We start from the raw sequence: 72089 nt of genomic DNA on the forward strand, positions 1-72089 counted from the left end.
GTATGTTGGTATCACTGGGTGCAGAGCACTGTATATCGGTTTCAGTGGATGCAGAGCACTGTATATTGGTGTCAGTGGGTGTAGAGCACTGAATGTTTGTGTCAATCAGTGCAGAGCACTGTATCTTTGTGTCAGTAGGTGCAGAGCACTGTATATTTGTGATTGGTGCCTGTGGGTGCAGAGCAGTGAATGTTGGTGTCAGTTGCTGCAGAGCACTGTATGTTGGTGCCAGTGGGTGCAGAGCTCTGTATATTTTTGCCAGTGGGTGCAGAGCACTGTATATTTGTGTCAGTGGGTTCAGAGCACTGTATATTGGTGTCAGTCGGTGCAGAGCACTGTATATTGGCGTCAGTCGGTGCAGAGCACTGTAGATTTGTGTTAGTGGGTGCAGAGCACTGTTGGTGTCAGTGGGTGCAGAGCACTGTATATTTGTGTCAGTGAGTGCAGAGCACTGTATATTTGTGTCAGTGAGTGCAGAGCACTGTATATTGGTGATTGGTGTCAGTGAGTGCAGAGCACTGTAAGTTGGGGATTGGTGTCAGTGGGTGCAGAGCACTGTATATTGGTGATTGGTGTCCAGGGCCAGATTAAAGAATGGGCACCAGGGGCACGTGCCTCGGGGCCCCCACCACAAAGGGGCCCTCTCCAACCTGATCCCGGAAGCAGGGTTCCAGGTTCTGGCTGGTGCATTTTTATTATTATTTTTTTCAACCCCTCTCTGCTGCCCCCCACCGGTAATGTCCGTGCCCGGGGGGGTGGGGGGGGTGGTTGCGTGGTGTCAGCCGCATGAGCTTGCAGCAGACAGCCTGTTACACACAGGCAAGGAAGCTCACCGCAGCAGTCCGCAGTGCTCCCACTTCCTGCTTGGCATGCTGCTGCTGTGAGCTTCCGTGCCTGTGTGTAACAGGCTGTCTGCCCGAAGCTCACCTGGCCAGCCTGCCTAACCCGCCCCTCCAGCCCATCAACCGGTCCCTCTGCCCCCCAGCTTCTCTCTCCGCCCCTCGGCCGATCCCCCTGCCCCCCAGCTTCTCTCCCTGCCCCTCCAGCCCCTCAACCGGTCCCCCTGCCCCCCAGCTTCTCTCTCCGCCCCTCGGCCGATCCCCCTGCCCCCCAGCTTCTCTCCCTGCCCCTCCAGCCCCTCGGCCGATCCCCCTGCCCCTCCAGCCTCTCGGCCGATCCCCCTACCCCCAGCTTCTCTCCCTGACCCTCCAGCCCCTCGTCCAACCCCCCTGCCCCCCACCTTCAATGCCTGCCCGCCAGCTTCTCACCCTGCCCCCCAGCCTCTCTCTCTGCCCCCAGCTTCTTTCCCTGCCCCCCCAGATTCTCTCCCTGCCCCCCAGCTGCTACCCCTGCTTCTCCACCTCCCCCTATCACCCCAGCTGCCCCAGCTTCTCCCCCTCCCCCTATCACCCCAGCTTCTCCCCTGTCACCACAGCTCCTCCCCCTGCCCCTATCACCCCAGCTGCTCCCCATCTTCTCCCCCTGCCCCCCAGCTTCTCCCCTGTCACCACAGCTCCTTCCCCCTGCCCCTATCACCCCAGCTGCCCCCCAGCTTCTCCCCTGTCACCACAGCTGCTCCCCCTCCCTCTGTCACCTCAGCTGCTCTCCTTGTCCCCCAGCTTCTCCCCCTCCCCCTGACCCCCAGCTTCTCCCCCTCCCCCTGTCAGTGTCACCCCAGCTGTTCCCCTGTCACCCCAGCTGCTCCCCCTGTCCCTGCCTTTCTAGCTGCTCTCCTTGCCCCCCTAGCTGCTCTCCCTCCCCCAGTCACCCCATCTACTCTCCCTGTCCCTATCACCCCAGCTGCCCCCATCTTCTCCCTCTGCCCCCATCTTCTCCCCTGTCACCACAGCTCCTCCCCCTGTGCCCCTGCCCCTATCACCCCAGCTGCCCGCATTTTCTCCCCCTGTCCCCCAGCTTCTTATCTGTCACCCCAGCTGCTCCCCCTGTCCCACAGCTTCTCCCCTGCATCCCAGCTTCTCCCCCTCCCCCTGTCAGTGTCACCCTAGCTGTTCCCCCTGTCACCCCAGCTGCTCCCCCTCCCCATCACCCCAGCTACTCCCCCTGTCCCTGTCACCCCCAGCTGCCTCCCTTCCCCAGTCACCCCCAGCTGCCTCCCTTCCCCAGTCACCCCCAGCTGCCTCCCTTTTCAGTCACCCCCAGCTGCCTCCCTTCCCCAGTCACCCCCAGCTGCCTCCCTTCCCCAGTCATCCCCAGCTGCCTCCCTTCCCCAGTCACCCCCAGCTGCCTCCCTTCCCCAGTCCCCCCCAGCTGCCTCCCTTCCCCAGTCACCCCCAGCTGCCTCCCTTCCCCAGTCACCCCCAGCTGCCTCCCTTCCCCAGTCACCCCCAGCTGCCTCCCTTCCCCAGTCACCCCCAGCTGCCTCCCTTCCCCAGTCACCCCCAGCTGCCTCTCCTTCCCCAGTCACCCCCAGCTGCCTCCCTTCCCCAGTCACCCCCAGCTGCCTCCCTTCCCCAGTCACCCCCAGCTGCCTCCCTTCCCCAGTCACCCCCAGCTGCCTCCCTTCCCCAGTCACCCCCAGCTGCTCCTCCCTTCCCCAGTCCCCCCAGCTGCCTCCCTTCCCCAGTCACCCCCAGCTGCCTCTCCTTCCCCAGTCACCCCCAGCTGCCTCCCTTCCCCAGTCACCCCCAGCTGCCTCCCTTCCCCAGTCACCCCCAGCGGCCTCTCCTTCCCCAGTCACCCCCAGCTGCCTCCCTTCCCCAGTCACCCCCAGCTGCCTCCCTTCCCCAGTCACCCCCAGCTGCCTCCCTTCCCCAGTCATCCCCAGCTGCCTCCCTTCCCAGTCACCCCAGCTGCCTCCCTTCCCCAGTCACCCCCAGCTGCCTCCCTTCCCCAGTCACCCCCAGCTGCCTCTCCTTCCCCAGTCACCCCCAGCTGCCTCCCTTCCCCAGTCACCCCCAGCTGCCTCTCCTTCCCCAGTCCCCCCCAGCTGCCTCCCTTCCCCAGTCCCCCCCAGCTGCCTCTCCTTCCCCAGTCACCCCCAGCTGCCTCCCTTCCCCAGTCACCCCCAGCTGCCTCTCCTTCCCCAGTCCCCCCCAGCTGCCTCCCTTCCCCAGTCCCCCCCAGCTGCCTCCCTTCCCCAGTCACCCCCAGCTGCCTCCCTTCCCCAGTCACCCCCAGCTGCCTCCCTTCCCCAGTCACCCCCAGCTGCCTCTCCTTCCCCAGTCACCCCCAGCTGCCTCCCTTCCCCAGTCACCCCCAGCTGCCTCCCTTCCCCAGTCACCCCCAGCTGCCTCCCTTCCCCAGTCACCCCCAGCTGCCTCCCTTCCCCAGTCACCCCCAGCTGCCTCCCTTCCCCAGTCACCCCCAGCTGCCTCCCTTCCCCAGTCACCCCCAGCTGCCTCCCTTCCCCAGTCACCCCCAGCTGCTCCCCCTGTCACCCCCAGCTGCCTCTCCTTCCCCAGTCACCCCCAGCTGCCTCTCCTTCCCCAGTCACCCCCAGCTGCCTCTCCTTCCCCAGTCACCCCCAGCTGCCTCTCCTTCCTCAGTCCCCCCCCAGCTGCCTCCCTTCCCCAGTCACCCCCAGCTGCCTCTCCTTCCCCAGTCACCCCCAGCTGTCTCCCTTCCCCAGTCACCCCCAGCTGCCTCCCTTCCCCAGTCACCCCCAGCTGCCTCTCCTTCCCCAGTCACCCCCAGCTGCCTCCCTTCCCCAGTCACCCCCAGCTGCCTCCCTTCCCCAGTCACCCCCAGCTGCCTCTCCTTCCCCAGTCACCCCCCGCTGCCTCCCTTCCCCAGTCACCCCCAGCTGCCTCCCTTCCCCAGTCACCCCCAGCTGCCTCCCTTCCCCAGTCACCTCCAGCTGCCTCCCTTCCCCAGTCATCCCCAGCTGCCTCCCTTCCCAGTCACCCCAGCTGCCTCCCTTCCCCAGTCACCCCCAGCTGCCTCCCTTCCCCAGTCACCCCCAGCTGCCTCTCCTTCCCCAGTCACCCCCAGCTGCCTCCCTTCCCCAGTCCCCCCCAGCTGCCTCTCCTTCCCCAGTCCCCCCCAGCTGCCTCCCTTCCCCAGGCCCCCCCCAGCTGCCTCCCTTCCCCAGTCACCCCCAGCTGCCTCCCTTCCCCAGTCACCCCCAGCTGCCTCTCCTTCCCCAGTCACCCCCAGCTGCCTCCCTTCCCCAGTCACCCCCAGCTGCCTCCCTTCCCCAGTCACCCCCAGCTGCCTCCCCTCCCCCAGTCCCCCCCAGCTGCCTCCCTTCCCCAGTCACCCCCAGCTGCCTCCCTTCCCCAGTCACCCCCAGCTGCCTCCCTTCCCCAGTCACCCCCAGCTGCCTCCCTTCCCCAGTCACCCCCAGCTGCCTCCCTTCCCCAGTCACCCCCAGCTGCCTCCCTTCCCCAGTCACCCCCAGCTGCTCCCCCTGTCACCCCCAGCTGCCTCTCCTTCCCCAGTCACCCCCAGCTGCCTCCCTTCCCCAGTCACCCCCAGCTGCCTCCCTTCCCCAGTCTCCCCCCCAGCTGCCTCCCTTCCCCAGTCACCCCCAGCTGCCTCTCCTTCCCCAGTCACCCCCAGCTGCTCCCCCTGTCACCCCCAGCTGCCTCTCCTTCCCCAGTCACCCCCAGCTGCCTCCCTTCCCCAGTCACCCCAGCTGCCTCCCTTCCCCAGTCACCCCCAGCTGCCTCCCTTCCCCAGTCACCCCCAGCTGCCTCCCTTCCCCAGTCACCCCCAGCTGCCTCCCTTCCCCAGTCTCCCCAGCTGCCTCCCTTCGCCAGTCACCCCCAGCTGCCTCCCTTCGCCAGTCACCCCCAGCTGCCTCCCTTCCCCAGTCCCCCCCCAGCTGCCTCCCTTCCCCAGTCACCCCCAGCTGCCTCCCTTCCCCAGTCACCCCCAGCTGCCTCCCTTCCCCAGTCACCCCCAGCTGCCTCCCTTCCCCAGTCACCCCAGCTGCCTCCCTTCCCCAGTCACCCCCAGCTGCCTCCCTTCCCCAGTCCCCCCCAGCTGCCTCCCTTCCCCAGTCCCCCCCAGCTGCCTCCCTTCCCCAGTCACCCCCAGCTTCCCCTCTGCAGATGAGTTGTGGTCGGAGAAGTCTTCATGTTGGCTGCCAGATGGAGAGGAAAGCAAAGAGTGAGCGACAGCAATTGGAGAAGATGTCACCTGTGACTCATTAGTAACTGCACTGTAATCACTTCTATAGTGTGCAGAGGCTGTGTACCATTGGGGTCTAAATGGGTCAGTGTATTGTTTGCGGTAGTGTACTGACACAGCCCCGTGGTCACTACAGTACACTAGCCCAAACTTTTAAACTAGAATCCAACTACTACAACTCCCAGCATATGCTGAGGGCTGCAGACTGTCAGTACATGCTGGGAGTTGTAGTGCCTGCAGCTGATGTAGTTGGGTCCTAGGTGCATTATACACTGGAGGCTTTGTGGAAGATCAGAATACATAGATCTGTGGGGGCTCAGTGCAGGGAAGTGACCCCAGAACATCACTAATAGGGGATAGAACAACAGCATCTCCCCCTATCCCTATTAGTGCTGTTCTGGGGTCACTTCCCTACACTGAGCCCCCACAGATCTTTGTATTCTTATATGCTACAAAGCATCCAGTGTATAGAACCCAACTACAACAGCTGCAGGCACTACAACTCCCAGCATGTACTGACAGTCTGCAGCCCTCAGCATATGCTGGGAGTTGTAGTACACTATAGACAGATGTATTGCTGGACCTTCAGGGCTGATGGTTGTCACCCACAGATTGCAGCCACCAGAGATTTATTAAAGGGTTGTCCTCTCAGAGACTACAACTCCCAGCATACCCTTAGAGCTGTATAAATGTAGGGGGTTCTGAGAGTTTTAGTTTGTCTGAAAATGTTTTTATAGGAAGGATTTGTCACAGATACAGATGAATCCAGGAAAGAAGCGGGTCAGCATGTCGTGTCTCACTGGTTCTATATTGGTGGCCCCAGGTGCCCCAGTCCAACACTGGACAGAAGCGGTCCCCAAACTAAGACGTCCCCGGCCTTCTTCCTTCCTCCATCACGTCTGGTTGATAAGAAGAGCGGGTATCAAGCAGAGCATCAGGCACCCCAGTACCTAGCACCCAATACTACTGACAGCCGGGGGATGCCGCTCAGTAGTACTGGGTGCTGAGTATTTGGTGCTGGGGTGCCAGCCTGCCAGCCATGCCAGGGTATACACCATGCATATACCATACACTACACTGGGGCCCCTGGGGGGCCTCAGCATGCAGGACACCACTGGGGATGGGGGGGGGGAGAACTACAGCATTGCTACGTTTAATAGTGATGTGCGACTGATTGCTGATCGAGCCTTATCATAGGCTCTATAAGCAAGCGCCAATCTAGCAGAACGGCGCTACTTACCCAGGAGATCTGGATATGGCACTAACACAGTGGCTAAGAGCACACAGAAAGTGCTGGGTTCTCACGTTGCGTTATTAACTGAAACACAATGTGAGAACCCACCCTGATACTCACCCCCTTCCGGCACCTGTCTCTAGGGCCTGGCATCTTCCTCTACACTGCAGCCTCTAGTGACCATTCACGTGCACAACAGAGGAGGATGCTGAGTCACACAGCCAGGAGCGAGGAGGGGTCTGTGCTAAGTCGCCTACAATAAGCTGACATTTGTATAGATCGCAATATTGTTTTTTTTTTTGTTTGTTTGTTTTTGGGGGGGGGGGGGTGGGGGGCCTCCACCAGAATTGTCGCCCGGGGGCTCCACCAACCTTAATCCGGCCCTGTTGGTGTCAGTGAGTGCAGAGCACTGTATATTGGTGATTGGTGTCAGTGGGTGCAGAGCACTGTATATTTGTGTATTTGTGTGTGAAGGTGACCATGAAGGGTTAATACTTTTGGGAAAAAACATTGTATTCCTTGAAATGCCTTCAGCTTTGGAACCACTTCTAGCTGGACAAGACTGGTCTACGAAACATGTTGGAATGTTGGCACCCCCCCCCCCCCCACGAGAGGACACCACCCTAAACTCACAAAAGAGGAAGATGATGTCTAACAGATAACCACTAACCAGCTCACTGCGCCGGACAGGATATAGCTAACCACTTATGGAATAACCCATCACAGTATTACATGTATACTCTTTGTGACTTGAAACTCCGCCTATAATGAAGGAACATATAATCAATGTGAAACTAAATAAAGAAGAAGAGTATACTTCTATCTCAGCTGAGAGAGAAGGCAATACCGACTATTTGTGTCTGGTGTTTTCTCCTCGTCGCTAGCACTCAGCTTTATTCAATTTGGACAGGGATAGTCACTTGGGAATAAGGTGGATGAAAAGGTAAAATTCACCTTATCAAGTGCAGAGCATTGTATATTGGTGATTGGTGCCAGTGGGTGCAGAGCACTGAATGTTGGTGTCAGTGAGTGCAGAGCATTGTATATTGGTGATTGGTGTCAGTGGGGGCAGAGCACTATATATTTGTGTCAGTGAGTGCAGAGCACTGTATATTGGTGATTGGTGCCAGTGGGTGCAGAGCACTGAATGTTGGTGTCAGTGAGTGCAGAGCATTGTATATTGGTGATTGGTGTCAGTGGGGGCAGAGCACTGTATATTTGTGTCAGTGAGTGCAGAGCACTGTATATTGGTGATTGGTGCCAGTGGGTTCAGAGCACTGAATGTTGGTGTCAGTGGGTGCAGAGCACTGTATATTGGTAAATGGTGTCAGTGGGTTCAGAGCACTGAATGTTGGTGTCAGTGGGGGCAGAGCACTGTATATTTGTGTCAGTGAGTGCAGAGCACTGTATATTGGTGATTGGTGTCAGTGGGGGCAGAGCACTGTATATTGGTGATTGGTGTCAGTGGGTGCAGAGCACTGTATATTGGTGATTGGTGTCAGTGGGTTCAGAGCACTGAATGTTGGTGTCAGTGAGTGCAGAGCATTGTATATTGGTGATTGGTGCCAGTGGGGGCAGAGCACGGTATATTGGTGATTGGTGTCAGTGGGTGCAGAGCACTGTATATTGGTGATTGGTGTCAGTGGGGGCAGAGCACTGTATATTGGTGATTGGTGTCAGTGGGGGCAGAGCACGGTATATTGGTGATTGGTGTCAGTGGGGGCAGAGCACTGTATATTGGTGATTGGTGTCAGTGGGGGCAGAGCACTGTATATTGGTGATTGGTGTCAGTGGGGGCAGAGCACTGTATATTTGTGTCAGTGAGTGCAGAGCACTGTATATTGGTGATTGGTGCCAGTGGGTGCAGAGCACTGAATGTTGGTGTCAGTGAGTGCAGAGCACTGTATATTGGTGATTAGTGTCAGTGGGGGCAGAGCACTGTATATTGGTGATTGGTGTCACTGAATGCAGAGCACTGTATATTGGTGATTGGTGCCAGTGGGTGCAGAGCACTGAATGTTGGTGTCAGTGGGTGCAGAGCACTGTATATTGGTGATTGGTGCCAGTGGGTGCAGAGCACTGTATGTTGGGTTGTCCTTCTCTATATAGGGATGTGCAGCTGCAGAACGTTATCAGACTGACCACTCACATTGGCTGCTGTCTGTGAGTGCTGCACTTTTGCACCTGTTAGTGAGTTGTAATGCGAGTCTTGTGATTTGACGGATTCCTTTGGGGATGGTGTGCATCACATGTCAGGTGAAGTGGCGGATAGTGGGAGTTGTGGTGCAGAGAGCGGGGGCTGGCAGCAGAGCATCTGTATAGGGGCGGCATGTGAATTTGAGCCTATATTGTATGTACCTGGGCCTGGGATAATCCACCAGGACTACATGACACACTCAGCTCTGCTATATCTAGACACACACTGTAACACCTACATTTCTTACCTTTTCCGGAGAGATGTGCTGGGAAGTCGGGGCGCTGGCGGACATACGCATTTTCACTGTCAGCAGAACAGAAACCTTCCTTTACCTTCTTTACCAGAAAGGACCTTGGCATTGTTCCTTCTCCCCCCCAGAGGTAAAAAAAAGGGGGGGAGGGGCTATGGAGGTGACAATAACTGGGTTGAAGAGAGGTGAAGGGGGGACATTAACTTGGAGACCCCCTCCACCGTCCTCCAAAAGGGAGCACGGTGTTCCTCTGCAGGTCAGAGATGCTGAGGGGGGTGATGGGTGAAGTCCGGGCCCTTGTCAGTGTCAGTTTCTCTGTTGGGCACCATGAGGGCTGAGGAGTTCAGCACTGGACAGCGGCAGGCTCCGCACTTACTGCAGCTCCATCAGCACTGGACAGCGGCAGGCTCCGCACTTACTGCAGCTCCATCAGCACTGGACAGCGGCAGGCTCCGCACTTACTGCAGCTCCATCAGCACTGGACAGCGGCAGGCTCCGCACTTACTGCAGCTCCATCAGCACTGGACAGCGGCAGGCTCCGCACTTACTGCAGCTCCATCAGCACTGGACAGCGGCAGGCTCCGCACTTACTGCAGCTCCATCAGCACTGGACAGCGGCAGGCTCCGCACTTACTGCAGCTCCATCAGCACTGGACAGCGGCAGGCTCCGCACTTACTGCAGCTCCATCAGCACTGGACAGCGGCAGGCTCCGCACTTACTGCAGCTCCATCAGCACTGGACAGCGGCAGGCTCCGCACTTACTGCAGCTCCATCAGCACTGGACAGCGGCAGGCTCCGCACTTACTGCAGCTCCATCAGCACTGGACAGTGGCAGGCTCCGCATTAGCAGCACTGGACAGCGGCAGGCTCCGCATTAGCAGCACTGGACAGCGGCAGGCTCCGCATTAGCAGCACTGGACAGCGGCAGGCTCAGCACTAATTGCAGCTCCTTCAGCACTGGACAGTTTCCAAAGGCAGTGACATCCTCCATCTGTGTGCTTTGGGATGTAGGGGGCTTGTAGATCCTGTCCTATGATTTATTTCTTGATGTTGGGGTCTCGTACACGCTGCTCTGTCATGTGGGGGTCTCATTCATTCTGGTTTATTTTGTGGAGGTCTCATTCACCTTGTTCTCTCTCCCTTCGGTCAGTGTTGTTGAGCTCTCTCTTCTCTGGATTGTAGAGGTCTCATTTCCTCTGTATAGTGTAGAAGTCTTGTTCAACCTGGTATGTATTATGGAGGTCTCATTTTCTCTCATCAGTGTGGTATGGAGGTCCCGTTCTTCCTGGCATGTATTATGGAGGTCTCATTCCCCCTAATGTGTGTGGTGGTCTCATTTACCTCAGTCTGTATAGTGAAGGTCTCATTCACCTTGGTCTGTATGGTGGAGGTCTCATTCACCTTCTTCTTTGTGCAGTCTGTCTCATAATATCATGAGAGATCTGGCTTTGTTCCTGCTGTCTCTCTGGGTGGTGGTCTCTTGCAGTCTGCTCTGTATCGTTGGCAGTCTATGGCTATTTCTGTCCTTGTTCATCAATTCTGCATCTGTCTCTGAGCTCCTCCTCCTCCCAGTGTTCTCTCTGAGCTCTCAGCCTCGCTCCATCCTCCTCAGACGTCTTCCTGCCGGGGGCCGGGGATAACACTGCTGGATGTGGGGGGGGGGGGGGGGATAACACTGCTGGATGTGGGGGGGGGGGGGGATAACACTGGTGGGTATGGGGGGGGGGGGATAACACTGCTGGATGTGGGGGGGGGATAACACTGCTGGATATGGGGGGGGGGGGGGATAACACTGCTGGATGTGGGGGGGGGATAACACTGCTGGATGTGGGGGGGGGGATAACACTGCTGGATGTGGGGGGGGGATAACACTGCTGGATGTGGGGGGGGGATAACACTGCTGGATGTGGGAGGGGGGGGGGCCGGGGATAACACTGCTGGATGTGGGGGGGGGGGGGGGGATAACACTGCTGGATGTGGGGGGGGGGATAACACTGCTGGATGTGGGGGGGGGGGGGATAACACTGCTGGATGTGGGGGGGCCGGGGATAACACTGCTGGATGTGGGGGGGGGGGGATAACACTGCTGGATGTGGGGGGGGGGGATAACACTGCTGGATGGGGGGGGGGGATAACACTGCTGGATGTGGGGGGGGGGATAACACTGCTGGATTTGGGGGGGGGGATAACACTGCTGGATGTGGGGGGGGGATAACACTGCTGGATGTGGGGGGGATAACACTGCTGGATGTGGGGGGGGGGTAACACTGCTGGATGTGGGGGGGGGGATAACACTGCTGGATGTGGGGGGGGGATAACACTGCTGGATGTGGGGGGGGGATAACACTGCTGGATGTGGGGGGGGGATAACACTGCTGGATGTGGGGGGGGGATAACACTGCTGGATGTGGGGGGGGGGATAACACTGCTGGATGTGGGGGGGGGGGATAACACTGGTGGAGGTGGGGGGGGGGGGATAACACTGCTGGATGTGGGGGGGGGATAACACTGCTGGATGTGGGGGGGGGGATAACACTGCTGGATGTGGGGGGGATAACACTGCTGGATGTGGGGGGGATAACACTGCTGGATGTGTGGGGGGGGGATAACACTGCTGGATGTGGGGGGGATAACACTGCTGGATGTGGGGGGGGGGGGATAACACTGCTGGATGTGGGGGGGATAACACTGCTGGATGTGGGGGGGGGGGATAACACTGCTGGATGTGGGGGGGGGATAACACTGCTGGATGTGGGGGGGGGGGATAACACTGCTGGATGTGGGGGGGGGCGGGGATAACACTGCTGGATGTGGGGGGGGGGGCGGGGATAACACTGCTGGATGTGGGGGGGGGCGGGGATAACACTGCTGGATGTGGGGGGGGGGATAACACTGCTGGATGTGGGGGGGGGGATAACACTGCTGGATGTGGGGGGGGGGATAACACTGCTGGATGTGGGGGGGGGATAACACTGCTGGATGTGGGGGGGGGATAACACTGCTGGATGTGGGGGGGGGGATAACACTGCTGGATGTGGGGGGGGGGGATAACACTGCTGGATGTGGGGGGGGGGGAAAACACTGCTGGATGTGGGGGGGGGATAACACTGCTGGATGTGGGGGGGGGATAACACTGCTGGATGTGGGGGGGGGGATAACACTGCTGGATGTGGGGGGGATAACACTGCTGGATGTGGGGGGGATAACACTGCTGGATGTGGGGGGGGATAACACTGCTGGATGTGGGGGGGGGGGGGGATAACACTGCTGGATGTGGGGGGGATAACACTGCTGGATGTGGGGGGGGGGGATAACACTGCTGGATGTGGGGGGGGGGATAACACTGCTGGATGTGGGGGGGGGGGGATAACACTGCTGGATGTGGGGGGGGGCGGGGATAACACTGCTGGATGTGGGGGGGGGCGGGGATAACACTGCTGGATGTGGGGGGGGGCGGGGATAACACTGCTGGATGTGGGGGGGGGATAACACTGCTGGATGTGGGGGGGGGGGGATAACACTGCTGGATGTGGGGGGGGGGGGATAACACTGCTGGATGTGGGGGGGGGGATAACACTGCTGGATGTGGGGGGGGGGGGTAACACTGCTGGATGTGGGGGGGGGGATAACACTGCTGGATGTGGGGGGGGGGATAACACTGCTGGATGTGGGGGGGGGGATAACACTGCTGGATGTGGGGGGGGGGGATAACACTGCTGGATGTGGGGGGGGGATAACACTGCTGGATGTGGGGGGGGGGATAACACTGCTGGATGTGGGGGGGATAACACTGCTGGATGTGGGGGGGGGGGGGATAACACTGCTGGATGTGGGGGGGGGGGGATAACACTGCTGGATGTGGGGGGGGGGGGGATAACACTGCTGGATGGGGGGGGGGGGGATAACACTGCTGGATGTGGGGGGGGGGGATAACACTGCTGGATGTGGGGGGGATAACACTGCTGGATGTGGGGGGGGGGGGGGATAACACTGCTGGATGTGGGGGGGGGGCGGGGATAACACTGCTGGATGTGGGGGGGCCGGGGATAACACTGCTGGATGTGGGGGGGGGATAACACTGCTGGATGTGGGGGGGGGGATAACACTGCTGGATGTGGGGGGGGGGATAACACTGCTGGATTTGGGGGGGGGGGGGATAACACTGCTGGATGTGGGGGGGGGGATAACACTGCTGGATGTGGGGGGGGGGGGATAACACTGCTGGATGTGGGGGGGGGATAACACTGCTGGATTTGGGGGGGGGGGGATAACACTGCTGGATGTGGGGGGGGGATAACACTGCTGGATGTGGGGGGGATAACACTGCTGGATGTGGGGGGCTGTGATCAGCTGCTGGAATAGCACAGGGCCCCTTACATGGAGATACAACAAGCCCCATATCGTCCGATATCCCCTCATATACCCACATTCTCTTGTATCTTCTGATATCTTTCTCCTTATATTCTCTGGTATCTCCTCGTATCCTCTGGTACAGTATGCCTTTTTATCCTCTGAAACCTCCTCGTATCCTCTAATATCCCTCCTATCCTCTGGTATGTCATCGTACCCTTTGATATCCCTCCTATCCCCTGGTATCCTCTGGTATGTCCTCATATCTTCTTGTATCCTCTCCTACCCCCTCCTATCCCCTCCTATCCTCTCCTATCCCCTCCTATCCTCTGGTATGCCCTTGTATCCCCTCCTATCCTCTCCTATCCCCTCCTATCCTCTCCTATCCCCTCCTATCCTCTCCTATCCCCTCCTATCCTCTGGTATGCCCTTGTATCCCCTCCTATTCCCTCCTATCCTCTCCTATCCTCTCCTATCCCCTCCTATTCCCTCCTATCCTCTCCTATCCTCTCCTATCCCCTCCTATCCTCTCCTATCCTCTCCTATCCCCTCCTATCCTCTGGTATGCCCTTGTATCCCCTCCTATCCCCTCCTATCCTCTGGTATGCCCTTTTATCCCCTCCTATCCTCTCCTATCCCCTCCTATTCCCTCCTATCCTCTCCTATCCTCTCCTATCCCCTCCTATACTCTCCTATCCCCTCCTATCCCCTCCTATCCTCTCCTATCCTCTCCTATCCCCTCCTATTCCCTCCTATCCTCTCCTATCCTCTCCTATCCCCTCCTATCCTCTCCTATCCCCTCCTATCCTCTCCTATCCCCTCCTATCCTCTCCTATCCTCTCCTATCCCCTCCTATACTCTCCTATCCCCTCCTATCCCCTCCTATCCTCTCCTATCCTCTCCTATCCTCTCCTATCCCCTCCTATACTCTCCTATCCCCTCCTATCCCCTCCTATCCCCTCCTATCCTCTCCTATCCTCTCCTATCCCCTCCTATTCCCTCCTATCCTCTCCTATCCTCTCCTATCCCCTCCTATACTCTCCTATCCCCTCCTATCCCCTCCTATCCTCTCCTATCCTTTCCTATCCCCTCCTATCCTCTCCTATCCCCTCCTATCCTCTGGTATGCCCTTGTATCCCCTCCTATCCCCTCCTATCCCCTCCTATACTCTCCTATCCTCTCCTATCCCCTCCTATCCTCTCCTATCCTCTCCTATCCCCTCCTATCCTCTGGTATGCCCTTTTATCCCCTCCTATCCTCTCCTATCCCCTCCTATACTCTCCTATCCCCTCCTATCCCCTCCTATCCTCTCCTATCCTCTCCTATCCCCTCCTATCCTCTGGTATGCCCTTGTATCCCCTCCTATCCCCTCCTATCCTCTGGTATTCCCTCCTACCCTCCGGCATCCCTTGTACCCTCTAGTATCCCCTCCTATCCCCTAGTATCCCCTCCTACCCTCCGGTATCCCCTCCTATCCCCTGGTATCCCCTCCTATCCCTTGGTATGCCGTTGTATCCCTTCCTATCCTCTGGTATCCCCTCGTACCTTCCGGTATGCCATCGTACCCTCTGGTATCCCTTGTACCCTCCAGTATGCCATCGTATCCTCCGGTATCCCCTCCTATCCCCTGGTATGCCCTTGTATCCCCTCCTACCCTCCGGTATCCCCTCCTACCCTCCAGTATCCCCTCGTACCCTCCGGTATCCCCTCCTACCCTCCGGTATCCCCTCCTACCCTCCGGTATCCCCTCCTACCCTCCGGTATCCCCTCCTATCCCCTGGTATGCCCTTGTACCCCCTCCTATCCCCTGGTATCCCCTCCTATCCTCTGGTATGCCCTCCTATCCTCCAGTATGCCATCGTACCCTCTGGTATCCCCTCGTACCCTCCAGTATGCCATCGTATCCTCCGGTATCCCCTCCTATCCCCTGGTATGCCCTTGTATCCCCTCCTACCCTCCGGTATCCCCTCCTACCCTCCGGTATCCCCTCGTACCCTCCGGTATCCCCTCCTACCCTCCGGTATCCCCTCCTACCCTCCTGTATCCCCTCCTACCCTCCGGTATCCCCTCCTATCCCCTGGTATGCCCTTGTATCCCCTCCTACCCTCCGTTATCCCCTCCTACCCTCCGTTATCCCCTCCTACCCTCCGGTATCCCCTCCTATCCCCTGGTATGCCCTTGTATCCCCTCCTACCCTCTGGTATCCCCTCCTATCCCCTGGTATGCCCTTGTATCCCCTCCTACCCTCCGGTATCCCCTCCTACCCTCCAGTATCCCCTCCTATCCCCTGGTATGCCCTTGTATCCCCTCCTATCCCCTGGTATCCCCTCCTACCCTCTGGTATCCCCTCCTACCCTCTGGTATCCCCTCCTACCCTCCGGTATCCCCTCGTACCCTCCGGTATCCCCTCGTACCCTCCGGTATCCCCTCCTACCCTCCGGTATCCCCTCCTACCCTCCGGTATCCCCTCCTACCCTCCGGTATCCCCTCCTATCCCCTGGTATGCCCTTGTATCCCCTCCTACCCTCCGGTATCCCCTCCTACCCTCCGGTATCCCCTCCTACCCTCCGGTATCCCCTCCTATCCCCTGGTATGCCCTTGTATCCCCTCCTACCCTCTGGTATCCCCTCCTATCCCCTGGTATGCCCTTGTATCCCCTCCTATCCCCTGGTATCCCCTCCTACCCTCCGGTATCACCTCCTACCCTCTGGTATCCCCTCCTATTCCCTGGTATGCCCTTGTATCCCCTCCTACCCTCCGGTATCCTCTCCTACCTTCCGGTATCCCCTCCTACCCTCTGGTATCCCCTCGTACCCTCCGGTATCCCCTCGTACCCTCCGGTATCTTCTCCTACCCTCCGGTATCCCCTCCTACCCTCCGGTATCCCCTCCTACCCTCCGGTATCCCCTCCTATCCCCTGGTATGCCCTTGTATCCCCTCCTACCCTCCGGTATCCCCTCCTACCCTCTGGTATCCCCTCCTATCCCCTGGTATGCCCTTGTATCCCCTCCTATCCCCTGGTATCCCCTCCTACCCTCCGGTATCCCCTCCTACCCTCCGGTATGCCTTTTTATCCCCTCCTACCCTCTGGTATCCCCTCCTACCCTCTGGTATCCCCTCCTACCCTCTGGTATCCCCTCCTACCCTCCGGTATCCCCTCCTATCCCCTGGTATGCCCTTGTATCCCCTCCTACCCTCCAGTATCCCCTCCTACCCTCCGGTATCCCCTCCTACCCTCCGGTATCCCCTCCTATCCCCTGGTATGCCCTTGTATCCCCTCCTATCCCCTGGTATCCCCTCCTACCCTCCGGTATCCCCTCCTACCCTCCGGTATCCCCTCCTATCCCCTGGTATGCCCTTGTATCCCCTCCTATCCCCTGGTATCCCCTCCTACCCTCCGGTATCCCCTCCTACCCTCCGGTATCCCCTCCTACCCTCCGGTATCCCCTCCTATCCCCTGGTATGCCCTTGTATCCCCTCCTATCCCCTGGTATCCCCTCCTACCCTCCGGTATCCCCTCCTACCCTCCGGTATCCCCTCCTATCCCCTGGTATGCCCTTGTATCCCCTCCTATCCCCTGGTATCCCCTCCTACCCTCCGGTATCCCCTCCTACCCTCCGGTATCCCCTCCTACCCTCCGGTATCCCCTCCTACCCTCTGGTATCCCCTCCTACCCTCCGGTATCCCCTCCTATCCTCTGGTATGCCTTTGTATCCCCTCCTACCCTCTGGTATCCCCTCCTACCCTCTGGTATCCCCTCCTACCCTCCGGTATCCCCTCCTACCCTCCGGTATCCCCTCCTATCCTCTGGTATGCCTTTGTATCCCCTCCTACCCTCTGGTATCCCCTCCTACCCTCTGGTATCCCCTCCTACCCTCCGGTATCCCCTCCTATACCCTGGTATGCCCTTGTATCCCCTCCTACCCTCCGGTATCCCCTCCTACCCTCCGGTATCCCCTCCTATCCCCTGGTATGCCCTTGTATCCCCTCCTATCCCCTGGTATCCCCTCCTACCCTCCGGTATCCCCTCCTACCCTCCGGTATCCCCTCCTACCCTCCGGTATCCCCTCCTATCCCCTGGTATGCCCTTGTATCCCCTCTTATCCCCTGGTATCCCCTCCTACCCTCCGGTATCCCCTCCTACCCTCCGGTATCCCCTCCTATCCCCTGGTATGCCCTTGTATCCCCTCCTACCCTCCGGTATCCCCTCCTACCCTCCGGTATCCCCTCCTACCCTCCGGTATCCCCTCCTACCCTCCGGTATCCCCTCCTACCCTCTGGTATCCCCTCCTACCCTCCGGTATCCCCTCCTATCCCCTGGTATGCCCTTGTATCCCCTCCTACCCTCCGGTATCCCCTCCTACCCTCCGGTATCCCCTCCTATCCCCTGGTATGCCCTTGTATCCCCTCCTACCCTCTGGTATCCCCTCCTATCCCCTGGTATCCCCTCATTTCTCAGGTATGCCCTGATATCTCCTCATATACTCTGATAACTCTCAAATCCTCTGATATATCCTTCTATCCTATGAAATCTCCTCATGATATTTCCTCATATCCTCTGGTATCCTCTCATATCCTTTCTCACCTCATTCCATGTGAGATCTTCTCATATGCACTAAAATCCCCACATATCCAGAGCTCCAATGCTCTGAAATCCCTTCCTAAGCTTCATTATCCCCCTGATATGTTCTCATATTGTCCCATGCTCCAGGCCACTGCTGCACCCGCTCTCCCTACCAGTTGTCTGCTGCAGACGCCAGAGCCACATGCCGGGGCCCAGCGCTGACATTGCTTTGGCCCCTCAAGGCGCCTCACCCATCATTGCTCCTGGTCCATCCTGCTTTGGCCGGCTTGTGCATATCCACATCCTAGGGTGTGAGCCAACTCTTGCACATTTAAAGGGACAGTATGTCCCTGATTGGTTAATGAACCCTGGCACTTCCCTATACATTCCTGCCCCTCCCTGAGCCCTCTGTTGGAGCCTCTGCATGCTTGCCATAAGTGTGTGGTCCAGCTCTCCCGTGATTCCAGACGTCCCTGGCTCCTGTCTGACTGCTATCCTGGTTCCAGCTGTGAGTCCTGCTGTGTTCCAGCCTGTCTGTCTGTCTCCAGCTGCACCTTGCCCGCTACCACTTGCAAGCTAAGCCAGGGGTAACGCTTGCTGCATGAGTCCATCCCGCCTTGCAGTGGGCACTGGTGAAGACCAGTGGCCCCTTAGACTCCCCTCCCTGGTGCAGCCTATGTTATTGCTAGTGGTGGTGCAGCAGATCCACGCCTATGAGGACAAAGTGCACTATTTTGTGGATCTGGGGGAAACAAAGACGTGGATAGAACTTGTATACTAGTATATTGTACATTTGTCTTGTAGAGCTCCAGAGGAAGTTAGATAGCTTGGACATGTTAGTGTCTAGAAGCGGTTTGGGGGTGGGGGGGATGTCCGCTGGAGGGGAAGGTGAGGGGCAGGGGGGTTGGGAGCGTTGTTGGGGGTTCTTTTTTTTTGGCTGGGAGGGTGTTCTCTTCCATTTCCTTTGGTGGGTAAATGGTTAAAATAATTACCTGGAATATAAGAGGCTTAAACGATAGAAGGAAAAGGGTGGGGATTTTCTACTATATAAAGAACTATTTGCCTGGGATAGTGGTATTATTGGAAACCCATCTCACCGAGGAATCGGTATAAGGTGCACAAGGTATGGTGGGATAAGGAATATCACTCATATTATTCTAAGGGGGGTTCTTATTCTTATTTTCCAGGGGGGTTGTGGCATGTTATGGATGTATGGATTGATAGTGTGGGCCGATTTATTTATTTTTATTGTATGGTGGAAGGCCTCACATGTATTTTAGCCTTTGTGTACATCTCGCCCCCATTTAAATCGGAGGTTTTGGAATTATTGTTTAGATATATGTAAAAGTTCCCTTGCTGTCCAGTGTTAGCGGCTGGGGATTTCAATTCTGTTGTGGACGTGTGGTTGGACAGGGCAAGGGGGGCACTGCCAGCTAGAATCCCAAACAACTCCCCCTGCAGTATTTATTGGATGAGTTTGGGTTGTTAGATCTATGGAGGGAGATTAACCCGGGTAGGATGGAATTGTTGGAATAGGACGAGTATGACCATGTCCAGGATTGATTTCGTAGCTAGCCCCCAGATGGCTCAAAAGGTGAAGAATATCAGATATATGAATAGATCCCTATCTGATCACGCGCCTATTTTGGTGGAATTAAACACGGGGGGGGGGGGGGGATTTATCAAACTGGTGTAAAGTAGAATTGTCTTAGTCGCCCCCGGCAACCAATCAGATTTCACCTTTCATTTTTCAAAGTCTCTGTGAGGAATGAAAAGTGGAATCCGATTGGTTGCCGGGGGCGACTAAGACAATTCTACTTTACACCAGTTTAATAAATCTCCCCCAGGGTGTGTAGATACTGCACAGAGGTTTAAATTGAATCCATATTGGTTTGAGATATTAGAAAATAAAGCAAAGATTAATGAAAATATTAAAACAATTTGGGAGGTAAACGAGGGCACAGCCTCTCCACAATGGGTGTGGGATACGATTAAAGCTAGCTTAAGAGGCTTAAAGTTAAAGAGAGTTGAGAAACAAGGTAGGGAATTGTGAGTTAGAATATATTAAGACACCTTAAATTAGCAGGCATAAAGAGTTAAAGAAGGCCCAAGACGAATTAGATGGTTATCTGCTGGAGAAAGCCAAACATCAATTACATTTCTTGGGGCAACAGAGGTATAAGGGTTCGGACACGTTAAATAAAGGTTTATTGGCACTGCTTGAAAATGAAGTGGGTAGGAAGGGGATCGAGGTTATTAAAACCGAAGATGGGCGGGTCACAAATAAGGAGGAGGAGATACTGGAAGAATTTAGGGAATTTTATGTGTTTGTACACTTCAGAGGTGAATCAGATGGCATCAGATTTAGACATTTTTTTTAAGGAAACGAAGGTTCCTAGAATCTCCCAAACTCAGAGGAAGGACCTTGAGGGTCCCATCACTTTGGCGGAATTGTCCAGGGCATTGGATTCTTCAGGAGTCAACTCTGCACCAGGGAAGGATGGCCTCCCTTTTGGTATTTATAAGGAACATAGTGACGTGCTCCTTCCAGCTCTGTTGTAGACGCTTCAACATTCTTATAGTGTTGGGCAGCTTCCCAAATCTATGGGGGAGGCTGAAATAATATTAATTCCAAAAGAAGGAAAAGATCAGCTGGAGGTGGGGTCATATAGGCCATAAAGGTCATAAAGTTTTGGCAAACAGATAGAGTGCGGTGGTTGGGGAGGTGGTGCATAGAGACCAGGACGCATGGCAAAACACAATATTAGACGCTTTTAGGAAAACATCCAGTTAATGAGAGATCCAGTGACCCACTCCATCCTGTCTTTGGACATGGTAAATGCGTTTGACAGGGTGGAGTGGGAATACCTGTGGGAGACCTTGCGACAATATGGGATTGGCCCAGGGTTTATACAGATGGTCAAGTTATTATACACTGGTGCGAGTGCCTTGGTGGCGATCGAGGGTAGGTCTTCAGCCCCGTTTGTGTTGAGCAGAGGTACGCAACAAGCTTGTCCCCTCTCGCTCCTCGCCCCAAAACCCACCACGTCCACATCTGATCCTATTCTAATAGCTAATGGCTCAATACTTAGGGCGAAGAGCAAGGGGGACAGGGTGTCATTGTATGCTGACGACCTGCTCCTATTTGTGAAGGACCCAAGTGTGGCGGTACCTAAGGTAATGGAGCTGGTGGAGCAAATAGGCAGCCTATCTGGACTTGCGATTAACTTGGCAAAGTCGGTGCTTATGCCCTTGGATGATAAGCTAAGATTAGAATTTCCCCCGTTGAGATTTTTTTTTGGGGGGGTGGGTGGGGCTCCTTTAGATATTTGGGAGTGAAAGTGTCCATTAGGCTGGTGGAATTTGCAGATCTTAATGTAAAACCTGTTATTGATTCTTTAGCTAAGAAGGTGGGGGTCTGGCAGAAACTTCCGATATCTAGAACCAATAGACAGGGCAGTATTAACAGCTGCTGCTGCCCTAGGCACTGAAACTGAAGACGCCCCATCTTCACACACCAATTGCCCTTACCAGACCTGACCAATACCACCATACCCCTCACCCCCCCTTGAAAAGACACCAGAGTTACTGGCAAGTCTGAACAGGAGGTGGGAGACTAAAAAAATAAAAACAAAAAAAAAATATTTTTTCCCTTCCCCTGCTCCCTGGTGCTGCCCCCCTGCAAGGTGTTGCCCTAGGCACCGGACCACGGGTGCCTAGTGGTAAATACGGCCCTGCCGATAGAGTAACCCTTATTAGTTCTATATGTCTCCCCAAATTGCGTTTTGTTTTTGCGGCCTCTCCTGTTAAAATTGAGGATAAATATTTTAGACACATAAGAGCTCTGTTTAGTGCTTTAATTTGGGGTCGTGGAAGAGTCCGCATGAAGTTGGATTTATTATGTATCAGGGAGACCCAAGGGGGCTGGATACTGGTTCTGGATCGCTACGCAAATATACTGGTTGCTAAACCATAGTTCTTGCCCCTTTTTTGCCACCAGATTTCAATAGTAAAAGGTAAATGGCAGAAAGAATTGGGAGAGAATGTTAGTTGGGATTGGTAATTAATTTATAGAAATATCAGGAAAGTATCACGGTCTGGTAATCACCAACTTATTACATGGTCTTTATTATACTCCAGTCTTTCTGAAAAGAATTGATGATAGACAGCATGATAGATGGGCGAGGTGTGGGGAGGAGGGCGCAGATTTTGTGCGTTTGTTATGGGCCTGTGATAGCATATTCCAGTTCTGGTCTCAAATTTTCCTGAGGGTGGAGGGTACGAGGGGGATCAAGTTGCCTAGAACTGTTCAATTTGTGATAATGGGAGATTTGGGGGGTATTACAGCAAAGGGGAAAGATATGAAGGAAATTCTTAGATTATTCTTCTATGCTAAGATGGTGCTAGTGCGCAATTGGATAGCAAGGGAACCACCGCACCTTAGGGAATGGGGGAGATGTGTTACTCTTTATGAAAGATATTACGATTAAATAGTTTTTTGTTTGTTTGTTTTTGTTTTTTTCTTTCCTAACCCCTATTTTCTTTTTGCTTTCCCCTAGGCGGACGATGTGGGGAGGTGGGGTGGGATGGGGTAAGGTGTTATTTTTGTGAAGTTAAGAGATATGATATGGTTATTTTGGTGTCCTTTTGGATTATTGTTGTTACTCTTTAATTTTTTTAACCCCTTAACGACATCGGGCGTAAGTATACACCCCCGCAGGGTGGGCTTTAACGCAAATGGGCGTATACTTACGCCCGATGTTTCCCCGATCGCTGTGTGTTCACACACAGTGGTGGGGGAAGATGGCCTGCTATAATGTATAGCAGGCCATCTCTGCTCGGCGGCACGGGGGGTGATTAACCCCTCCCATGCCGACGATCGCTGCTATATGCTGATCAATACAGATCAGCATATAGCAGCTGAAAACAGCTTTCCGGGTCATCGGTGACCCGGAAAGCAATGGCGATTGGTGCTGTCCGAGATAGCACCAATCGCCATAAGTGTCCCCAAGAAAGATGGCGCCGATGCCACCCCCACGATCGCCGTGATAGGTTGGCCAGTACCGGCCTGCCCATCACGGCGATCATACTGTAAAAACACAATTTTGCCGGGTTCTGCACCCCTCAGCTAGGTAGCTGAGGGGTGCAGAACAGGTGTGTGTGGTGCAGGTGTACCATACTCACCTGATCTGGGCGTCCGGAGCGACGATCTGCGGTCCACGGCGTCCTCGCGTCTTCTTCGGGCTACTTCCGGGTTCGGTCGTCCAGCGTCGGAAATCTTCGTAATCACTCAGGTCCTCGGCAATCTCCGGCAGCGTCGCTCTACTGTCCCCTAGCAGCTGATCAGTGAATATCATTCACTGATCAGTTGCTTTGGGTTAAAAAGGGTTGTTTTTTTCCAATTTTTTTCTTTTTTTGCGCCCTAACGCCGCTGAACGCTGATCAGCATCGCACGTAAGTGCGCCGCTAATCAGCAACTCCTCCTTTTTGGCGTAGCGGCGTTTTTTTCCCCCTATATCCTACCGCCACTGTCTGCTGGTAAGTACCACACATAAGCACATAAGCTTCTTTCTTGGCATAGGGATATTTTTTCTTACTGTCAAAAAAACACGTAAAAAACACTACACTACACCACACTACATGGAATAAAGTTTTACACTACACCACTACACATTTGCATACCCCATATACCAATCCCCGTATAAAGATGGCCCCCAGGGTGTTTTCGGTGTCGGACGCATACGTTATTATTGCCTCCGACACCGAAACAGCCAGTAAGGATGAATGGGGGATCCTTCTTTCCTCCATTCATCCTCATCATCCAGTGACGTGTCTGGGGGTAGCGTAGCGTATGCTGCCCCCCAGACATGTCTTTTCCGCCAGTACCGTCCCAATAAGAGATCACGGTATGGCGTGAAATTCTCCAAACTCTGTGAGAGTACCTCAGGGTACACTTACAGATTTAGGGTAGGTGCACACTGCGGAATGGAGAAGGATAACCCTTTGTGCATTCCGCAGCTGGCACCCACCGGCGGACTGATGCGGGCGCGTGTCTCCACCCGTGTCATAGACGCTATCCTATGCACGGGTGGATTCCGTCGTCCGCACAAAGAATGAACACGTTCATTCTTTGGACAGAGGGCAGAATCCGCCCGTGCATAGAATGGAGTGTGACACGAGCGGAGACGCGCGCCTGCATCAGTCCGCCGGTGGGTGCCAGCTGCGGAATGCACAAAGGGTTATCCTTCGCCATTCCGCAGTGTGTAGGTACCATTACAGTGTATGAAGGGACACCCAGGGACAGTGTATGCCCCCAGATGCCCCCCCCCCCCCCCCCCCCCCCCCGCCTATCCTCGGAGTTACTGGGGAGATCGTTCGGGAACTGATCTTCCCACTGCTGGATAAAGGTCACCACCTGTACGGGGATAACTTTTATACCCGCACCCCCTCTTCCGGCCCCTCGCTGCCCTGTAGCTTGCGGCACGATCCGAACATATCAGAAGCAGTAATAGAGCCCTAATATTTAGCAGCCATGGAGCGGACCCAGCGCTTCTGGATATGAGGGACCCCGTATCGCACCAGGACAACATTTTCCAGGTGACGTCCCCCACACTGGAGAACAGGAGACCCCAGAAGAAGTGCAGAGTGTGGCGTAACAGGGGGATCAGGAAGGACAACATTTACCAGTGTGACACCTGTCCTGATCCCCTCGGCCTCTGCATACTGGATCGCTCCAAGGCGCACTACACGTCACTGGGGTTCTACATTATCTAAATTCTGTCCCTTATTCCTATTTCAGGGGTCACCCTGATCCGGGGATTATTCTGATCGCCATTATGGAGTCGGGAAGGAATTTTTCCCCTGTGATGAGGCTACTGTCGTCTGCCTCACGAGGGTTTTTTACCTTCCGCAGGATCAACACAGGTTGAATTTGATGGACACCTGTCATTTCCAACCTTATAAACTAATAATTGGCCTAATACCCCCAAATAAATTAGAATTGTCCCTTTTCCCCAGCTAAGTAGGTATGGCCGCCATTCCCATTAGAGGATGCCATGATGCAATTACAGAGCCTCTGTGCGGCCAGGACAGTAGAAACCCCCCACAAGTGACCCCATTCTGGAAACTACACCCCATAAGGAATCTAACGAGGTGGGTAGTGGGGATATGGCCCCCTGGTGACGGCCACATTTGGGCCGTGGAAATGAAAAAAAATATATTTTTTATTTTCAAGGCACATGTTTCACATATTTGCTCGTCACCAGTGGGGTCCATATCCTCACTGCACCCCTTGTTAGATTCCTTATAGGGTGTAATTTCCAGAATGGGGTCACTTGTCGGGGGTTTCTACTGTCTTGGCAGAACAGGAGCTTTGTAATTGCGACATGGCCTCCATCCTCCATTCCAGCTTCTAAATGGCGCTCTGTTCCTTTGGTGGCTTGCCCTGTGCCCATATGGCACTTTATGTCCACATGTGGGGTATTTTCGTACTCAGGGGAAATTACCCTACACGTTTTGTGTTCACTTTCTTTTTTAACCCCTTGTGGAAAAGGAAAAAAATCAAGGCTAGACCAACATTTGATCTTTTACACATACAAACAAAGGCTATGATACAACATATTGCATGAAATTTATTAGCATGATTTAAAATCTACAACAGAAATTACATATAGTGCAAGGAAAATCCAGTAGAAAAAAGCAACTCATTGCCACAGTACTTAAAAAATCATATTAGTGTACATCCATAATGGTAAGCATGAAGATCACTGTTAACACCTATGTAGCATACCCACATAGCCTCCCAGGCTTCCTAGGCATAAATATACCCAACCTATAATAGGTTATCAGCCTGAATCAAGACACGTGCTTACCCATGGCAATGATGTTGCAAACCCCGACGTACGTTTCTTCCGCTTTCTCAAGGGGCGTGTCTTAACTCCCGTCACTTCCACTATTTATAGTAGGCTATGGGATTCCTTCCAGGGAATGACGCAGATCGAAGGAGGAGCCAGGAATCACGTCTATTCCTTCCGGCCTACGTCACTGGAACGCATGCCCGCCGGTGGAACGCAAGCGGGCATGCGCACAGCGAACCTTGAGGCTGTTCCGGAAAGACGCCTGTGCCTAATTCTCCCGCGATCTGCGTACACGGAAGGTATCGAGTACTCACTACTGGGAGGCTATATGTTTACAAAGACAGTAAAATTGGACATATTTTGACCTTCAGACACAAAATAGAAAAATTTGAAAAAAGTGCAATATAGATAATGTAAACATGTAGGTTAGTCTCGTGTAATACCAAATACCAAAATATAAATAAAGTGCATATAGTGCAAAACCTTTATCACTGCATATATCATAAACATGAAAATTATGAACTAAAAAATTAATTATTATAAAGTGCAAAGTATCATATATCACCCTAAAGTGACAGTGCTAGTCCACGTAGTGATTAAGGTGCCATGGTCAACGTCCCCCAATGTCCTGATCTCGTATTTATATATTTCCACGTCTTTTCTCCCTTTTACCCGACCTTCACCATTTTTTTCTCTCCTTTTTCCACGTTTTTCCTTTTCTTTCCCCATAGAATCTTAGGAATCCCAGATTAGCCACCATTTAGAAAAACTAAAATTAGAAACATACAACAACAATTAAAAACACACATTATTTAAAATTGGTGCACAAAGAAAACATTTTTTTACAGAAATGAAGCAAAACTACGTTGCTCATTTAAACCCTGGGGAGCCAAGCTACTTAACAGATGTATCCACCGGCATTCCTTCTGAGCCAGAATCTTCTTTTGGTTCCCTCCTCTAATGCCGCCCACAACTTTCTCAATCCCCCTCACTTTAAAGGTCCTTGGGTCAGCATTATGATACAATCTAAAGTGACGAGGGATTGTTTTTAGTGAGTTAATATCCACACAGTCCTTTGCTGCCAAAATCCCTCTTACATGTTCCCTCACCCGGATTCTGAGTTCCCTTGAGGTGAGACCAATGTAAACCTTATTACATCCACATGTAGCATAATAAACAACATAGCGAGTGGAGCAGGAGATGTAGTCCCTGATCGTATACTGTTTTGGTCCATCTGCCGACACAAACACATTTGTTCGCTCGATATTTGGACATGCTCTACACTAGCCACATGGATAACACCCAATTCTTGGATTACCCCCTCCCAAAAAGGTGTTTGTATTCCTAGGACTGTAGTGGCTTCTCACAAGGAGGTCCTTTAGATTCTTCCCTCTGCGAGCTGTCATTGGAGGGGCTTCTGACACTTTTCTTGCCAAAATGGGATCAGTTTTTAAGATCGCCCAGTGTTTAATCATAATTTTCCTGCAAATGCAAAAAAAGATAGACAGACTGAGAACCAGGTTAGGTTTATCTCTAACTATAATGAAAAATGGGAGACTATGAGGAAAATTATGATTAAACACTGGGCGATCTTAAAAACTGATCCCATTTTGGCAAGAAAAGAATAACAAGAATCCTGGGTTCCAGCATGGAATGTTGAGACGCACCTTTTTGGTGTGGGATAGCTCCTCGGGAGTGACATGTCACTTCTTTCGGCAGATAGCGGAATACACCGGCCCATAGAATGGTGTCTATGGAGCCGGCGGAAAGGCGCGCGGCCGTGTGCGCGGACATACGGCGGAATTCCGCGGACATTGTCCGCGAGAATTCCGTAGTATGGACCCACCCTTACATATGGGGGGAGATTTATCAAACTGGTGTAAAATAGAATTGTCTTAGTTGCCCCTAGCAACCAATCAGATTCTACTATTCATTCATCACAAGCTCTTTGGAAAATGAAAGGTGGAATCTGATTGGTTGCTAGGAGCAACTTAGACAATTCTATTTTACACCAGTTTGATAAATCTCCCCCATGGTCTTTCCATGGCCTTGCACGCAAAAGAAAAGAACTACAAAATCCTATCGAGGTGGAATAGGTGCCCTGCAGATACTCAGCTTATATAATCAGTTTGCATCTGGAGCCTGCTGGAGATGTGGGTCTTCGGACGAGGGTAACTTTCATATCTGGTGGGCGTGCCCCATGATAAAACACTTTTGGGATCGAGTGTTTCATGTGCACAAGGTATATTCCGGGAGACAGATTGCTAATACTCTACAATGTGCATTACGAAGCCTTCTCCCAGGCTCTATTTCCTCGATTATGAAGGGTGTTATAAGACAGTTCTTGACAGTTGCATGTTTGGTCATTCCTTGGCATTGGAAGACCTCGGTGTGTCCCTCTATGACGGCTTGGCTGGCGGAACTTAAAGGGGTAGTGCAGCGAAACACTTTTTCCCCCATTCTCTCTGTTAAGGTTAAATTTAGATGTTGACCCCTCTCTATGGAGAAAAAGTCAAATACCCAGGATAAAGGACGGTTATCAATTGATAGCTAAAGTTTATAACCTGCAGTATTACCAACTCGTCACTTATAAATCACGGACACAGATAAGACAATGTATCAGGATTATAAGCCTGGATAATAATGGCCCAAGTTTTATTATGGTCATCACATTTTATAGACAGATAAAATATAGGGTGGTAACAAATGCTAATAAGACATAGATGAGGCGGTGCTAGTGACTTAGATATTCAGTCATGCGCAATGGCATCTATATTAGTATTCATTATTATTATTCAAAAAGGTCAAACAGGTTAGAACAATACATTCTGTGCAATGATACTTTCCCATCATTCCAAGAGCACAATAGACCAAACAGTCCAGTTTCTTCAGACAATATCCTTGAAACTGATAAAGACGTCTCTGAGTGAAATAGTTCATGAGAAAATTCCTTATTGTCTCCATGTATCAGGAGTCTCAAGGCAAAAGGAATTTCTCAGACATTAGAATCATATAATTAACCCTATCAATCCCCCATTTGACATCCGTGGAGCATGGACGTGGGTCATCACTGGTGGTTGGGTCGTAGCCGGAGGTTTTGAGGACTCCACCCTAAGCCGCAGGTTGATCAAGGGACCACAGGTGAAATCATCCTCCGAGTACTAGTACAGCATCCAACCTCCAGAAATGTCCAGGCGGCACAGATTCAAGAGAACCGATAAGAGAAAGAAAACATAGTAACGTTAGTCACTTATATAAGGGTGAAGCTTCTTCCTGTTTGTTGAGGTTTTATACGAGAGAGAATACACATAAACACCTTTGCGATGCCCTGGCCCCTGGGGGCCACTTCCGCAGTGCTGGTGTTATGAGCGGGCAATGACCGGGGCAGCTGCAGGGGTTATACTTGTCACGGTATAGGCCTGAGGGCGGCACAGCTGTAGGGCCGGTCTGTGGAATCTGCGGGTGATGATGGGCATGCGATTCCTCGCTGCACCTAGTCGGGGCACCAGTTAGTGGACACCAATGCCAGGGTTCAGTAACAGCGGTTTTATTATAGATGAGGTAACTAGTAGCAACAGTTCTGTCCGGTTGCAAACGGGTATATAGCAGATTGCAGGCTCTGACAAACAAGGCAGGAGTGATGCTGCATAGGCTGGGAGAACATGTGCCGGATGATGGGAGTAGGAGTATGAAAGAAAGTAGCGTTGCTGGGTGTTTTAGCTTGAGAATAATACTTGCTGTGAATACTTGAAACGATGATGAGAGATAACGGAATGACACCCAGATGAGAGAAGGAACTCCGGACACTTGAGCAGGCAGATACAGCCGAAGACTTGAATACAGCAGAGCACCTGATCCACACTTCTAGTGGTGAAGTGGGACCTGCGACATGTCCAACTCCTCTGAGGTAGGAGAGAGCCGACACACACCCTCCTTGCTTGGAAGCAGGGGAAAGACTAACTTGTTAGGAGGAAGTGGGAGGTCACATGGTTGCTCCTGGCCAGAGCTAGTCGGCCATTGGAGGAACCATGGTTACAGGGTCACGTGATCAGCAGCCTTGCATACCACTGTACAATGTAATAATACACAGGAATATATAAGAATATGCATGAGAATACACATAACCAGAGAATACCAGGGGAACACGAGCAGCAGTCGCAGTGCAAACCATTACCAGAACATGCATTGACACAGCAATAGAAATGAGCACAATAGGAGTAGTAGTCTACATGTTCTGGGAAACTGCATACCTCCCTAGCAAATTTGAGCCGACCTCGGCGAATCTAGAAAGTAGCATCTTGATGATCGAACATAAAACAATGGGACGGTTAAACAACAGGAATGAATTTGGAGGATGAATGTGATGAGGTGTGTGTTTCCCACGCCCAAGGCACAGGTGAGAAGAGAGAGAGAAGGAGAAACCCTAGTGGCAGGACTTCACCTAGGGGTGCCTAACGTACTCTGGCGACCAGGTAGCTAGTGCGTGAACCATCTGACGTGTAAGCCAGGACAACTTAACTGCTGGCGGGTGACCCTCCATGTTCCAGCCAGTTAGACAGTAGGTTTTCTGTTAAATGTGTTACCCTACTGGAGGAGAACGTGAAGACCTGTGTACTTCCTTGGCGTGTTTGTGTAGTGTCTTGGATACCTGGAAGAGAAAGAGGAAAAACAATAAAAGCAAACATACAGTTGAGGCCTCCATACATACCACTCAATCACACAACACAATCATTCCGTAGGCCAGACATACGAAAAGATATCCAAGGTGCAAAGCGTATGGACGAGTGTAAATGTTAGAAATGACTATGTGTGGTAACTAACGTGTGTAGACAAAACAGGGCGACCAACACTAGAGACACCAGGAAGGGAAGTACAAAGGACGACATATACAACGAGGTCTTTGATGAGAACTGGCTCAAGTGAATCTGAAGGAAACCTGAGAGAAACCTGAATACAAACTGGCTCAACTAAATCTTTCCAGCTATAGATACAATATAGACAATAAGGCAAATATGAGACTGGATGAGAAAATACACTCCTGTATAAGCTAGACTTTCTCTGAGGTATATATATATACTGACTTCCCTTACTCAGAGGAGGAGCTGTCTGACTCTGACACTAGAAAATTATACTGTTTTACAAAAGAGGCGCTCTACTCTGAGGCAATCTATGTAACCTTGTGCTTACTCAGAGGAGGAAATACAAATGACTTTGATAACACTGGAATACGATAGCAGAATAAGTGCAACACTAGAAATAAGTGCAACAATGAACAAGTGCAATAATACCCTGTGTGGGACACACAATCACAGGAAAGTGCATTAGGAAGGAATGGGTTAAGTGTCTCTGTTAGGGAGAGTCTCCTTGAGGCAATAAAAACTATCGTCCATGCAAAAGGCTCTGGGACAGGCACTAGAGAACAGTTTGGTTATGGTGAGTGTCCATCAGCTCATGGCTGGTTAGTACAGGAATAGAAAACTCCGTAGCACTCTTTTCATGCAATAATTTATAACAGTTTATTTGACAGCGTGATGGGAACAAAGCCAGGCATATACACAATATTGGTGCAAAGAAGAAAATTGCTTATATTTAGGCGACTGGTGACGTTTCGACCCTACCAGGGTCTTTTTCAACGTCGCTGTGAAGAGAAGAGTATATACATAAGTACCTGGTCATAGTACATAGAATGAGTAAAAAGGACAACATGGAGTAATCCTTAAACAATCATGAAACCTAGATTAATAGTGGACTAAATATACAGATGATGGATAATGGCATCACTTAGTATTAAGGAAGGAATGGTATCTCAGGGTCTGCGTAAGAGAGGATCCCTGTGGTATATATATCTCTATATATATAGATATGACTATATCAATAAAGAAAACATGCTGGTATACATTATGTTAGTGCAGAAAACACTGGTACTAAAAAGGAAGGGGTCTCATCTATCAGGAAAGCGGTATACAGTATATACTAGACATCTGTGTTAAAGGGATATCATATTGCAAGGAATATCATGAATAATCATGCAGGTGAATACAGTCAGGATCACTAGTCAATGAGATGTGGTGGGGAAAGAAATAGGGAGACCGGTATGGAGGGGACATGAGACAGGCAAGGTATGGGGATGATAGGTGAGGTTTGGGAAATAGCATAAGGAGAGGGTATGGGGTATGGAGGGTAAGGTAAGCAGAGCAGGCAAAGAGGAAAAGAGAAGGGTCACGATGGGAGAGATAGGGATAGAGTTGGCTCTTACCGGTAGGTATTTGGAGCAGGAGCGCTCCTGGCGTTCTCCTGTGCGTGTCAAGCGCTGTGTGCTGTCGGCCGGGCTGGCCGCGCTCTAAAAGCCCGAGAACCGGAAGTGCCGGCGCGTCACTTCCGGTTTGCCGGCTTATGCGTTCCACAGTGGAACGCATCGGGGAATGACATGCTGTGAAGGGGCAGGCTATATCGTATCTGTCAATTGGAACACAGTGTGAGTGTATGGGGTGATAGATGTGGTTGGGACCTAGATAATAGCTGTAGCAAATGCAAATTATGGAGTAGTGGCAACTAAGAATCTACAATGGGATAGGTAATAATATGTATGGAGTCAGTCAACCTGGGATATGGATAATAGGATAATCTGGACAAAGAAGCAGAATATAGAAGGATAAAGAGCAATAGGGTAGTAAGTGGAACAGACACATAAGGATCTGGGAGGGGGGGGGGAGGGGAAGAAGGGGGGAAGGGGGGGGGGGGTTGTAAGGGGGGACCGGACGGGGGAGGGGGGCATACTACCTCCTGGAATCTGAGGATGGTGTGACTAGTTGACCTGGAAAGTAAATAAGTACAAAGTCAATATATCGGTACAGTAGACACATAATGTCATGCAGTATATACATCAAAACAAAATATCGTATTCACGGTTTAAGCCATTAGGAGTGAGAGTCTGAAGTGTGTGAATCCAATAGGATTCGCGTTTCCTCAGTAGTAGGTTCACATTACCACCTCTTCTTGGGTGGTTAACTTGTTCCAGTACTTGGAACCTCAATTGTGCCACCGTATGTCCTTTATCCAAAAAATGTTCTGGGATGGGAAGCCACGTTTTCTTACAGCGTATTGTAGACTTGTGGCTGCTCATCCTGTCCTTCACCCTCTGAGAAGTCTCGCCTACGTAGGCGAGTCCGCAGGGGCACTTGATCATGTATATTACATTGCGGCTGTTGCATGTAAAATGTCCCTTGACCTTGAAGGATTTTCCTGTTAGTGGGTGTGAGAATTGTTCACCCTTGATAACATTTGAACAGCTCATGCAGCCCAGGCAGGGGAATGTGTCGTTCAATTTGGGGTTGAGCACGGTTTGTCTGGGGCCTCTATTGAGGCTACCTATGTCAGCCCTGATGAGTGTGTTGCGGATGTTCGGAGGGCGTTTAAGACACATCAGGACAGGTTCAGAGAATTCTGGAATGTGCGGATATGATTTATTGAGAATTGGCCAGTGTTTCTTGACTATTTGTTGGATTTTGGGAATCACGGGGTGGTACGTGTGTACAAATGGGATACGGGGGACTTTGTTTTCTTTACGTGTGGTTGGGTTATTGGATAAAGAGCGTGCTCTTTCTTGTTGTAGTAATAATTTGGGATATCCGCGGTCCTGGAATTTAGTGGCCATATTGTCTATTCGCTCTGGTATCAATGTGTTGTCCGAGACTATTCTGGTCACTCTTTTGAACTGGGATCTAGGAAGTGAGAGTTTGGTGGCTCTAGGATGGCAGCTTTTAAAGTGGAGTAGGCTATTTCGGTCTGTGGGTTTGGAATAGATATCGGTGCTAATTAGGCCTTCCGGGTTTTTGATGACTAATGTGTCTAAAAAACAAATTTGATGTGGGTCTTGGTGTATTGTGAATTGGAGCTCGGGGCGGATACTGTTCATGTATGTGAAGAATTGTGTCAAGGTGTCTTCTGTGCCGTGCCAGATGCAGAACACGTCATCGATGTACCTATACCAGCAGAGTGCATGGGTTTGGAACAGTGGGTGTGTGTAGATGTGTTCTGATTCGAATAGGGCCATGTAGCTATTTGCGTATGGAGGCGCCACATTCGAACCCATCGCGGTTCCGCATTGCTGCATGTAATAGGTATCGCCAAAAAGAAAAAAGTTTTTGTGTAACACTATGTGTAGTAGCTCTATGCAAAAGTCGGCTGCTTGACTAGATAGGTCAGTTGTGGTAAGAAGGGTTCTCACTGCATGTATGCCTTTGTCATGTTGGATGGAGGTGTATAGGCTGTTTACGTCGAGTGTGACGAGTAGGCTGGAGGGTGGGATTTGTTTCAAAGTTCTAAGATTCTGTAGGAAATGTCCAGTGTCAAGGATGAAGGATGGAGTGTTCTTGATGAGGGGGGTTATAATTTTCTCAAGGAAGATGGATAATGGGGACAGGATGGAGTCTGTGGAGGCGACTATGGGGCGTCCTGGGGGTTGTTGTAGTGATTTGTGGATCTTTGGTAGGATGTAGAACACCGGTGTTATGGGGTGTGGGTTGGTCAGAAATGTTTGTGTCTTTTTGTCAATAGTTTTGTTGTTCACAGCTCTCTCTAGTAGCTCTGTTATGCATGAGCGGATGGTAGGGGTTGGGTCATGTGGGAGTGGTGTGTATGTAGTTGAATCGCCCAACTGGCGTTCGATCTCAGCAATGTAGTCACATTTGTCCATGACCACTGTGGCTCCCCCTTTATCAGCGGGTTTAATCACTATTCGTTTGTTGGACTGTAGTGTCTTGAGTGCTTGTCTCTCAATAGGGGGTAGATTGTTGTGAGTGGGTAAATTACCTCTTTGTGTTTCTTTTATGACGGCTTTCACGTCTCGATCTATGAGAGAGATTGCCGTTTCGGTGGCATGAAAAGTTCGGGGAGGGTTAAATGGGCTCCGGTTACGGAGACCCATGTCTGAAATGGAAAGTTCTGTTGTGTCTGTGGCCTCTCTGTTCGGGAGTGGGGCAGGTATAGATCCAAAGTGGGTCTTTAATCTTAAAGTTCTATAGAAGTTATTCAGTTCTTGTTCTAGTAAGAAAGTGTTGAGAGGACAGGTCGGGCAGAACGACAGGCCCTTCTGGAGGACCTGTAGTTCTGCAGGGGATAAGATGTGTGAGGAGATGTTGACCACCAGGTTTGTGGGCTTACCTGGGACCGGGTCTGCATTCTTGGCCCGTAGTCTCTGGAACCTCTTCCCCGCCCTCCTCGTGGGTTTCTTGAGCCTCGGCGTGGACCTAAAAAACGTTGTTGGTGACCTTGTGATGATGCATCGCTGCTGGAGCTGCTTGTGTCTCTCCATTGGTACTGGCGTCGAGGTGGGCCGAACTGGGATGGCTGGGTGGACTCTTGCCACTTGTAGACCTGGTTGTTCAAGTAATCTTCAGCGTCCCGATGGAATTTCTCTCTCTTACGGTACTCGAGGGTTTGTCTGTATTCTGACAAGCCCTTCTGGGTCTTTGTCTTCAATGTCTCCCACTCTTCGGGATTTAGGGATGTTGAGAGTTGTTCTTCAGTAGCTCTCACCTTTTCTTTGGTTGTTGTGATGGATTTCTGCAGAAATTCCAAGGTTAATAAGATAATATCCAGTGAACTTTTATCAAGTATTGCTTGGAATTTTTCGCAATACTCCTTATCCTCAATGAAGAGGGTCGGTCTTAGGTTGCTCCTTAGACCTCGTGGTATCCTATTGGACCGGTGGTATTCCGCTAGGGTCGCGCTGTGTAATTCGTGCGCTATCAATCTGCGGGATTCCTTCTCATAATGACGGGATCTCAGTTCGTGTGAAGGGATCCTCAGGAAATCGCTTGATGTGGTCACCTGCGATAGGATGGTGGTGGCTGCACGTTCATCATAGTTGGTGGTAGGGGTAGACATCTAGGGGACCCGGTGCACTACTCCACAAGCAATATAGGTAGAAAGAGATAAGGGTGCACAACGGGTATAGGTTGTAGGTGCTTCTCACGGACGGGTTGGTAACCCCAATATATAGCAATAGAAAACTCCGTAGCACTCTTTTCATTTTCTTTTATTGACTTTGTACCTATTTACTTTCCAGGTCAACTAGTCACACCATCCTCAGATTCCAGGAGGTAGTATGCCCCCCTCCCCCGTCCGGTCCCCCCTTACAACCCCCCCCCCCCCTTCTTCCCCTCCCCCCCCCCCCCCTCCCAGATCCTTATGTGTCTGTTCCACTTACTACCCTATTGCTCTTTATCCTTCTATATTCTGCTTCTTTGTCCAGATCATCCTATTATCCATATCCCAGGTTGACTGACTCCATACATATTATTACCTATCCCATTGTAGATTCTTAGTTGCCACTACTCCATAATTTGCATTTGCTACAGCTATTATCTAGGTCCCAACCACATCTATCACCCCATACACTCACACTGTGTTCCAATTGACAGATACGATATAGCCTGCCCCTTCACAGCATGTCATTCCCCGATGCGTTCCACTGTGGAACGCATAAGCCGGCAAACCCGAAGTGACGCGCCGGCACTTCCGGTTCTCGGGCTTTTAGAGCGCGGCCAGCCCGGCCGACAGCACACAGCGCTTGACACGCACAGGAGAACGCCAGGAGCGCTCCTGCTCCAAATACCTACCGGTAAGAGCCAACTCTATCCCTATCTCTCCCATCGTGACCCTTCTCTTTTCCTCTTTGCCTGCTCTGCTTACCTTACCCTCCATACCCCATGGACCATACCCTCTCCTTATGCTATTTCCCAAACCTCACCTATCATCCCCATACCTTGCCTGTCTCATGTCCCCTCCATACCGGTCTCCCTATTTCTTTCCCCACCACATCTCATTGACTAGTGATCCTGACTGTATTCACCTGCATGATTATTCATGATATTCCTTGCAATATGATATCCCTTTAACACAGATGTCTAGTATATACTGTATACCGCTTTCCTGATAGATGAGACCCCTTCCTTTTTAGTACCAGTGTTTTCTGCACTAACATAATGTATACCAGCATGTTTTCTTTATTGATATAGTCATATCTATATATATAGAGATATATATACCACAGGGATCCTCTCTTACGCAGACCCTGAGATACCATTCCTTCCTTAATACTAAGTGATGCCATTATCCATCATCTGTATATTTAGTCCACTATTAATCTAGGCTTCATGATTGTTTAAGGATTACTCCATGTTGTCCTTTTTACTCATTCTATGTACTATGACCAGGTACTTATGTATATACTCTTCTCTTCACAGCGACGTTGAAAAAGACCCTGGTAGGGTCGAAACGTCACCAGTCGCCTAAATATAAGCAATTTTCTTCTTTGCACCAATATTGTGTATATGCCTGGCTTTGTTCCCATCACGCTGTCAAATAAACTGTTATAAATTATTGCATGAAAAGAGTGCTACGGAGTTTTCTATTGCTATATATTGGGGTTACCAACCCGTCCGTGAGAAGCACCTACAACCTATACCCGTTGTGCACCCTTATCTCTTTCTACCTGGTTAGTACAGGAAACTTGGTCAGGAGGACCAGGCACGAACCTTAAACGTTGCAAAACTCTTTTTCAAACCTGAAACAAAACAGTCATATGAACAGTTAAAAACTTTGCTTTCTGTAGTGAAGCTTAATGAAAGGATGCAGGAGGGCCCTGAGTAGGCTTCTTCTTCTTCTTTTGCCACTGGTAGTAGAGGCGTGGAGGGCCTGTAGCAGAAGCATCGCTGAATGCAGTAGTGACCACAATGCTGGGGGTCACAGTAGTTATAGGTGAAATGACAGGGGCCACATTATAGGTGACGGTAGTAGAAGCGTTGGTGGCTTTAGCCACAGCTGTGGAAGAGGCAGTGTTAGCTGCTGTGGACTGCCCTGCTGTAGTGGGAGCTGCAGGTGGCGCAGTGGGCATGGCGGTCGCAGCTTTAGTGGCAGGCGGTAGGGCAGCGAGGGCCTGCTGAATGTCCTTGATCAGCTGTATAATCTTAGGCCCACGCCCGAGCATCCATTGCGGCAGGGGCGGTGAATCACGCCCTGGAGGCCGCAACAGACCCGGTGACACTGGAGCCTTGGCCGAATCCTTTACTTTGAGGCCCGGGACGGGGAACAAGAAAGTCGGGTCACTTACGAATGGACAACCCTCCGGTGACGTGGATCCTCCGGTAGAGAAGGCTGAGTCTGAGGCACTGGAATGGTCCGGTTTCAGCGAGATGCTGGCACCAGGCGTGGATTCCCCGTCTTGAGTAGCGGAGGCCGGAGTGGAGGCCCGGCTGTGACTTTTGTCGTCCGACGGGGCAGCGCCCCAGCTGTCGCTGTAGGATGGGAGCGGTGCTAGCAGGCGGGCAGGATTGCTTTCTGGCAGCTCCGGTATCACGGGAGCTGCGGCTGCAGGCAAATGTTTCTCGTGGGCCGCCATCTTGCTGCGCTCTGGCGTAGTCTTGAGGACCTGGGAGGAGGCGGAGCGCAGAGGCTGAAGCCAATCAGAAGCAATGCAAAGTCTATGGCGCCGGGCGATTCCCGCTCTTTAGTGGCGCAATGGTTAACCCCCTCTTCTCCGGGGTATGGCGCAGTTAGAAATTGAAGAAGACAGCGGCCATCTTGTGTACAGTCTAGGGCCCTGAGCGCCTCAATTACCCCCATGGTGATATGGCAAAGTCTTTCTGGGGATCGATAGTGTACCTTGAGAATGCTGACAGTCGGCACAACGCAGTCTGTATCTTGTTCGTGACGCCAAATGCGATGCCCTGGCCCCTGGGGGCCACTTCCGCAGTGCTGTTATGAGCGGGCAATAACCGGGGCAGCTGCAGGGTGTATACTTGGCACGGTATAGGCCTGAGGGCAGCACAGCTGTAGGGACGGTCTGTGGAATCTGCGGGTGATGATGGGCATGCGATTCTTCGCTGCACTTAGTCAGGGCACCAGTTAGTGGACACCAATGCCAGGGTTCAGTAACAGCGGTTTTATTATAGATGAGGTAACTAGTAGCAACAGTTCTGTCCGGATGCAACCGGGTATATAGCAGGCTTTGACAAGCAAAGCAGGAGTGGTGCTGCATAGGCTGTGAGAATACGTGCCGGATGATGGGAGTAGGAGTATGAGAGGAATAGCGTTGCTGGGTGGATTAGCTTGAGAATAATACTTGCTGTGAATCCTTGCAGCGATGAGGAGAGATAACGGAATGACACCCAGATGAGAGAGAAGACTCCGGACACTTGAGCAGGCAGATACAGCCGAAGACTTGAATATAGCAGAGCACCTGATCCACACTTCTAGTGGTGAAGTGGGAGCTGCAGAGAAGAAGCCCAACTCCTCTGAGGCAGGAGAGGGACGACACACATCCTCCTTGCTTGGAAGCAGGGGGAAGACTAACTTGTTAGGAGGAAGTGGGAGGTCACATGGTTGTTCCTGGCCAGAGCTAGTTGGCCATTGGAGGAACCATGGTTACAGGTCACGTGATCAACAGCCTTGCATACCACTGTACAATGTAATAATACACAGGAATATATAAGAATATGCATGAGAATACACATAACCAGAGAATACTAGGGGAAAACCAGCAGCAGTCGCAGTGCAAACACTTACCAGAACAGGCATGGATACAGCAAGAGAAATGGCCATAATAGGAGTAGTAGTCTGCATGTTCTGGGACACTGCACTTTTACTGACAAACAGATCAGTATTATGGATAAGACCACCTGGAAGAGACCCTGAAGGACTCCCATTAGTTTATGGGCATCACCATAGGATAGACAAAGATAGTACCATACGTTTTATTGAAAGTTATAGATGGCGGAACAAACTTACAGCAGATGAGGTAGGAAGATCTGCAATAACCGAAAGAAAATACTAAACAATTGGTGAGTCTGTACAGTATACATCAATATACAGCTTAGTTACAACAAAACAAATAAAAGCTTATCATCAATACCCAAACCAATATATGTATATTTCACCTCTCTCCGGATTTTATCAAAATAACCAAACCTTATTGTCTCATCACTCCTGTCCCTAAGATTTGTCCCTAATCCTGACTACAGATGTAGCCCCCTTCTCTAGGTCCCTTTACCGTAGGACTGTCCCAAAAGGTAGAACAATCCTCCGTCCCGAACCTAACCTAGTCTCCTGTCACTCCTACGTCTCCCTGTGACACTGAGTGATTGGACAATAAGCTATCCACTGTATATAACAGACGTGACTCTATCACAAGGACTCTACCACTGCGGCATCATGTGGGGATTGGAAAGTCACAACAACTAACGTTAAAAAGTTTCTGAAAAGAAAAGTTTAGATGTGAGCAAATCTTATCTCATGGCAAAAGCAAAAATAAAAAGATGATTGACACATAAACCAAAAACAGCACAACAGATAAATGCAATAACATCTCCACAATGTGACCTACTATGTAACCACTAGATTATAATATATAACCAATTAGTGAATTCACACTCGTCACTACCGGATTCTCAGAATTTCCACTTCTTTTTAGTCTTTTACTTCATTTTGTACCTAGAAAACGTCTTTATGATCAGATCCCACAGGACTAATGACTGGTCACATGGTCCCATCTCTTCCTGTACATAATCATATAGTATAATACATAGACCAATAATATGGAGTATCTGGGCGCTTATTACCGATATAATATATGTATCCTACTGAATTGTCTCTTGTCTCACTGAGATCATCACATATTACACATAAAATAACCACCATAGGAATAACAGCAAAGTATATACCATACGTCATTGAAGGTTTCACACTTTTTTTTATGAGAATAATACATATCACATGATCCTTTTTGTATTGGTAAGTAACATTGGTACGGAACCTTAAACCCATCTTTTGACTGACAGGCCTCTTTACAGACACTTGACTCTTGGCCTCAGTTATATATAGGCCACTAGTATCACCTCAGACATTGGCTTTGTTCTCTCCCATAGCTTTGGCTGAGCTGTAAAGAAGACATCAGTACAGACAAGGACATACCTATATATACCACCTGTAAGGACACACCTATATATACCACCTGTAAGGACACACCTATATATACCACCTGTAAGGACATACCTATATAGGCCACCTGTAAGGACATACCTGTATATACCACCTGTAAGGACATACCTGTATATACCACCTGTAAGGACACACCTATATATACCACCTGTAAGGACATACCTATATAGGCCCCCTGTAAGGACATACCTGTATATACCACCTGTAAGGACACACCTATATATACCTCCTGTAAGGACATACCTATATATACCACCTGTAAGGACACACCTATATAGGCCCCCTGTAAGGACATACCTGTATATACCACCTGTAAGGACATACCTATATATACCTCCTGTAAGGACATACCTATATATACCACCTGTAAAGACCTACCTATATATACCACCTGTAAGGACACACCTATATAGACCACCTGTAAGGACACACCTATATAGACCACCTGTAAGGACATACCTATATAGACCACCTGTGGCAGGTGGATGACGTCCACTTACATTCCCTGAAACAGGCAGGAAGATGACAGACTATGCAGACAGGCACTTTACGGTGTTACTTACAGTAGGTTATGGCAGGTGTAGATAATACAGCCGTACACAACCCTCTCTGTTATATTTGTTGTCCCCTGGGCCGCCCAATGTGAGGATACTACACCACATTACACATGGCTTCCTTCTGCTGGTTTTGTCAGATAACTTACAGTGGGATACAAGGCTGTCGGCAAATAGTTATTGGACGCCATCTTCACCCTGTACCTCTTCTCCATCCGCTGGTCTCACAGCTTCTCGCTGATCGTCTCTGGAAAAGACTTAAAACAAAAAGATCCACATCTCCCCCTCCACCTGTATACTATGTACGGTTACCTTGGGAAGAGACCGGAAACATCTCCCCATCCACCTATATACTATGTACAGTTACCTCAGGAAGAGACTGGACGCATCTCCCCATCCCCCTGTATACTATGTACGGTTACCTCAGGAAGAGACCGGAAACATCTCCCCCTCCACCTGTACACTATGTACGGTTACCTCAGGAAGAGACCGGAAACATCTCACCATCCACCTGTACACTATGTACGGTTACCTCAGCAAGAGACCGGAAACATCTCCCCATCCACCTATATACTATGTACGGTTACCTCAGGAAGAGACCGGACGCATCTCCCCATCCACCTGTATACTATGTACGGTTACCTCAGGAAGAGACCAGAAACATCTCCCCATCCACCTGTACACTATGTACGGTTACCTCAGGAAGAGACCGGAAACATCTCCCCATCCACCTGTACACTATGTACGGTTACCTCAGCAAGAGACCGGAAACATCTCCCCATCCACCTGTACACTATGTACGGTTACCTCAGGAAGAGACCGGACGCATCTCCCCATTGCCTTGTACACTTTGTACAATTATCTCAGGAAGAGACCGGAAACATCTCCCCATCCACCTGTATACTATGTACGGTTACGTCAGGAAGAGACCGGAAACATCTCCCCCTGCATACTATGTACGGTTACCTCAGGAAGAGACCGGAAACATCTCCCCCTCCACCTGTATACTATGTACGGTTACCTCAGGAAGAGACCGGAAACATCTCCCCATCCACCTGTATACTATGTACCGTTACCTCAGGAAGAGACCGGAAACATCTCCCCCTGCATACTATGTACGGTTACCTCAGGAAGAGACCGGAAACATCTCCCCCTCCACCTGTATACTATGTACGGTTACCTCAGGAAGAGACCGGAAACATCTCACCATCCACCTGTACACTATGTACGGTTACCTCAGCAAGAGACCGGAAACATCTCCCCATCCACCTATATACTATGTACGGTTACCTCAGGAAGAGACCGGACGCATCTCCCCATCCACCTGTATACTATGTACGGTTACCTCAGGAAGAGACCAGAAACATCTCCCCATCCACCTGTACACTATGTACGGTTACCTCAGGAAGAGACCGGAAACATCTCCCCATCCTCCTGTACACTATGTACGGTTACCTCAGGAAGAGACCGGAAACATCTCCCCATCCACCTGTACACTATGTACGGTTACCTCAGCAAGAGACCGGAAACATCTCCCCATCCACCTGTACACTATGTACGGTTACCTCAGGAAGAGACCGGACGCATCTCCCCATTGCCTTGTACACTTTGTACAATTATCTCAGGAAGAGACCGGAAACATCTCCCCATCCACCTGTATACTATGTACGGTTACGTCAGGAAGAGACCGGAAACATCTCCCCCTGCATACTATGTACGGTTACCTCAGGAAGAGACCGGAAACATCTCCCCCTCCACCTGTATACTATGTACGGTTACCTCAGGAAGAGACCGGAAACATCTCCCCATCCACCTGTATACTATGTACCGTTACCTCAGGAAGAGACCGGAAACATCTCCCCCTGCATACTATGTACGGTTACCTCAGGAAGAGACCGGAAACATCTCCCCCTCCACCTGTATACTATGTACGGTTACCTCAGGAAGAGACCGGAAACATCTCCCCATCCACCTGTACACTATGTACGGTTACCTCAGGAAGAGACCGGAAACATCTCCCCATCCACCTGTACACTATGTACGGTTACCTCAGCAAGAGACCGGAAACATCTCCCCATCCACCTGTACACTATGTACGGTTACCTCAGGAAGAGACCGGAAACATCTCCCCCTCCACCTGTATACTATGTACGGTTACCTCAGGAAGAGACCGGAAACATCTCCCCCCTCCACCTGTACACTATGTACGGTTACCTCAGGAAGAGACCGGAAACATCTCCCCCTCCACCTGTACACTATGTACGGTTACCTCAGGAAGAGACCGGAAACATCTCCCCATCCACCTATATACTATGTACAGTTACCTCAGGAAGAGACTGGACGCATCTCCCCATCCCCCTGTATACTATGTACGGTTACCTCAGGAAGAGACCGGAAACATCTCCCCCTCCACCTGTACACTATGTACGGTTACCTCAGGAAGAGACCGGAAACATCTCACCATCCACCTGTACACTATGTACGGTTACCTCAGCAAGAGACCGGAAACATCTCCCCATCCACCTATATACTATGTACGGTTACCTCAGGAAGAGACCGGACGCATCTCCCCATCCACCTGTATACTATGTACGGTTACCTCAGGAAGAGACCAGAAACATCTCCCCATCCACCTGTACACTATGTACGGTTACCTCAGGAAGAGACCGGAAACATCTCCCCATCCACCTGTACACTATGTACGGTTACCTCAGCAAGAGACCGGAAACATCTCCCCATCCACCTGTACACTATGTACGGTTACCTCAGGAAGAGACCGGACGCATCTCCCCATTGCCTTGTACACTTTGTACAATTATCTCAGGAAGAGACCGGAAACATCTCCCCATCCACCTGTATACTATGTACGGTTACGTCAGGAAGAGACCGGAAACATCTCCCCCTGCATACTATGTACGGTTACCTCAGGAAGAGACCGGAAACATCTCCCCCTCCACCTGTATACTATGTACGGTTACCTCAGGAAGAGACCGGAAACATCTCCCCATCCACCTGTATACTATGTACCGTTACCTCAGGAAGAGACCGGAAACATCTCCCCCTGCATACTATGTACGGTTACCTCAGGAAGAGACCGGAAACATCTCCCCCTCCACCTGTATACTATGTACGGTTACCTCAGGAAGAGACCGGAAACATCTCCCCATCCACCTGTACACTATGTACGGTTACCTCAGCAAGAGACCGGAAACATCTCCCCATCCACCTGTACACTATGTACGGTTACCTCAGGAAGAGACCGGAAACATCTCCCCCTCCACCTGTACACTATGTACAGTTACCTCAGGAAGAGACCGGAAACATCTCCCCCCTCCACCTGTACACTATGTACGGTTACCTCAGGAAGAGACCGGAAACATCTCCCCCTCCACCTGTATACTATGTACGGTTACCTCAGGAAGAGACCGGAAACATCTCCCCATCCACCTATATACTATGTACAGTTACCTCAGGAAGAGACTGGACGCATCTCCCCATCCCCCTGTATACTATGTACGGTTACCTCAGGAAGAGACCGGAAACATCTCCCCCTCCACCTGTACACTATGTACGGTTACCTCAGGAAGAGACCGGAAACATCTCACCATCCACCTGTACACTATGTACGGTTACCTCAGCAAGAGACCGGAAACATCTCCCCATCCACCTATATACTATGTACGGTTACCTCAGGAAGAGACCGGACGCATCTCCCCATCCACCTGTATACTATGTACGGTTACCTCAGGAAGAGACCAGAAACATCTCCCCATCCACCTGTACACTATGTACGGTTACCTCAGGAAGAGACCGGAAACATCTCCCCATCCACCTGTACACTATGTACGGTTACCTCAGCAAGAGACCGGACACATCTCCCCATCCACCTGTACACTATGTACGGTTACCTCAGGAAGAGACCGGACGCATCTCCCCATTGCCTTGTACACTTTGTACAATTATCTCAGGAAGAGACCGGAAACATCTCCCCATCCACCTGTATACTATGTACGGTTACGTCAGGAAGAGACCGGAAACATCTCCCCCTGCATACTATGTACGGTTACCTCAGGAAGAGACCGGAAACATCTCCCCCTCCACCTGTATACTATGTACGGTTACCTCAGGAAGAGACCGGAAACATCTCCCCATCCACCTGTATACTATGTACCGTTACCTCAGGAAGAGACCGGAAACATCTCCCCCTGCATACTATGTACGGTTACCTCAGGAAGAGACCGGAAACATCTCCCCCTCCACCTGTATACTATGTACGGTTACCTCAGGAAGAGACCGGAAACATCTCCCTATCCACCTGTATACTATGTACGGTTACCTCAGGAAGAGACCGGAAACATCTCCCCATCCACCTGTACACTATGTACGGTTACCTCAGGAAGAGACCGGAAACATCTCGCCATCCACCTGTACACTATGTACGGTTACCTCAGGAAGAGACCGGAAACATCTCCCCATCCACCTGTACACTATGTACGGTTACCTCAGGAAGAGACCGGAAACATCTCCCCATCCCCCTGTACACTATGTACGGTTACCTCAGGAAGAGACCGGAAACATCTCCCCATTCCCTTGTACACTATGTACGGTTACCTCAGGAAGAGACCGGAAACATCTCCCCCTCCACCTGTACACTATGTACAGTTACCTCAGGAAGAGACCGGAAACATCTCCCCCTCCACCTGTATACTATGTACGGTTACCTCAGGAAGAGACCGGAAACATCTCCCCATCCACCTGTACACTATGTACCGTTACCTCAGGAAGAGACCGGAAACATCTCCCCATCCACCTGTACACTATGTACGGTTACCTCAGGAAGAGACCGGAAACATCTCCCCCTCCACCTGTATACTATGTACGGTTACCTCAGGAAGAGACCGGAAACATCTCCCCCCTCCACCTGTACACTATGTACGGTTACCTCAGGAAGAGACCGGAAACATCTCCCCCTCCACCTGTATACTATGTACGGTTACCTCAGGAAGAGACCGGAAACATCTCCCCATCCACCTGTACACTATGTACCGTTACCTCAGGAAGAGACCGGAAACATCTCCCCATCCACCTGTACACTATGTACGGTTACCTCAGGAAGAGACCGGACGCATCTCCCCATTGCCTTGTACACTTTGTACAATTATCTCAGGAAGAGACCGGAAACATCTCCCCATCCACCTGTACACTATGTACGGTTACCTCAGGAAGAGACCGGAAACATCTCCCCATCCACCTGTACACTATGTACGGTTACCTCAGCAAGAGACCGGAAACATCTCCCCATCCCCCTGTACACTATGTACGGTTACCTCAGGAAGAGACCGGAAACATCTCCCCCTCCACCTGTACACTATGTACGGTTACCTCAGGAAGAGACCGGAAACATCTCCCCATCCACCTGTATACTATGTACCGTTACCTCAGGAAGAGACCGGAAACATCTCCCCATCCCCCTGTATACTATGTACGGTTACCTCAGGAAGAGACCGGAAACATCTCCCCATCCACCTGTACACTATGTGCGGTTACCTCAGGAAGAGACCGGAAACATCTCCCCATCCACCTGTATACTATGTACGGTTACCTCAGGAAGAGACCGGACGCATCTCCCCATCCACCTGTATACTATGTACCGTTACCTCAGGAAGAGACCGGAAACATCTCCCCCTCCACCCAGGGGCGCCGCAATGATGAGGCGACCTGAATCGTCTGCCTCAGGCGGCGCCACCAGCTATCTTCATGGGGGCGGCATTCAGTGGCAGATTATAATATGAGCGGTTCGGGCGGCCGCCCACATTATAATCCGCCACTGACTGTACCCAGGGCCGCTTTAACCAGAGGGCACATGGTGCACGTGCACCGGGCCCACTGGTTAAAGGGGCCCCCCCCGAGCAGGCCGGCCGTTGCTATGTGCGACCAATGCGGTCGCACAGGGCTCCGGCCACCAGCCTGTCAGGGGGAAGTGCCATGGATGGGTAATCTACTTACCCCTCCATGGCGCCCCCTGCAGGGCCCCGGTGTTCGCCGCTGCCCCCGTCCGCTGCTGCTGCGGCGCTTCAGCGCTGCAGCAGCAGCGACACTGACAGAGAGAGAGCCATTGGCTCCCTCCCTGTCAGTCACTCACTCTTGTGGCCGCACTTCCTGCGGTCACAAGAGGCCGCGCTCTCCCTCTAGCGCCCGACGTCACTGGAGCGTCGGCGCGAGGGTAAGGGGAGTGCAGCCTCTTGTGACCGGAGGAAGTGCGGCCACAGGAGGGAAGAGAAGAGGAACGCGTGGACCCAGGTGAGTAACAGTGTTTGTTTTTTTCAATGTTATATAGCAGGGGGAGCTATATACTATGGGGGAGCACAGGGGGGGCTATATACTATGGGGGAGAACAGGGGGCTATATACTATGGGGGAGAACGGGGGCTATATACTATTGGGGAGCACAGGGGGGCTATATACTATGGGGGAGCACAGGGGAGCTATATACTATGGGGGAGCTATATACTATCAGGGAGCACAGGGGGGCTATATACTATGGGGGAGAACGGGGGCTATATACTATTGGGGAGCACAGGGGGCTATATACTATGGGGGAGAACGGGGGCTATATACTATTGGGGAGCACAGGGGGCTATATACTATGGGGGAGCACAGGGGGCTATATACTATGGGGGAGCACAGAGGAGCTATATACTATGGGGGAGCACAGGGGGCTATACACTATGGGGGAGCACAGGGGAGCTATATACTATTGGGGAGCACAGGGGAGCTATATACTATTGGGAAGCACAGGGGGCTATATACTATTGGGGAGCACAGGGGAGCTATATACTATTGGGGAGAGCACAGGGGGGCTATATACTTTGGGGGAGCACAGGGGGCTATATACTATGGGGGAGCACAGGGGAGCTATATACTATGGGGGAGGGCACAGGGGGCTATATACTATGGGGGAGCACAGGGGAGCTATATACTTTGGGGGAGCACAGGGGGCTATATACTATGGGGGAGCACAGGGGGCTATATACTATGGGGGAGCACAGGGGGCTATATACTATGGGGGAGCACAGGGGAGCTATATACTATGGGGGAGCACAGGGGGCTATACACTATGGGGGAGAACGGGGGCTATATACTATTGGGGAGCACAGGGGGCTATATACTATGGGGGAGCACAGGGGGCTATATACTATGGGGGAGCACAGGGGGCTATATACTATGGGGGAGCACAGGGGGCTATACACTATGGGGGAGCACAGGGGAGCTATATACTATTGGGGAGCACAGGGGAGCTATATACTATTGGGAAGCACAGGGGGCTATATACTATTGGGGAGCACAGGGGAGCTATATACTATGGGGGAGCACAGGGGAGCTATATACTTTGGGGGAGCACAGGGGGCTATATACTATGGGGGAGCACAGGGGAGCTATATACTATGGGGGAGCACAGGGGAGCTATATACTATGGGGAGCACAGGGGGCTATATACTACTGGGGAGCACAGGGGGCTATATACTAAAGGGGAGCACAGGGGGCTATATACTATGGGGGAGCACAGGGGGTTATATACTATTGGGGAGCACAGGTTAGCTATATACTATTGGGGAGCACAGGGGCTATATACTATTGGGGAGCACAGGGGAGCTATATACTATTGGGGAGCACAGGGGTCTATATACTATGGGGGAGAGCACAGGGGGCTATATATTATGGAGAGCACAGGGGGGCTATATACTATTGAGGGGGAGCACAGGGGGGCTATATACTATTGGGGAAGAGCACAGGGGGGCTATATACTATTGTGGGAGAGCACAGGGGGGCTATATACTATTGTGGGAGAGCACAGGGGGGCTATATACTATTGTGGGAGAGCACAGGGGGGCTATATACTATTGGGGGAGAGCACAGGGGGCTATATACTATTGTGGGAGAGCACAGGGGGGCTATATACTATTGTGGGAGAGCACAGGGGGGCTATATACTATTGTGGGAGAGCATAGGGGGGCTATATACTATTGGGGGAGAGCACAGGGGGGCTATATACTATTGTGGGTGAGCACAGGGGGCTATATACTACTGGGGAGAGTGCACAGGGGGGCTATATACTAATGGGGGAGCGCACAGGAGGGCTGTATATAACTGGAGGAGCACATGAGGGTCTATATACTACAGGGACACCTTAAAACTATGGAGGCACAGAGGGGTGTAACTATGTAGGAGTACAGAGGGGTGTAACTACTGTATAGGGGTACAAGGGACCTAACTACTGTATGTGTTGGAGCCTAAAATATTTGTCTGGCAGATTCTGGAGAGAAGATTCACAGCCAGGAGAAGACTTCAAGGTGGCCCACGCTGGATGGAGAGAAAAAGAAAAGGTGACAGACTCTGATCGGAGAAGACGCCCCCGGTGAGTCACTGGATGTAACTGCACTCTGTTATAGGCTTGTACTGATAGGGGTCATGGTATGGCGGTATTATGTAATGGTATCATTGGTGATATCTTTCTGTTTTGTTTAGTGCAGTTTTTATGTAATATGTAATCACTGAATGGTGGAAATAGTGTTATAAGGTAACTACTGTATATATTGGGGCTCTTGATACAGTGTGGGGGCAAATTCAGTACATTATACAATGTGCAGAAAGGTAAGGGGGGGCCCACTCTTGAGGGCTGTGCACTGGGCCCACCAATGTATTAAAACGGCCCTGACTGTACCATGTACTGGAGCCCCCCCGCCCCCGGGCAGTATCTGTAATGAGATGCTGTGAGCGGGGGAGACTGTATTCATAAGCGCCGCGCTGTACTAAATCAGCCGCGCGGTGCTGATACTACAGCGCGGCGCTTATGAATACAGTCCCCCCCGCTCACAGCATCTCATTACAGATACTGCCCGGGGGCGGGGGGGCTCCAGTACATGCATTCCACGTCCGTGATCCGTCAGGATGACGGAACGTGGGAATGCAGCCTTAGTCCCCCGGCTGATGTGCGGCTGCCCGGGGTGTCCCGTCCTGTCCCCGGCAGCGCGCGCATCAGAGAGCTCCCCGTGCGCCGGAAGTCACAGCCACAGGCGCACGGGGAGCTCTGTGATGCGCGCGCTGCCGGGGACAGGACGGGACACCTCCGGCAGCCGCACATCAGCCGGGACCAGACCAGAGAGGCTCGACGGGGGAACGGAGGGCAGGTGAGTTGTGTGCTGTTTTTTGTTTTTGTTTTATCTGCTGTGCAGGGGGGGGGGGGACCATCTATAAGGGAGGGGGGAAAGAGGGGGACCATCTATAAGGTAGGGGGGGGGAAGGGGACCATCTATAAGGGAGGGGGGAAAGAGGGGGACGATCTATAAGGGAGGGGGGAAAGAGGGGGACGATCTATAAGGGGGGGGGACCATCTATAAGGGAGGGGGAGAGGGAAGAGGGGGACCATCTATAGGGGGTGGCCATCTATAAGGGAGGGGGGAAAGAGGGGGACCATCTATAAGGGGGGGCCATCTATAAGGGAGGGGGGAAAGAGGGGGACCATCTATAAGGGGGGGACCATCTATAAGGGAGGGGCGGGAGGGGGACCGTCTATAAGGGGGGGGAAGAGGGGGACCATGTATAAGGGGGAGAGGGCAGAGGGGGACCATCTATAAGGGGGGGGCAGAGGGGGACCATCTATAAGGGGGCATCTATAAGGGAGGGGGGGACCATCTATAAGGGAAAGGGGACCATCTATAAGGGAGGGGGAGAGAGGGAAGAGGGGGACCATCTATAAGGGGGGGGAAAGAGGGGGACCATCTATAAGGGGGGGGAGAGGGGGACCATCTATAAGGGGGGGAGAGAGGGAAGAGGGGGACCAACTATAAGGGGGGGGGAAGAGGGGGACCATCTATAAGGGGGGAAGAGGGGGACCATCTATAAGGGAGGGGGGAGAGGGGGACCATCTATAAGGGAGGGGGGAGAGGGGGACCATCTATAAGGGGGGGAGAGGGGGACCATCTATAAGGGAGAGGGGACCATCTATAAGGGGGGGAAGAGGGGGACCATCTATAAGGGGGGAAGAGGGGGACCATCTATAAGGGGGGAAGAGGGGGACCATCTCCTAAAAGATCAGCACCCTCCTCTCCTGATATCCTCTGTGCTGCTGGGACTTCTCCTATAGGATTAGCACCCTCCTCTCCTGACATCCTCTGTGCTGCTGGGACCTCTCCTATAGGATTAGCACCCTCATCTCCTGACATCCTCTGTGCTGCTGGGACCTCTCCTATAGGATTAGCCCCCTCCTCTCGTGACATCCTCTGTGCTGCTGGGACCTCTCCTATAAAGTCAGCCTCCTCCTCTCCTGACATCCTCTGTGCAGCAAGGGACCAAACATTATGTTTATTGGGGACAGCAGTGGGGGGGGGGGGGGCAGTAGTGGATTATAATGTGGGCGGATTGACGGGGGGGGGGGGGGGGCGTCATTCTATAGTTCGCCTCGGGCAGCAGAGAGGCTAGAATCACCCCTGCCTCCACCTGTATACTATGTACGGTTACCTCAGGAAGAGACCGGAAACATCTCCCCATTCCCCTGTACACTATGTACGGTTACCTCAGGAAGAGACCGGAAACATCTCCCCATCCACCTATATACTATGTACGGTTACCTCAGGAAGAGACCGGACACATCTCCTCCATCCACCTGTATACTATGTACGGTTACCTCAGGAAGAGACCGGAAACATCTCCCCCTCCACCTGTACACTATGTACGGTTACCTCAGGAAGAGACCGGAAACATCTCCCCCTCCACCTGTATACTATGTACGGTTACCTCAGGAAGAGACCGGAAGCATCTCCCCATCCACCTGTATACTATGTACGGTTACCTCAGGAAGAGACCGGAAACATCTCCCCATCCTCCTGTACACTATGTACGGTTACCTCAGGAAGAGACCGGAAACATCTCCCCATCCTCCTGTACACTATGTACGGTTACCTCAGGAAGAGACCGGAAACATCTCCCCATCCACCTGTATACTATGTACGGTTACCTCAGGAAGAGACCGGAAACATCTCCCCCTCCACCTGTATACTATGTACGGTTACCTCAGGAAGAGACCGGAAACATCTCCCCATTCCCCTGTACACTATGTACGGTTACCTCAGGAAGAGACCGGAAACATCTCCCCATCCCCCTGTACACTATGTACGGTTACCTCAGGAAGAGACCGGAAACATCTCCCCATTCCCCTGTACACTATGTACGGTTACCTCAGGAAGAGACCGGAAACATCTCCCCATCCACCTGTACACTATGTACGGTTACCTCAGGAAGAGACTGGAAACATCTCCCCATCCACCTGTATACTATGTACGGTTACCTCAGGAAGAGACCGGAAACATCTCCCCATCCACCTGTATACTATGTACGGTTACCTCAGGAAGAGACCGGAAACATCTCCCCATCCACCTGTACACTATGTACGGTTACCTCAGGAAGAGACCGGAAACATCTCCCCCTCCACCTGTATACTATGTACGGTTACCTCAGGAAGAGACCTGAAACATCTCCCCATCCACCTGTACACTATGTACGGTTACCTCAGGAAGAGACCGGAAACATCTCCCCATCCACCTGTATACTATGTACGGTTACCTCAGGAAGAGACCGGAAACATCTCCCCATCCACCTGTACACTATGTACGGTTACCTCAGGAAGAGACCGGAAACATCTCCCCATCCACCTGTATACTATGTACGGTTACCTCAGGAAGAGACCGGAAACATCTCCCCATCCACCTGTACACTATGTACGGTTACCTCATAAACATATGCACGAGGCGTATGGAGGTCTCACAGCCTTGGCTTGTAGTGAAAATAGTAGCGCATGCGCCAATTGGGACCGACCAGATGGAAGAACGTGGCAGGGTCGGATAGGCGCAGAGGCATCATGTGACATGTGACGTAACCCTCTACGTAATTCAGCAGGGTGGCTTCGCGGATATCCATGGAAACCAGACGTTCAAGCCGGACTATGCAGGGGATTAACCCCTTGTAAGTAAACGGCATTTCTTCAGTCACACTGTTGGAATCATAGTGGCCAAGGAACATAGTCCAAAAAGAGGGCGGGTTCCTGCATAGGGCTGCGCCCTCGGACCTATGTCACCCCCGGGCAGTCCAGGGGTGTCCCCATTCCCATCGAGGCCTTATCCCAGGGATTGTAGTATAGCCGAAGAACTTATGCCGGCACATCCAGTTCATGAACCAGGAAACCGCATCATTGCCTCAGTCACAAACGCACCGTGTGAATGGACATGTAAACATAGTAAGTCCGAAAAATAAGTAAATATTGGCCAAGACGTCAACCAGGCAAGTGTCCCACTCTGTTCCACCGAAAGACAGCTTGTTTCTATAAGAGAGAAAAAGGAGTATTAGAAAATGTAAAACATTGTTTTTGATGTCAATTAATTTTAGTCATATTACACATGTATATAACAGAAATGACCAAATATAACGGAGGCGTTGAAATTCCCTGGGCGCTCCTTTATATCTGAGGCTTGTGGTTGTGTCAAATAGCGCAATAGGGCCACATATGGGGTATTTCTATAAACTGCAGAAACGGGGCAATCAATATTGGGGTGCATTTCTCTGGTAATAGGTTTATCATTATGAAAAATATTGGATTAAAATAAAATCTCTGCACAGAAAATAAAATTTTAAAATTTCTTACACAATTAGCTTTTATTTCTGTGACTCCCCTAAAGGGTTAAAAAAACTTTCTGGATCTGCTTTTGCAGAGTTTGGGGGGTGCAGTTTCTGAAATGGGGTGCTTTGTGGGGCTTTCTAACATACAGGCCCCTCAAATACTCTTTAAACCTGAACAGGTCCCTAATAATATCTGATTTTGAAATTTTACAGAAAATTTGCTGCTAATGTTTTACGCTTTCTATTGTCTAAAAAATGAAAGATCGTTTAATAAAAGCCGCCACCATAAAGTAGACATGTTGCTAATGTTATTTAACCCCTTAGTGACCGCCATGCTGCCTTTTCACGGCGGGCGTATCGGAATAAATTACCGGCCGGCAGTGGCTGCAGGACGGGTGATCAGTGGCCAGTGTGACCGCTGACTCCCTCCTGTAACTGCCCGGAGTGAAGGATTCTCCGCTACGGCAGTTTAACCCATTAAATGCCGCTGTCAAACCATGACAGCGGCATCTAACTGGTCCCGGTGGATCCCGGACGGCGCCGCAGGTCCACTTACGTGATCGCGATGTCCCACGGCGCCGTCCGGGGTCCCGATGTCTCCATGGTGATCCCGGGGTCCTAATGAAGGTCCCCGGGGTCACCATGGAAATGCCTGATGCTGACAGGGGTGGCCGCGGCTATTGCCTGTCAGCATGAGGCATGATACAATACATTGCAGTACATCAGGTACTGCAATGTATTGTATCAGTGATCAAAGAATTTTACACTAGTGTACAGTAATGTACACTAGTGTAAAAGTAAAAAAAAGTGAAAAAAAGTGTGCACCAAACACAAGACAGCCCCCCCCCATAATAAAAATGCATTACATTCCCTATACCCAATAAAACGTTACATAAAAGTGATCAAAAACACAAACCTATACATATTTGGTATCGCCACGTCCGTAACGACCCAATGTATAAAACTATATCAATAATTATATCGCACGACACACGCTGTAAAAAAATAAATAAAAAAAAAACCAGTACCAGAATAGCTGTATTTTATCAATCCACTTTAGAAAATACGTCATAAAAGAGATCAAAAAGTCATATACATATAAAACTTGGAATCAATAGAAACTACAGATCTTCCCGCATAAAATAAGCCCGAAACCAGCTCTGTCGCGCAAAAGATGAGAACGCTATGGATCTTGCAATGCGGCGACAGTTTTTGTGGGTTTTTGCTAGGAAGATAGTTTCTATTGCGCCAAAGTGATAATAGTTAAAAAAACCTACACAAATGTGGTATCGCCGTAACCGTAGTGACCCAGAGAATACGTGTATTATGTTATTGGTGACCGCCCATACGGACTATTACGGCGATCACTAATGGGCTCTATTCTGCTGCCATCAGCTCTTTATGGCGATGGCGCAGAATAGTGCGGCGGCGCCGGTAATGCCCGCAGCCCCCTCCTCTCAGCTACCGAAGGTCGCTGAGGGGTTGGGGCAGAGTGTGGGGTCAGTCCCGGCCAGTCCCCTCACCAGCGATCGCCGTTATTACCAGTATAACGGCGGCCACCGGTAACAGACATTGCCAGCGCAGCTGAACGCTTTCATCTCTTCTCACAGTGAATCCACAGTGAGAGGAGATGAGAACATGTCCCCCCCTGTCCCCAGAATTAACCCTAGTGACCTGGTCACTGACCCTCCCCTCCCAGGGCGGCCATCTGATCCAAGATGGCCGCCGCCATCTCTGTGAACAGACTCTGTTCACAGTGATGGATTCCTAAAAATGATCAAAGCTTCATTCTCTCCACGGGGCAATGATCAGGGACCACCCGGTGTGGTCCCAGTACAAGTGATCAGCGGTATATACTATATACCACTGATCGCTTGTTCCAAATGGTGCCGGCACTTTTTTACACCTGTCACCAAAGTCAAGTGCCCTGGATTACCCGTAACCACCCCGGATTACCTGGAACCACCCCAGATTACCCGTAACCACCCCGGATTACCCGTAACCACCCCAGATTACCCGTAACCACCCCAGATTACCCGGAACCACCCCAGATTACCCGGAACCACCCCAGATTACCCGGAACCACCCCAGATTACCTGTAACCACCCCAGATTGCCTGTAACCACCCTAGATTGCCTGTAATCTCCCCAGATTATCCGTAATCTCCCCAGATTGCCCGTATCCACCCCAGATAGCCCATAACCACCCCAGATTGCCCGTCACCACCCCTAGATAGCCAGTAAACACCACAAGATTGCCCATAACCACCCCATATAGCCAGTAAACACCACAAGATTGCCCATAACCACCCCATACAGCCAGTAAACACCCCCAGATTGCCCGTAAACACCCCCAGATTGCCCGTGACCACCCCAGATAGCCCATAACCACACCAGATTGCCTGTTGCCACCCCAGATAACCAGTAAACACCCACATATTGCCTGTAACTAAAATGACACTCCTTTCCTTCTGAGCCCTGCTGTGTGCCCACACAGTGGTTTATGCCCACATATGGGGTACCATTGTACTCAGGAGAACCTCCGTTACAAATTTGGGGGTGCTTTTTCTCCCCTGTTCCTTGTGAAATTGAGAAATTTCAAACTAAACAAACATGTTAACAAACAAATTATGTTACATTTTTTTAATTTTTACGGTCTAGTTTTGTATACTTTCCTCTAATACCTGTGGGGTCAAAATGGTCACCACACCCCCAAGATGTATTCTTTGAGGGGTGCACTTTCCAAAATGGGGTGACTTTTGGGGGGGTTCTATTCTGCGGACACTACAGGGGCGCTGCAAACACACCTGGCGCTCGGAAACTTCTTCAGCAAAATCTGAACTGGAAAAGCTAATAGGCGCTCCTTCCTTCTGAGCCCGGCTGTGTGCCCATACAGTGGTTTACGCCCACATATGGGGTACTGTTGTACTCAGGAGAACCTGCGTTACAAAATTTGGGGTGCACTTTCTCTCATGTTTATTATGAAAATGAGATACTTAAATCTTAACAAATATATTATTGGAAAACTTCTATTTTCCATTTTTTTCCGGCCTAATTGTGAATACTTTCCTCCAGCCCCTGTAGGGTTAAAATGCTCATTATACCCCTAGATTAATTCTTTAAGGTGTCTAGTTTCCAAAATGGGGTCATTATGGGGGTTTCCAGTATAAAAGCCTCCTAAATCAACTTTAAAAAAAGAACTGGTCCCTAAAAAAATCAGTTTTGGAAATTTCATGAAAATTTGATAATTTTCTGATATATTTCTAAGCCCCGTAACACCCTAAAAAAGTGAAATATGTTACGAAATGAAGCCAGAATAAAGAGGACATATCGGACATGTGACTTAAAAACTAATTTTTGTCATGTGCCTTTTTTTTTTTTTAGAAGCAAAGAATTTCAAAGTTCGTAAAGTGCAAAATTTTCAAATTTTTCATTATATTTTGATGTTTTTCACAAAAAATACACAAGACAGTGTCAAAATTTGGCCACTAACATAAAGTACCGTATGTTACGAAAAAACAATCTCAAAATCGCTAGCATACGTTACAGCATCACTGAGCTATAAGCGCATAAAGTGAGACAGGTCAGATTTTGAAAATTGAGCCTGGTCATTAAGGCCAAACAGGCCCGGTCCCTAAGGGGTTAATATATAATTTATGTGGTATAACCATTTTCTGTATAAGAGGAAAAGTTTCAAAGTTGGAAAAATGCATTTTTTTCACAATTTTTCACGTTATTTTGGTGTTTTTCATAAAGATTCGTTATAAGTATCGACTCAAATTTACCAGATATGTATATTGTATACCCCCCCTCCCCTTCTCTCTGCTCTCTTTCCTGTATATTGTATACCCCTCCTCCCCTTCTCTCTCTTTCCTGTATATTGTATACCCCCCCCCCTCCCCTTCTCTCTGCTCTGTCTTTCCTGTATATTGTATACCCCTCCTCCCCTTCTCTCTCTTTCCTGTATATTGTATACCCCTCCTCCCCTTCTCTCTCTTTCCTGTATATTGTATACCCCCCCCCCTCCCCTTCTCTCTGCTCTCTCTTTCCTGTATATTGTATACCCCCCTCCCCTTCTCTCTGCTCTGTCTTTCCTGTATATTGTATACCCCTCCTCCCCTTCTCTCTCTTTCCTGTATATTGTATACCCCCCTCCCCTTCTCTCTCTTTCCTGTATATTGTATACCCCCCTCCCCTTCTCTCTGCTCTCTTTCCTGTATATTGTATACCCCCCTCCCCTTCTCTCTGCTCTCTCTCTTTCCTGTATATTGTATACCCCCCTCCCCTTCTCTCTGCTCTCTTTCCTGTATATTGTATACACCCCTCCCCTTCTCTCTGCTCTCTTTCCTGTATATTGTATACCCCCCTCCCCTTCTCTCTTTCCTGTATATTGTATACCCCTCCTCCCCTTCTCTCTGCTCTCTTTCCTGTATATTGTATACCCCCCTCCCCTTCTCTCTGCTCTCTTTCCTGTATATTGTATACCCCTCCTCCCCTTCTCTCTGCTCTCTCTCTTTCCTGTATATTGTATACCCCCCTCCCCTTCTCTCTGCTCTCTTTCCTGTATATTGTATACCCCCCTCCCCTTCTCTCTTTCCTGTATATTGTATACCCCTCCTCCCCTTCTCTCTGCTCTCTCTTTCCTGTATATTGTATACCCCTCCTCCCCTTCTCTCTGCTCTCTTTCCTGTATATTGTATACCCCCCTCCCCTTCTCTCTGCTCTCTCTTTCCTGTATATTGTATACCCCTCCTCCCCTTCTCTCTGCTCTCTCTTTCCTGTATATTGTATACCCCTCCTCCCCTTCTCTCTGTTCTCTTTCCTGTATATTGTATACCCCCCTCCCCTTCTCTCTGATCTGTCTTTCCTGTATATTGTATACCCCTCCTCCCCTTCTCTCTGCTCTCTTTCCTGTATATTGTATACCCCCCTCCCCTTCTCTCTGCTCTCTTTCCTGTATATTGTATACCCCCTCCCCTTCTCTCTTTCCTGTATATTGTATACCTCCATCCCCTTCTCTCTGCTCTCTTTCCTGTATATTGTATACCCCCCTCCCCTTCTCTCTGATCTGTCTTTCCTGTATATTGTATACCCCTCCTCCCCTTCTCTCTGCTCTCTCTTTCCTGTATATTGTATACCCCTCCTCCCCTTCTCTCTGCTCTCTTTCCTGTATATTGTATACCCCTCCTCCCCTTCTCTCTGCTCTCTCTTTCCTGTATATTGTATACCCCTCCTCCCCTTCTCTCTGCTCTCTTTCCTGTATATTGTATACCCCTCCTCCCCTTCTCTCTGTTCTCTTTCCTGTATATTGTATACCCCCCTCCCCTTCTCTCTGATCTGTCTTTCCTGTATATTGTATACCCCTCCTCCCCTTCTCTCTGCTCTCTCTTTCCTGTATATTGTATACCCCTCCTCCCCTTCTCTCTGCTCTCTTTCCTGTATATTGTATACCCCCCTCCCCTTCTCTCTGCTCTCTCTTTCCTGTATATTGTATACCCCCCTCCCCTTCTCTCTGCTCTCTTTCCTGTATATTGTATACCCCCCTCCCCTTCTCTCTTTCCTGTATATTGTATACCTCCATCCCCTTCTCTCTGCTCTCTTTCCTGTATATTGTATACCCCCCTCCCCTTCTCTCTGATCTGTCTTTCCTGTATATTGTATACCCCTCCTCCCCTTCTCTCTGCTCTCTTTCCTGTATATTGTATACCCCCCTCCCCTTCTCTCTGCTCTCTTTCCTGTATATTGTATACCCCTCCTCCCCTTCTCTCTGCTCTCTTTCCTGTATATTGTATACCCCCCTCCCCTTCTCTCTGCTCTCTTTCCTGTATATTGTATACCCCTCCTCCCCTTCTCTCTGCTCTCTTTCCTGTATATTGTATACCCCCCCTCCCCTTCTCTCTGCTCTTTCCTGTATATTGTATACCCCCCCTCCCCTTCTCTCTGCTCTCTTTCCTGTATATTGTATACCCCCCCTCCCCTTCTCTCTGCTCTCTTTCCTGTATATTGTATACCCCTCCTCCCCTTCTCTCTGCTCTCTTTCCTGTATATTGTATACCCCTCCTCCCCTTCTCTCTGCTCTCTCTTTCCTGTATATTGTATACCCCCCTCCCCTTCTCTCTGCTCTCTTTCCTGTATATTGTATACCCCCCTCCCCTTCTCTCTGCTCTCTTTCCTGTATATTGTATACCCCTCCTCCCCTTCTCTCTGCTCTCTTTCCTGTATATTGTATACCCCCCTCCCCTTCTCTCTTTCCTGTATATTGTATACCCCCCTCCCCTTCTCTCTGCTCTTTCCTGTATATTGTATACCCCCCCTCCCCTTCTCTCTGCTCTCTTTCCTGTATATTGTATACCCCCTCCCCTTCTCTCTGCTCTCTCTTTCCTGTATATTGTATATCCCCCTCCCCTTCTCTCTGCTCTCTCTTTCCTGTATACTATATACCCCCCCTCCCCTTCTCTCTGCTCTCTTTCCTGTATATTGTATACCCCCCTCCCCTTCTCTCTGCTCTCTTTCCTGTATATTGTATACCCCCCTCCCCTTCTCTCTGCTCTCTTTCCTGTATATTGTATACCCCTCCTCCCCTTCTTTCTGCTCTCTTTCCTGTATATTGTATACCCCTCCTCCCCTTCTCTCTGCTCTCTCTCCTGTATATTGTATACCCCGCCTCCCCTTCTCTCTTTCCTGTATATTGTATACCCCCCCTCCCCTTCTCTCTTTCCTGTATATTGTATACCCCTCCTCCCCTTCTCTCTGCTCTCTTTCCTGTATATTGTATACCCCCCCTCCCCTTCTCTCTTTCCTGTATATTGTATACCCTGCCTCCCCTTCTCTCTGCTCTTTCCTGTATATTGTATACCCCTCCTCCCCTTCTCTCTGCTCTCTCTTTCCTGTATATTGTATACCCCCCTCCCCTTCTCTCTGCTCTTTCCTGTATATTGTATACCCTCCTCCCCTTCTCTCTTTCCTGTATATTGTATACCCCCCCCTCCCCTTCTCTCTGTTCTCTTTCCTGTATATTGTATACCCCTCCTCCCCTTCTCTCTCTGCTCTCTTTCCTGTATATTGTATACCCCCCTCCCCTTCTCTCTGCTCTCTTTCCTGTATATTGTATACCCCCCCTCCCCTTCTCTCTGCTCTCTCTTTCCTGTATATTGTATACCCCCCTCCCCTTCTCTCTGCTCTCTCTTTCCTGTATATTGTATACCCCCCCTCCCCTTCTCTCTGCTCTCTCTCCTGTATATTGTATACCCCCCTCCCCTTCTCTCTCCTTTCTTTCCTGTATATTGTATACCCCCCTCCCCTTCTCTCTGCTCTCTTTCCTGTATATTGTATACCCCCCCTCCCCTTCTCTCTGCTCTATTTCCTGTATATTGTATACCCCCCTCCCCTTCTCTCTGCTCTCTCTTTCCTGTATATTGTATACCCCCCCTCCCCTGCTCCCCTTCTCTCTTTCCTGTATATTGTATACCCCCCTCCCCTTCTCTCTGATCTGTCTTTCCAGTATATTGTATACCCCCCTCCCCTTCTCTCTGCTCTCTCTTTCCTGTATATTGTATACCCCTCCTCCCCTTCTCTCTGCTCTCTCTTTCCTGTATATTGTATACCCCCCCTCCCCTTCTCTCTGCTCTCTTTCCTGTATATTGTATACCCCCCTCCCCTTCTCTCTTTCCTGTATATTGTATACCCCTCCTCCCCTTCTCTCTGCTCTGTCTTTCCAGTATATTGTATACCCCCCTCCCCTTCTCTCTCCTCTCTTTCCTGTATATTGTATACCCCCCCTCCCCTTCTCTCTGCTCTCTTTCCTGTATATTGTATACCCCCCCCCCTCCCTTTCTCTCTGCTCTCTCTCTCTTTCCAGTATATTGTATACCCCCCCTCCCCTTCTCTCTGCTCTCTTTCCTGTATATTGTATACCCCCCCCCCTCCCTTTCTCTCTGCTCTCTCTCTTTCCAGTATATTGTATACCCCCCCTCCCCTTCTCTCTGCTCTCTTTCCTGTATATTGTATACACCCCTCCCCTTCTCTCTGCTCTCTTTCCTGTATATTGTATACTCCCCTCCCCTTCTCTCTTTCCTGTATATTGTATACCCCCCTCCCCTTCTCTCTGTTCTCTTTCCTGTATATTGTATACCCCCCCTCCCCTTCTCTCTGTTCTCTTTCCTGTATATTGTATACCCCCCCTCCCCTTCTCTCTGCTCTCTTTCCTGTATATTGTATAACCCCCCCTCCCCTTCTCTCTGCTCTCTTTCCTATATATTGTATACCCCCCTCCCCTTCTCTCTGCTCTCTTTCCTGTATATTGTATACCCCCCCTCCCCTTCTCTCTGCTCTCTTTCCTGTATATTGTATACCCCCCCTCCCCTTCTCTCTGCTCTCTTTCCTGTATATTGTATACCCCTCCTCCCCTTCTCTCTTTCCTGTATATTGTATACCCCCCTCCCCTTCTCTCTGTTCTCTTTCCTGTATATTGTATACCCCCCCTCCCCTTCTCTCTGCTCTCTTTCCTGTATATTGTATACCCCCCTCCCCTTCTCTCTGCTCTCTCTTTCCTGTATATTGTATACCCCTCCTCCCCTTCTCTCTGCTCTCTTTCCTGTATATTGTATACCCTCCTCCCCTTCTCTCTGCTCTCTTTCCTGTATATTGTATACCCCTCCTCCCCTTCTCTCTGCTCTCTTTCCTGTATATTGTATACCCCCCTCCCCTTCTCTCTGTTCTCTTTCCTGTATATTGTATACCCCTCCTCCCCTTCTCTCTGTTCTCTTTCCTGTATATTGTATACCCCCCTCCCCTTCTCTCTCCTCTCTTTCCTGTATATTGTATACCCCCCTCCCCTTCTCTCTGATCTCTCTTTCCTGTATATTGTATACCCCCCCTCCCCTTCTCTCTGCTCTCTTTCCTGTATATTGTATACCCCCCCCTCCCCTTCTCTCTGCTCTCTTTCCTGTATATTGTATACCCCCCTCCCCTTCTCTCTTTCCTGTATATTGTATACCCCTCCTCCCCTTCTCTCTGCTCTCTTTCCTGTATATTGTATACCCCCCTCCCCTTCTCTCTGTTCTCTTTCCTGTATATTGTATACCCCTCTCCCCTTCTCTCTGCTCTGTGTTTCCTGTATATTGTATACCCCCCTCCCCTTCTCTCTGTTCTCTTTCCTGTATATTGTATACCCCTCCTCCCCTTCTCTCTGCTCTCTTTCCTGTATATTGTATACCCCTCCTCCCCTTCTCTCTGCTCTCTTTCCTGTATATTGTATACCCCCTCCCCTTCTCTCTGCTCTGTCTTTCCTGTATATTGTATACCCCTCCTCCCCTTCTCTCTTTCCTGTATATTGTATACCCCTCCTCCCCTTCTCTCTGCTCTCTCTTTCCTGTATATTGTATACCCCCCTCCCCATCTCTCTGCTCTCTTTCCTGTATATTGTATCCCCTCCTCCCCTTCTCTCTTTCCTGTATATTGTATACCCCCCCTCCCCTTCTTTCTGCTCTCTATCCTGTATATTGTATACCCCCCCTCCCCTTCTCTCTGCTCTCTTTCCTGTATATTGTATACCCTGCCTCCCATTCTCTCTGCTCTCTTTCCTGTATATTGTATACCCCCCCTCCCCTTCTCTCTTTCCTGTATATTGTATACCCCCCCTCCCCTTCTCTCTGCTCTCTCTTTCCTGTATATTGTATACCCCCCTCCCCTTCTCTTTCCTGTATATTGTATACCCCCCTCCCCTTCTCTCTGATCTGTCTTTCCAGTATATTGTATACCCCCCTCCCCTTCTCTCTGCTCTCTTTCCTGTATATTGTATACCCCCCCTCCCCTTCTCTCTGCTCTCTTTCCTGTATATTGTATACCCCCCCTCCCCTTCTCTCTGCTCTCTTTCCTGTATATTGTATACCCCCCCTCCCCTTCTCTCTGCTCTCTTTCCTGTATATTGTATACCCCCCTCCCCTTCTCTCTGCTCTCTTCCTGTATATTGTATACCCCCCTCCCCTTCTCTCTGCTCTCTTTCCTGTATATTGTATACCCCCCTCCCCTTCTCTCTGCTCTCTTTCCTGTATATTGTATACCCCCCTCCCCTTCTCTCTGCTCTCTTTCCTGTATATTGTATACCCCCCCTCCCCTTCTCTCTGCTCTCTTTCCTGTATATTGTATACCCCCCTCCCCTTCTCTCTGCTCTCTTTCCTGTATATTGTATACCCCCCCTCCCCTTCTCTCTTTCCTGTATATTGTATACCCCCCCTCCCCTTCTCTCTGCTCTCTTTCCTGTATATTGTATACCCCTCCTCCCCTTCTCTCTCTTTCCTGTATATTGTATACCCCCCCCTCCCCTGATCTCTGATCTCTCTTTCCTGTATATTGTATACCCCCCTCCCCTTCTCTCTGCTCTCTTTCCTGTATATTGTATACCCCCTCCCCTTCTCTCTGCTCTCTTTCCTGTATATGTATACCCCCCTCCCCTTCTCTCTGCTCTTTCCTGTATATTGTATACCCCCCTCCCCTTCTCTCTGCTCTCTTTCCTGTATATTGTATACCCCCCTCCCCTTCTCTCTGCTCTCTCTTTCCTGTATATTGTATACCCCCCCTCCACTTCTCTCTGCTCTTTTTCCTGTATATTGTATACCCCCCCCTCCACTTCTCTCTGCTCTCTCTTTCCTGTATATTGTATACCCCCCCTCCCCTTCTCTCTTTCCTGTATATTGTATACCCCCCCTCCCCTTCTCTCTGCTCTCTCTTTCCTGTATATTGTATACCCCTCCTCCCCTTCTCTCTGTTCTCTCTTTCCTGTATATTGTATACCCCCCCCTCCCCTTCTCTCTGATCTGTCTTTCCTGTATATTGTATACCCCCCTCCACTTCTCTCTGCTCTCTTTCCTGTATATTGTATACCCCCCCTCCCCTTCTCTCCTCTTTCCTGTATATTGTATACCCCCCTCCCCTTCTCTCTGCTCTCTTTCCTGTATATTGTATACCCCCCTCCCCTTCTCCCCGCTCTCTCTTTCCTGTATATTGTATACCCCCTTCCCCTTCTCTCTGCTCTCTTTCCTGTATATTATATACCCCCCTCCCCTTCTCTCTGCTCTCTTTCCTGTATATTGTATACCCCCCCTCCCCTCTGCTCTGTGTTTCCTGTATATTGTATACCCCCCCTCCCCTTCTCTCTGATCTGTCTTTCCTGTATATTGTATACCCCCCCTCCCCTTCTCTCTGCTCTCTTTCCTGTATATTGCATACCCCTCCTCCCCTTCTCTCTCTGCTCTCTTTCCTGTATATTGTATACCCCCCCTCCCCTTCTCTCTGCTCTTTCCTGTATATTGTATACCCCCCCTCACCCTCTCTCTGCTCTTTCCTGTATATTGTATACCCCTCCTCCCCTTCTCTCTGTGCCTCTCTTTCCTGTATATTGTATACCCCCCTCCCTTCTCTCTGCTCTCTTTCCCTGTATATTGTATACCCCTCCTCCCTTCTCTCTGTTCTCTTTCCTGTCTATTGTTTACCCCCCTCCCTTCTCTCTGCTATCTTTCCTGTATATTGTATACCCCCCCTCCCCTTCTCTCTGCTCTCTCTTTCCTGTATATTGTATACCCCCCTCCCCTTCTCTCTGCTCTTTCCTGTATATTGTATACCCCCCCTCCCCTTCTCTCTGCTCTTTCCTGTATATTGTATACCCCCCTCCCTTCTCTCTGCTCTCTTTCCTGTATATTGTATACCCCCCCTCCCCTTCTCTCTGTTCTCTTTCCTGTATATTGTATACCCCCCTCCCCTTCTCTCTGCTCTCTTTCCTGTGTATTGTATACCCCCCTCCCCTTCTCTCTGCTCTCTCTTTCCTGTATATCGTATACCCCGCCTCCCCTTCTCTCTGCTCTCTTTCCTGTATATTGTATACCCCCCTCCCCTTCTCTCTGCTCTCTTTCCTGTATATTGTATACCCCCCCTCCCCTTCTCTCTGCTCTTTCCTGTATATTGTATACCCCTCCTCCCCTTCTCTCTGCTCTCTCTTTCCTGTATATTGTATACTCCCCTCCCCCTCTCTCTGCTCTCTTTACTGTATATTGTATACCCCCCCTCCCCTTCTCTCTGCTCTCTTCCCTGTATATTGTATACCCCCCTCCCCTTCTCTCTTCCCTGTATATTGTATACCCCGCCTCCCCTTCTCTCTGCTCTTTCCTGTATATTGTATACCCCCTCCCCTTCTCTCTGCTCTCTCTCTTCCTGTATATTGTATACCCCTCCTCCCTTCTCTCTGCTCTCTCTTTCCTGTATATTGTATACTCCCCTCCCCCTCTCTCTGCTCTCTTTACTGTATATTGTATACCCCCCTCCCTTCTCCTCTGCTCTCTTCCTGTATATTGTATACCCCCCCTCCCCTTCTCTCTGCTCTTCCTGTATATTGTATACCCCGCCTCCCTTTCTCTCTGCTCTCTCTTTCCTGTATATTGTATACCCCCCCTCCCCTTCTCTCCTTCCTGTATATTGTATACCCCCCCTCCCCTTCTCTCTGCTCTCTTTCCTGTATATTGTATACCCCCCTCCCCTTCTCTCTGCTCTCTTTCCTGTATATTGTATACCCCTCCTCCCCTTCTCTCTGATCTCTCTTTCCTGTATATTGTATACCCCCCCTCCCCTTCTCTCTTTCCTGTATATTGTATACCCCCCCTCCCCTTCTCTCAGTCTCTTTCCTGTATATGTATACCCCCCTCCCCTTCTCTCTGCTCTCTTTCCTGTATATTGTATACCCCCCTCCCCTTCTCTCTCTCTTTCCTGTATATTGTATACCCCCCTCCCCTTCTCTCTGCTCTCTCTTTCCTGTATATTGTATACCCCCCTCCCCTTCTCTCTGCTCTTTCCTGTATATTGTACCCCCCCCCCTTCTCTTCTCTCTTTCCTGTATATTGTATACCCCCCTCCCCTTCTCTCTTTCCTGTATATTGTATACCCCCCTCCCCTTCTCTCTGCTCTCTCTTTCCTGTATATTGTATACCCCCTCCCCTTCTCTCTGCTCTTTCCTGTATATTGTATACCCCCCCTCCCCTCTCTCTCTTTCCTGTATATTGTATACCCCCCCTCCCCTTCTCTCTGCTCTCTTTCCTGTATATTGTATACCCCTCCTCCCCGCTCTCTCTTTCCTGTATATTGTATACCCCCCTCCCCTTCTCTCTGCTCTTTCCTGTATATTGTATACCCCCCTCCCCTTCTCTCTGCTCTCTCTTTCCTGTATATTGTATACCCCCCCTCCCCTTCTCTTTCCTGTATATTGTATACCCCCCTCCCCTTCTCTCTGCTCTCTTTCCTGTATATTGTATACCCCTCCTCCCCTTCTCTCTGCTCTCTTTCCTGTATATTGTATACCCCTCCTCCCCTTCTCTCTGCTCTCTTTCCTGTATATTGTATACCCCCCCCTCCCCTTCTCTCTGCTCTCTTTCCTGTATATTGTATACCCCTCCTCCCTTTCTCTCTGCTTCTCTCTTTCCTGTATATTGTATACCCTCCTCCCTTCTCTCTGTTCTCTTCCCTGTATATTGTATACCCCCCTCCCCTTCTCTCTGCTCTCTCTCTTCCTGTATATTGTATACCCCTCCTCCCCTTCTCTCTGCTTCTCTTTCCTGTATATTGTATACCCCCCCTCCCCTTCTCTGCTCTCTTCCTGTATATTGTATACCCCCCTCCCCTTCTCTCTGCTCTCTCTTTCCTGTATATTGTATACCCCATCCTCCCTTCTCTCTGCTCTCTTTCCTGTATATTGTATACCCCCCTCCCCTTCTCTCTGCTCTCTCTCTTTCCTGTATATTGTATACCCCCCTCCCCTTCTCTCTGCTCTCTTTCCTGTATATTGTATACCCCCTCCCCTTCTCTCTGCTCTCTTTCCTGTATATTGTATACCCCCCTCCCCTTCTCTCTGCTCTCTTTCCTGTATATTGTATACCCCCCTCCCCCTCTCTCTCTTTCCTGTATATTGTATACCCCCCTCCCCTTCTCTCTGCTCTCTTTCCTGTATATTGTATACCCCCCTCCCCTTCTCTCTGCTCTCTTTCCTGTATATTGTATACCCCCCTCCCCTTCTCTCTGCTCTCTCTTTCCTGTATATTGTATACCCCCCTCCCCTTCTCTCTGCTCTCTTCCTGTATATTGTATACCCCCTCCCCTTCTCTCTGCTCTCTTTCCTGTATATTGTATACCCCCTCCCCTTCTCTCTGCTCTCTTTCCTGTATATTGTATACCCCCCTCCCCCTCTCTCTCTTTCCTGTATATTGTATACCCCCCCCCTTCTCTCTGCTCTCTTTCCTGTATATTGTATACCCCCCTCCCTCTCTCTCTTTCCTGTATATTGTATACCCCCTCCCCTTCTCTCTGCTCTCTTTCCTGTATATTGTATACCCCCCTCCCCTTCTCTCTGCTCTCTTTCCTGTATATTGTATACCCCCCCTCCCTTCTCTCTGCTCTCTTTCCTGTATATTGTATACCCCCCTCCCCTTCTCTCTTTCCTGTATATTGTATACCCCTCCTCTCTGCTCTCTTTCCTGTATATTGTATACCCCCCTCCCCTTCTCTCTGCTCTTTCCTGTATATGTATTAACCCCCCCCCCCTCTCTCTGCTCTCTTTCCTGTATATTGTATACCCCCCCTCCCCTTCTCTCTGCTCTTTCCTGTATATTGTATACCCCCTCCTCCCCTTCTCTCTGCTCTCTCTTTCCTGTATATTGTATACCCCCCCCTCCCCTTCTCTCTCTCTCTTTCCTGTATATTGTATACCCCCCCCTCCCCTTCTCTCTGCTCTCTCTTTCCTGTATATTGTATACCCCCCTCCCCTTCTCTCTGCTCTCTTTCCTGTATATTGTATACCCCCCTCCCCTTCTCTCTGCTCTCTTTCCTGTATATTGTATACCCCCCTCCCCTTCTCTCTGCTCTCTTTCCTGTATATTGTATACCCCCCCTCCCCTTCTCTCTGCTCTCTTTTCCTGTCTATTGTATACCCCCCTCCCCTTCTCTCTGCTCTCTTTCCTGTATATTGTATACCCCCCTCCCCTTCTCTCTGCTCTCTTTCCTGTATATTGTATACCCCCCTCCCCTTCTCTCTTTCCCGTATATTGTATACCCCCCCTCCCCTTCTCTCTGCTCTCTTTCCTGTATATTGTATACCCCCCCTCCCCTTCTCTCTGCTCCCTTTCCTGTATATTGTATACCCCCCCTCCCCTTCTCTCTGCTCTCTCTTTCCTGTATATTGTATACCCCCCTCCCCTTCTCTCTGCTCTCTCTTTCCTGTATATTGTATACCCCCCTCCCCTTCTCTCTCTTTCCTGTATATTGTATACCCCTCCTCCCCTTCTCTCTGCTCTCTCTTTCCTGTATATTGTATACCCCCCCCCTCCCCTCTCTCTCTCCTGTATCTTGTATACCCCCCCCCCCCTTCTCTCTGCTCTCTTTCCTGTATATTGTATACCCCCCTCCCCTTCTCTCTGCTCTCTCTTTCCTGTATATTGTATTACCCCCCTCCCCTTCTCTCTGCTCTCTCTTTCCTGTATATTGTATACCCCTCCTCCCCTTCTCTTTCCTGTATATTGTATACCCCCCCCTCCCCTTCTCTCCTGTTTCTCTTCCTGTATATTGTATACCCCCCCCCTTCCCTCTCTCTCTTTCCTGTATATTGTATACCCCCCTCCCCTCCTCTCTGCTCTCTCTTCCTGTATATTGTATACCCCCCCTCCCCTTCTCTTGCTCTCTTTCCGTATATTGTATACCCCCCTCCCCTTCTCTCTGCTCTCTCTTTCCTGTATATTGTATACCCCCCCTCCCCTTCTCTCTGCTCTTCTTTCCTGTATATTGTATACCCCCCTCCCCTCTCTCTGATCTCTCTTTCCTGTATATTGTATACCCCCCTCCCCTTCTCTCTGCTCTCTTTCCTGTATATTGTATACCCCCTCTCCCCTTCTCTCTGCTCTCTTTCCTGTATATTGTATACCCCCCCTCCCCTTCTCTCTGCTCTCTTTCCTGTATATTGTATTCGGGCCCTTCCCTTCTCTCTGCTCTCTTTCCTGTATATTGTATACCCCCCCCTCACCTTCTCTCTGCTCTCTCTTTCCTGTATATTGTATACCCCCTCCTCCCTTCTCTCTGCTTCTCTTTCCTGTATATTGTATAACCCCCCTCCCCTTCTCTCTGCTCTCTTTCCTGTATATTGTATACCCCCGCCTCCCCTTCTCTCTGCTCTCTTTCCTGTATATTGTATACCCCCCTCCCCTCTCTCTGCTCTGTGTTTCCTGTATATTGTATACCCCCCCTCCCCTTCTCTCTGCTCTCTTTCCTGTATATTGTATACCCCCCTCCCCTTCTCTCTGCTCTCTTTCCTGTATATTGTATACCCCCCCTCCCCTTCTCTCTGCTCTCTCTTTCCTGTATATTGTATACCCCCTCCCCTTCTCTCTGCTCTCTTTCCTGTATATTGTATACCCCCCTCCCCTTCTCTCTGCTCTCTCTTTCCTGTATATTGTATACCCCCCTCCCCTTCTCTCTGCTCTTTCCTGTATATTGTATACCCCCCCCCTTCTCTCTGCTCTCTTTCCTGTATATTGTATACCCCCCTGCTCTCTTTCCTGTATATTGTATACCCCCCCTCCCCTTCTCTCTGCTCTCTTTCCTGTATATTGTATACCCCCCCTCCCCTTCTCTCTGCTCTCTCTTTCCTGTATATTGTATACCCCCCTCCCCTTCTCTCTGCTCTCTTTCCTGTATATTGTATACCCCCTCCCCTTCTCTCTGCTCTCTTTCCTGTATATTGTATACCCCCCTCCCCTTCTCTTTGCTCTCTTTCCTGTATATTGTATACCCCCCTCCCTTTCTCTGCTCTCTTTCCTGTATATTGGATACCCCCCCTCCCCTCTCTCTATCTGCTCTGTCCTGTGATATTGTATACCCCCCCTCCCCTTCTCTCTGCTCTCTTTCCTGTATATTGTATACCCCCCTCCCCTTCTATCTGCTCTCTTTCCTGTATATGTATACCCCCTCCCCTTCTCTCTGCTCTCTTTTCCTGTATATTGTATACCCCCCTCCCCTTCTCTCTGCTCTTCTTTCCTGTATATTGTATACCCCCCTCCCTTCTTCTGCTCTCTCTCTTTCCTGTATATGTATACCCCCCCTCCCTTCTCTCTGCTTCTCTCTTCCTGTATATTGTATACCCCCCTCTCCCTTCTCTCTGCTCTCTCTTTTCCGTATATTGTATACCCCACTCCCCCTTCTCTCTGCTCTCTTTTCCTGTATATTGTATACCCCCCCTCCCCTTCTCTCTGCTCTCTTTCCTGTATATTGTATACCCCCCTCCCCTTCTCTTTCCTGTATACTATATACCCCCCCTCCCCTTCTCTCTTTCCTGTATATTGTATACCCCCCCACCCCTTCTCTCTCCTCTCTTTCCTGTATATTGTATACCCCCCCTCCCCTTCTCTCTCCTCTCTTTCCTGTATATTGTATACCCCCCCTCCCCTTCTCTCTGCTCTCTTTCCTGTATACTATATACCCCCCTCCCCTTCTCTCTGCTCTTTCCTGTATATTGTATACCCCTCCTCCCCTTCTCTCTGTGCTCTCTTTACTGTATATTGTATACCCCCCCTCCCCTTCTCTCTGCTCTCTTTCCTGTATATTGTATACCCCCCCTCCCCTTCTCTCTGCGCTCTTTCCTGTATATTGTATTCCCCCCCCCTTCTCTCTGCTCTCTTTCCTGTATATTGTATACCCCCCTCCCCTTCTCTCTGCTCTCTTTCCTGTATATTGTATACCCTCCTCCCCTTCTCTCTGCTCTCTTTCCTGTATATTGTATACCCCCCTCCCCTTCTCTCTGCTCTCTCTTTCCAGTATATTGTATACCCCTCCTCCCCTTCTCTCTGCTCATCTTTCCTGTATATTGTATACCCCCTCCTCCTCCCCTTCTCGTCTGCTCTCTTTCCTGTATATTGTATAACCCCCCTCCTCTCTCTCTTTCCTGTATATTGTATACCCCCCCTCCCCTTCTCTCTGATCTCTCTTTCCTGTATATTGTATACCCCTCCTCCCCTTCTCTCTGCTCTCTCTTTCCTGTATATTGTATACCCCCCCTCCCCTTCTCTCTGCTCTGTCTTTCCAGTATATTGTATACCCCCCTCCCTTTCTCTCTGCTCTCTCTCTCTTTCCAGTATATTGTATACCCCCCCTCCCCTTCTCTCTCCTTTCTTTCCTGTATATTGTATACCCCCCTCCCCTTCTCTCTGCTCTCTTTCCTGTATATTGTATACCCCCTCCCCTTCTCTCTGCTCTCTTTCCTGTATATTGTATACCCCCCCTCCCCTTCTCTCTGCTCTCTTTC

At 50.6% G+C, this 72089-nt stretch overlaps 1 protein-coding gene across 1 annotated transcript; it reads right to left on the reverse strand.

Annotated features, from left to right (window-relative positions):
• Positions 1–31084: 31084 nt before the first annotated feature.
• On the reverse strand, positions 31085–35434 carry LOC138782888 (uncharacterized). Its single transcript, XM_069956830.1, has 3 exons — positions 34709–35434; positions 32327–32360; positions 31085–31184 (listed from the first exon to the last, which is right to left on the reverse strand). Exons 1-2 carry the CDS (start codon positions 35432–35434, stop codon positions 32352–32354), a joined length of 735 nt encoding a protein of 244 aa, XP_069812931.1. The 3' UTR covers positions 31085–31184; positions 32327–32351.
• Positions 35435–72089: the final 36655 nt, after the last annotated feature.

The sequence above is a fragment of the Dendropsophus ebraccatus genome, chromosome 2 (genome assembly GCF_027789765.1).
Source record: "Dendropsophus ebraccatus isolate aDenEbr1 chromosome 2, aDenEbr1.pat, whole genome shotgun sequence".
NCBI classification, from domain to species: Eukaryota; Metazoa; Chordata; class Amphibia; order Anura; family Hylidae; genus Dendropsophus; species Dendropsophus ebraccatus.

Excerpts from the sequence above, each read along its gene's own strand:
- LOC138782888 (XM_069956830.1), bottom strand. The coding sequence starts at position 35,434 with ATGTCTACCCCTACCACCAACTATGATGAACGTGCAGCCACCACCATC.